Source organism: Salvelinus alpinus, chromosome 30 (genome assembly GCF_045679555.1).
Source record: "Salvelinus alpinus chromosome 30, SLU_Salpinus.1, whole genome shotgun sequence".
In the NCBI taxonomy this organism is placed as follows: Eukaryota; Metazoa; Chordata; class Actinopteri; order Salmoniformes; family Salmonidae; genus Salvelinus; species Salvelinus alpinus.
In genome coordinates, this window is record NC_092115.1 from 37,785,236 (window position 1) to 37,856,205 (window position 70,970).

At 44.4% G+C, this 70,970-nt stretch overlaps 1 protein-coding gene across 1 annotated transcript; it reads left to right on the top strand.

Annotated features, from left to right (window-relative positions):
• The first annotated feature begins 1,334 nt into the window (after positions 1 to 1,334).
• On the top strand, positions 1,335 to 49,655 carry LOC139559626 (protein-glutamine gamma-glutamyltransferase K-like). Its single transcript, XM_071375776.1, has 14 exons — positions 1,335 to 1,493; positions 14,916 to 15,196; positions 15,414 to 15,605; positions 34,126 to 34,377; positions 36,540 to 36,658; positions 36,855 to 36,962; positions 37,220 to 37,397; positions 45,251 to 45,389; positions 45,650 to 45,842; positions 46,020 to 46,173; positions 46,445 to 46,729; positions 46,990 to 47,150; positions 47,957 to 48,093; positions 49,196 to 49,655. The coding sequence occupies exons 2-14, from the start codon at positions 14,929 to 14,931 to the stop codon at positions 49,338 to 49,340; spliced, it is 2,331 nt and encodes a 776-aa protein (XP_071231877.1). The 5' UTR covers positions 1,335 to 1,493; positions 14,916 to 14,928; the 3' UTR covers positions 49,341 to 49,655.
• Positions 49,656 to 70,970: the final 21,315 nt, after the last annotated feature.

Consider the following 70,970-nt stretch of genomic DNA (forward strand, 5'->3'; position numbering starts at 1 on the left):
TTGAAAACGATCCTATAGAACAGTGACTGTGTATGTTTTCACAGAAATATATGGAGCCAGCGCATGGAGACTTGCAAGATGATGTGATGAAGTCCAGACGTACAGACAGGCTTGATACTGATGTCTCTAAATTGAGAGACCAGGCACTCGGCATCATTTCTTTTAATAGACACAAATTGTTCTTGTATTGTCTTTTTTTATTATTGATTGAATGGTGTCAGTCAATATGGGGAGGTAGAAACCTGGTTTATCAGGAAACTATACATCAGGCGGTGTCAGAGAATGACCCAATGAACACTCACTAGAATTGATATACACTGTCACTCTCACACAAATCTCTCACACATTCAAACAGTACATACGCACACACACGCATACCGACACAACACAAACAATCCTACATACATACACACGCGCACACTCACACACACACTTTTAATTTGCTGCTGCTTCTCTGTTCTTTATTTTACTCATATTATTATCTATTCGGATGCGAAGTCACTTTACTCTGCCTTTATGTACATATCTACCTCAAGTGCCTCGTACCTCTGCACATTGTACTGGTACTCCCTGTATATAGCTCCATTCTTGTGTATTTTATTCCTCGTGTTAGTTACTTTAACATTTGTATCATTCTTTTTTAAACTTTGCATCGTTGGGAAAGGTTCTTAGGCAAGCATTTCACTGTAAAGTCTAGACCAGTTGTACTCGTAGCATGTGATAAATGAAATTAGATTGATTTGATTTTGTATACGGGACAGCACACAGGAAGGTATGACCACTGAAATGTTTGCCAAGAAAAAAAACATGGATCCTACCATGTGATGTCACAGAGAAGCATTTTGTTAGGACCTTAATTGTTTAACCACAGACAGAGAAATGCACTGTTTTCACGTATGTAGACCTTGGTTTGGTGCTGAAGATGATGAATATAAAGCTGAAAAGTGGCGGAATTGCCCTTTAATTTCTCTCCACCCCATGGTAAAATTAGTAGAATTGCATGAAAATTGTTATAAAATTGCTACATTTTCTCTCTGCCGCATGGCAAAATTTCTAAAATTGCAAATTAACTTTAAAATGTACACTTCTCTCTGCCATCAAGAGGGTTGCCACCAAAAAATGTGCCTGCTTGGTTTCCACTGCCTTTCTGTATCAGAAACTAACGCGCCTGTTATTGCGTATGCTGTCTGCTGCAGTGCCTTGACGCTCCACACAGGATGTCCTCGATAGGGGGCTATGGTTTATTTAATACCATGATGGTGAGGGGGGCAGGGTGGAACTGTCTGAGGCAGAGGGTGTGTCAAGTCAAGTCCCGTTTGCGTTCCTCAAGAGGAGCATAGGCTAAACCTTATCCAAGAAGCGTCTGTTAGAGAGAAGAACTGGCATGAGCTGAAACTTTTAAAGCTGATAATACACGAACGGATATATATTAGAAACTTTAAAAAGTCACTCAAACTTTTTTGTTGAATAAAGAAGCCATCACTCAACACAAAGTAAGGAATTGTTCATTTCATTCTTACAACTCTTGACAATTAGTTACACTGTGGTAGGCTACTCAAGTAAAGAACTTTCGCAAATTTCACAAGTGGGTAGCCTATAGGATGAAAGCTTGCAACTAGAAGCCTGCATCCACCACATGTAGCTTATAAACTTGGCATGAGAGGCAGGCAGAGGAAAGTGCTTATGTAGCCAATGGACAAATCAAAATACCAGGCACTTTTAAATGGTAGATAGTTATTAGCTCAGCTGACTGAGCAATATAACGTTTCATTTGGCCATTGAATTACTGAACACTGAATTGCTCTCTCTCTCTCACACACACACACACACACACACACACACACGCACACACACACACACACACACACACACACACACACACACACACACACACACACACACACACACACACACACACACACACACACACACACACACACACACACACACACACACACACACACACACACACACACACACACACACACACACACACACACACACACACACACACACACACACACACACACACACACACACAGGGTGATGGGTGTTATTGGCTCCAGTGGTACCAGGCTCTGCTCATAAAGTGAGAGATTCTCAATTGCAAACACCTTTCCACATAAATATTTTAGACACCATGCTGATAAAAACATGGAGCACATTTTCTCTCCCTCCAGAAAGGTTTTCCTGTTCCCTCGCATAATGTTGTGCGACAACCAATGGAAATATGAGGCATTTTTTGCCTTTCTTACATATACACACATACAGTACCAGTCAAATGTTTGGAGACACCTACTCATTCAAGGGTTTCTCTTTATTCTTTAAACTATTTTCTACATTGTAGAATAATAGTGAAGACATCAAAACTATGAAATAACACATATGGAATCATGTAGTAACCAAAAAAGTGTTAAACAAATCCAAATATTTATTTTATATTTGAGATTCTTCAAAGTAGCCACCCTTTGCCTTGGTGACAGCTTTGCCCATTCTTGGCTTTCTCTCAACCAGCTTCATGAGGTAGTCACCTGGAATGCATTTCAATTAACAGGTGTGCCTTGTTAAAAGTTAATTTGTATAATTTCTTTCCTTCATAATGCGTTTGAGGCAATCAGCTGTGTTGTGACAAGGTAGGAGTGGTACACAGAAGATAGACCTATTTGGTAAGAGACGAAGTCCATATTCTGGCAAGAATAAGCAAAGAGAAACATGTCTCATTACCTTAAGACATGAAGGTCAGTCAATCAGGAAAATTTCAAGTACTTTAAAAGTTTTTCAAGTGCAGTTGCAAAAACCATCAATGAATCATGGCTCACATGAGGACCACCACAGGAAAGGAAGACCCAGAGTTACCTCTGCTGCAGAGGATTAGCTCATTACAGTTAACTACACCTCCGAAATTTCAGCCCAAATAAATGCTTCACAGAGTTCAAGTAACAGACAAATCTCAACATCAACTGTTCAGAGGAGACTGCGTGAGTCAGGCCTTCATGGTCAAATTGCTGCAAAGAAACCACTACTAAAGGACACCAATAAGAAGAAAATACTTGCTTGGGCCAAGAAACATGAGCAATGGACATTAGACCGGTGGAAATCTGTCCTTTGGTCTGATGAGTCCAAATTTGAAATTATTGGTTCCAACCGCGGTGTTTTTGTGAGATGCGAAGTAGGTGAACAGATGATCTCTGCATATGTGTTTCCCACCATGAAGCATGGAGGAGGAGGTGTGATGGCGCTTTACTGGTGAAACTGGAGGCCTGATTCAGTTTCAACTGTTCTGCCTGCGGCTATGGAACCCTGACCTGTTCACCGGACGTGCTACCTTGTCCCGGACCTGCTGTTTTCGACTCTCTCTCTCTACCGCACCTGCTGTCTCTAACTCTGAATGCTCAGCTATGAAAAGCCAACTGACATTTACTCCTGAGGTGCTGACCTGTTGCACCCTCTACAACCACTGTGATTATTATTATTTGATCCTGCTGGTCATCTATGAACGTTTGAACATCTTGCGCATATACTGTTATAATCTACACCCAGCACAGCTAGAAGAGGACTGGCCACCCCTCAGAGCCTGGTTCCTCTCTAGGTTTCTTCCCAGGTTCCTGCCTTTCTAGGGAGTTTTTCCTAGCCACCGTGCTTCGACATCTGCATTGCTTGCTGTTTGGGGTTTTAGGCTGGGTTTCTGTGTAGCACTTTGTGACATCGGCTGATGTAAAAAGGACTTTATAAATACATTTGATTGATTGATTTATGTAGAGTTCAAGACCACTTAACGATCATGGCTACCACAGCATTCTGCAGCAATACGCCATCCCATCTGGTTAGCGCTTAGTGGGACTATCATTTGTTTTTCAACAGGACAATGACCCAACACACCTCCAGGATGTGTAAGGGCTATTTGACCAAGAAGGAGAGTGATGGAGTGCTGCATCAGATGACCTGGCCATTTTTCAAGTTATTATTAGACATTTCATTATTTACAATTTCAGTGTACATTGTTCAAAGTCAGTGCTTCTCAATCCTGGTCCCGGAGACCCAAAGAGGCACACACCCCCACCCTCACTCCCACACACCTAACCCCATTCAGAGACTTGTAGGTGAGTTGAATAGTTGAATAAAGGGCAAGATCAAAATTAGCACCAAAAAATTAATTAATAGGCAAGTTATATATTTAATGTTGTACCCTTTCACCTATGACAAGCACATCCTATGACACACACATTTGTACCCCCAAAGCACACACATCCCTGGGTTGCTCCTCTTTTCAGTTCGCTGCAGCTAGCGACTGGAACAAGCTGCAACAAACACTCAAACTGGACAGTTTCATCTCAATCTCTTAATTCAAAGACTCAATCATGGACACTCTTACTGACAGTTGTCGCTGCTTTGTGTGATGTATTGTTGTCTCTACCTTCTTGACCTTTGTACTGTTGTCTGTGCCCAATAATGTCTGTACCATGTTTTGTGCTGCTACCATGTTGTGTTGCTACCATGTTGTTGTGATGTTGTGTTGCTACCATGCTGTGTTGTCATGTGTTGCTGCCTTGCTGTGTTGTTGTCTTAGGTCTCTCTTTATGTAGTGTTGTGTTGTCTCTCTTGTTGTGATGTGTGTTCTGTCCTATATTTATATTGTATTTCTTTTTTTCTTTTTAATCCCCGTCCCCGCAGGAGGCCTTTTGCCTGTTGGTAGGCCGTCATTGTCAATAAGAATTTGTTCTTAACTGACTTGCCTAGTTAAATAAAGGTCATGAGGTCTAAGGACCTTTTCTGTCAAATAAGAGGGCCTACTTTTTTAGGCCATATCACCCAGCCCTATCTCGATTTTTTTCAAACTTTTTTTGTGCAATAATCACTGACCTGGCTTTCAAGTCTGTCTATGAAAATTCCCTTTTTTTAAACAAATTTAACTAGAACTGTCACGTTCCTGACCTGTTTTCCCTTGTTTTTGTATTTATTTAGTATGGTCAGGGCGTGAATTGGGTGGGTTGTCGATGTGTGATTTTTATGTTGGGATTTTGTGTGTTCGGCCTGGTATGATTCTCAATCAGAGGCAGCTGTCAATCGTTGTCCCTGATTGAGAATCATACTTAGGCAGCCGGGGTTTCACGTGTGTTTTGTGGGTGTTTGTCTTCCGTGTCAGTGTTTGTACCACACGGGACTGTTTCGTTTGTTTAGTCTGTACCTGTTCGTGCGTTCTTCGTTATATGTAAGTTCACATGTTCAGGTCTGTTGACGTCGTTTGTTGTTTTGTATAGTTTGTCAGTGTTCTTCGTTTCGTCTTCTTTAAAATAAATCAAACATGTATTCTCCACAAGCTGCGTTTTGGTCCGATCCATGCTCCTCCTCAGACGAGGAGGAGAACAATCGTTACAGAAACACCCACCTACAAAGGACCAAGCAGAGTGGGAAAGGGCAGCAGCGGCAGAAGACACAGGACTCGTGGACTTGGGAAGAGATCCTGGACGACAAAGGACCCTGGGCTCAGCCAGGGGAATATCGCCGTCCCAAGGCAGAGTTGGAGGCAGCGAAGGCAGAGAGGCGCTGGCGACGCGGTTGGAAGCCCGAGATTCAGACCCAAAAATGTCTTGGGGCGGGGGGGGGGGGGGGGGCACACGCGGAGTGTGGCAAAGCCGGGTAGGAGACCTGAGCCAACTCCCCGTGCTTACCGTGGAGTGAGAGGGCGTCGTACTGGTCAGACACCGTTATGCGGTGGAGCGCACGGTGTCCCCAGTACGCGTGCTTAGTCCAGTGCGGGCTATTCCACCTCGCCGCACTGGTCGGGCTAGGTTGGGCATCGAGCCGGGTGCCATGAAGCCGGCCCAATGCATCTGGTCTCCAGTGCGTCTCCTCGGGCCGGCGTACATGGCACCAGCCTTACAAATGGTGTCCCCGGTTCGCCAGCATAGCCCAGTGCGGGCTATTCCACCTCGCCACACTGGCAGGGCTACGGGGACCATTCAACCAGGTAAGGTTGGGCAGGCTCGGTGCTCAAGAGCTCGTGTTCTCCTTCACGGTCCGGTATATCCGGTGCCACCTCCACGTACCAGTCCTCCGGTGGCAGCCCCCCGCACCAGGCTGTCTCTCCGTCTTCTCTCTCCAGTTGCTCCCACCTGTCCAGCGCTGTCAGAGCCTTCCTCCTCTCCAGCGCAGCCAGAGTCTGAGCTGCCTGCCTGCCCAGAGCCATCAGCCAGCCATGACCAGCCAGAGCCGTCAGCCAGCCATGACCAGCCAGAGCCGTCAGCCAGCCATGACCAGCCAGAGCCGTCAGCCAGCCATGACCAGCCAGAGCCGTCAGCCAGCCATGACCAGCCAGAGCCGTCAGTCAGCCATGACCAGCCAGAGCCATCAGCCAGCCAGGAGCTGCCAGAGCCGCCAGCCAGCCAGGATCTGCCAGAGCCGCCCGCCAGCCAGGATCTGCCAGAGCCGCCAGTCAGCCAGGATCTGCCAGAGCCGCCCGCCAGCCAGGATCTGCCCCTCAGTCCGGTGCTACCCCTTGGTTCAGTGGGGTTGATATGGAGGGTGGTTGTGGTTAGGAGGCCACGGGGGCGATTAAGGAGGCGGGAAAAAACATTGTTTACGTGTGGTCCACGTCCCGCGCCAGAGCCGCCACCGCGGACAGACGCCCACCCAGACCCTCCCCTAGAGTTTTAGGTGGTGCGCCCGGAGTTCGCACCTTAAGGGGGGGGTTCTGTCACGTTCCTGACCTGTTTTCCCTTGTTTTTGTATTTATTTAGTATGGTCAGGGCGTGAGTTGGGTGGGTTGTCGATGTGTGATTTTTATGTTGGGATTTTGTGTGTTCGGCCTGGTATGATTCTCAATCAGAGGCAGCTGTCAATCGTTGTCCCTGATTGAGAATCATACTTAGGCAGCCGGGGTTTCACGTGTGTTTTGTGGATGTTTGTCTTCCGTGTCAGTGTTTGTACCACACGGGACTGTTTTGTTTGTTTAGTCTGTACCTGTTTGTGCGTTCTTCGTTATATGTAAGTTCACATGTTCAGGTCTGTTGACGTCGTTTGTTGTTTTGTATAGTTTGTCAGTGTTCTTCGTTTCGTCTTCTTTAAAATAAATCAAACATGTATTCTCCACAAGCTGCGTTTTGGTCCGATCCATGCTCCTCCTCAGACGAGGAGGAGAACAATCGTTACAAGAACCTTGCATAATGCACATACACTAATAATGACAAACTTCTTGGAGCAGGCATTAGGCTATAGAAAATTAACACAGGTCTCAACAATCTCTCAAGCCCCCGTGCTAGTGATTAGCCAAGCTAATCTTTATATTTTAAGTTTAGCCAACTTGGATCTATGTGCTAGCTAACAAGGTTGAACAGTGGAATTGCAATGAACACACCCTTCAGTCTGCCGCCAACTGTTTGAAAGCATGTTAGCCTGTCCACTTCTTGAAATCAAGTGGCCTACCTTATTTCTCAGAATGAGAACGAGTTGCCAACTCCTTATATAATTGTGTTTTATGCTTACTGCACATTTATAAAACACAATTATAAAAAGACTAGACAGCTAGTATAACAGTCTTTATGCTGAAATACTGCTAGCGGAACGTGTTATTGTATCATTGACGTGTATCATTGATACTCTTGTTTTACTAGTGTCTGCACTGTGCTCAATTTGAGTAGTTGAGACATAACAATTACAGTAAAATAATGTCTCAATGTGTTTTGGTGTCCATATGGCCAATTCTGTTTGACGAGTTCAAACCGCTTGTCAGAGAGTAAGATGTGATCTCTCAACTTTGCTGACAGGAAAGGGCTTGGTTTGTGTGTAAACCACATAGAAAGAGGCATTGTGAGAGGTTTCACTCTTGCTCAAATCTGTCCAAAAAAAGGCCAATGCGTTTCAATGGGAATATTTTGGGCCTAAGCTTGTCGCCTGCCTTCCTGCCTTTGGGACAACGACTCCCATTATTAGGACGGAGACAGATCTCTGGTGTAAATGGAAAGGTGCACACAGCACAGAGGAGCGAAGGAGACGAGACCAAAAATCCAATGAGAACAAGCGGACATAAACGCTCATAAAAACGAAAAATAACAAAACGATTCTTGATTCTTGTGATACAGGCATTTGGAATATCGCGCAAAAACATGAATTCGAATGAATCAAATTTATTCGATATATTGCCCAGCCGTACTATAGGTTGCATGTTGTATGCCATTTAATTTGCAAACAAATGCTGATAGTGGGTGTTTTCTACATCTGGCATCAATTTGAGTGACTTTTTATATGTGTGTTGGTGAAGCAGCCTTCAACCCATTGCATTTAAAGTGTGGGTGTTGTTGTTGGGAAACTGCATTGAATTAAAGGCTCTTATCTCAGTGGCCCATGTGCATTCCAACGGTGCTTGCATGGTGCTACCTGCCAAAACAAACTGACTTGGCAGGAGAGAAACCAGGAGAGGCACACATGTTTATCATCATTGGACCAGCATATGGACTGACAAGTTTCTAAATCACACAAACACACACACACACACACACAGTGCTGTAGTTGCTAAACCCACCATGTACAAAACACCCCTCTTCTTCACCCAGCTGTTCTCTTTCCTCCCTCTGAGCTGTCACAGAACTATCTTACCAGTTGTTATTATCAAAAGGTTTGTGAAACCTTTCAACTAGCCTCTACCAGACTTGGGCTCAATTCGAATTGAAGTCAGTATATTCAGGAAGTGATTTGAACTTAACATTCAGAAATGGTAAAACTTTTGAAATAAATAGATTTTACTTTTCAGTTTATTGAGAAGTCATTGAAAATAAATGCCCTTTTTTAATTATTGAATTGTCATTTTTGTTTTATTCAAATTGAGCCCAACTCTTGCCTCTACATACATCTTCTCTTATAAGCATCCGGGTTAGAGTGATAGAGAATTGAGCCCAACCCTGGCCTCTACATACATCTTCTCTTATAAGCATCCGGGTTAGAGTGATAGAGAATTGAGCCCAACCCTGGCCTCTACATACATCTTCTCTTATAAGCATCCGGGGTTAGAGTGATAGAGAATTGAGCCCAACCCTGGCCTCTACATACATCTTCTCTTATAAGCATCCAGGTTAGAGTGATAGAGAATTGAGCCCAACCCTGGCCTCTACATACATCTTCTCTTATAAGCATCCGGGTTAGAGTGATAGAGAATTGAGCCCAACCCTGGCCTCTACATACATCTTCTCTTATAAGCATCCGGGTTAGAGTGATAGAGAATTGAGCCCAACCCTGGCCTCTACATACATCTTCTCTTATAAGCATCCGGGTTAGAGTGATAGAGAATTGAGCCCAACCCTGGCCTCTACATACATCTTCTCTTATAAGCATCCGGGTTAGATGATAGAGAATTGAGCCCAACCCTGGCCTCTACATACATCTTCTCTTATAAGCATCCGGGTTAGAGTGATAGAGAATTGAGCCCAACCCTGGCCTCTACATACATCTACTCTTATAAGCATCCGGGTTAGAGTGATAGAGATGATGCATCTCAATAGCCTCAGGTAGAATCCTCTTCTTTACCTATTTCTTTTTTGTTTCATTGTGTGAAAGACCTGGTCATATGGCTGCAATCCCGCTAACGGGATGATATGACAACAGCCAGTGAAAGTGCCGGGCGCCAAATTCAAACAACAGAAATCTCATAATTAAAATTCCTCAAACATACATGTATATTATACCATTTTAAAGGTAATCTTGTTGTTAATCCCACCAAAGTGTCCGATTTCAAATAGGCTTTTCAGCGAAAGCACCACAAACAAAAATTCTGCCATTTTTCCAGCCAAAGAGAGGAGTCACAAAAAGCACAAATAGAGATAAAATTAATCACTAACCTTTGATGATCTTCATCAGATCACACTCATAGGACTTCATGTTACACAATACATATATGTCTTGTTCGATTAAGTTCATATTTATATCCAAAAACCTCAGTTTACATTGGCGCCATGTTCAGAAATGCCTCCGAAATATCCAGAGAAATTGCAGAGAGCCACGTCAAATAACAGAAATACTCATCATAAACTTTGATGAAAGATACATGTTTTACATAGAATTAAAGATACACTTGTTCTTAATGCAACCGCTGTGTCAGATTTCAAAAAGCTTTACGGCAAAACACAATATTCAATCATCTGAAAACAGCGTTCAGCCACAAAAGCAAGCCATACAGTTACCCGTCAAATTGTGCAGTCAACAAAACTCATAAAAAGCATTATAAATCTTCACTTACCTTTGCTGATCTTAGTCGGAATGCACTCCCAGGACTCCCACTTCCACAAGAAATGTTTGTTTTGTTCGGTAATGTCCATCATTTATGTCCAAATAGCTATTTTTGTCGCGTGTTTGGTATACAAATCCAACGTCAGGAAGCGCGTTCACTAAAAGCTGACGAAATGTCCTAAAGTTCCGTAACAGTCCGTAGAAACATGTCAAACAATGTATTGAATCAATCTTTAGAATGTTTTTAACATAAATCTTGAATAACGTTCCAACCGGAGAATTACATTGACTTCAGATGAGCGATGGAACAGAGCTCCCTCTCATGTGAACGCGCATGGTGAAAGCATGGCCAGGTCATGGCAGACCTGACTAATTCCCCTCTCATTCGGCCCCCCTTCACAGTAGAGGCATCAGACAAGGTTCTACAGACTGTTGACATCTAGTGGAAGCCGTAGGAAGTGCAAACTCATCCATATCTTGCTGTGATTTCAATAGGATCTTGGTTGAAAATCGACCAGCTTTAGAATTTCCACTTCCTGTTTGGATTTTTTCTCAGGTTTTTGCCTGCCATATGAGTTCTGTTATACTCACAGACATAATGCAAACAGATTTAGAAACTTCAGAGTGTTTCCTATCCAATACTAATAATAATATGCATATATTAGCAACTATGACTGAGGAGCAGGCCGTTTACTCTGGGCACCTCTGTGCACCTTTCATCCAAGCTACTCAATACTGCCCCTGCAGCCATAAGAAGTTAATAGGAATTCATAGAAGGCATGACTTAGCTGAAATTAGATTGAACAGCTTGGTTGTAAATATGCCAATAAAATCGTCAAATCAAATGTTATTTGTTTCATGTGCCGAATACAACAGGAGTAGACCTTGCCGTGAAATGTTTACTTTCAAGCACTTAACCAACAATGCAGTTAAGAAAAATATTTACTAAATAAACTAAAGTAGAAAATAAAAGAGCAACAATATAATAACAATAACGAGACTATATACAGGGGGTACCAGTAACGAGTTGATGTGTGGGGGTACAGGTTAGTCGAGAGAATGCCAAGAGTGTGCAAAGCTGTCATCAAGTCAAAGGGTGACTACTTTGAAGAATCTCAAATGTAAAATATGTTGTTTAACACTTTTTTGGTTACTACATGATTCAATATGTGTTATTTCATAGTTGTCATGTCTTCACTATCATTCTACAATGTAGAAAATAGTAAAAATAAAGAAAAATTAGTAGGTGTGTTCAAACTTTTGACTGGTACTGTACATGTATGTAGGGGTAAAGTGACTATGCATAGATAAAAAACAGCGAGTAGCAGCCGTGTAAAAAAAGTGGGGGTCAATGCAAATAGTCCGGGTAGCCATTTGATTAGCTGTTCAGTAGTCTTATGGCTTGGGGGGAGATTAAGAAGCCTTCTGGACCTAGACTTGGCATTCTTGCCATGCGTTAGCAGAGAGAGTAGTCTGTGACTAGGGTGGCTGGAGTCTTCGTCTGACATCGCCTGGTATATAGGCCCTGAATGGCAGGAAGCTTGGCCCCAGTGATGTACTGGGCCGTACTCACTACCCTCTGTAGTGCCTTGTGGTCGGAGGCCGAGCTGTTGCTATACCAGGTGATGATGCAACCAATCAGGATGCTCTCGATGGTGCAGCTGTAGAACTTTTTGAGGATCTGAAGACACATGCCAAATCTTTTCAGTCTCCTGAGGGGGAATAGGCGTTGCCGTGCCATCTTCACAACTGTCTTGGTGTGTTTGGACCATGATAGTTTGTTGAGAAGCTCTCAACCTGCTCCACTACAGCCCCATCAATGATAATGGGGGCATGCTCGGTCCTCCTTTTTCCGTAGTCCACAATCATCTCCTTTGTCTTGATCATGTTGAGGGAGAGGTTGTTGTCCTGGCACCACACTGCAACGTCTCTGACCTCCTCCCTATAGGCGGTCTCATCGTCGTCGGTGATCAGGCCTACCACCGTTATGTCATCGGAAAACGTATTGATGGTGTTGGAGTCGTGCTTGGCAATGCAGTCATGGGTGAACAGGGATTACAGGAGGGGACTAAGCATGCACCCCTGAGGGGCCCCTGTGTTGAGGATCAGCGTGGCAGATGTGTTGTTGCCTACCCTTACCACCTGGGGGAGGCCCATCAGGCAGTCCAGGATCCAGGTGCAGGTGTTTAGTCCAATGGTCCTTAGCTTAGTGATGAGCTTTGTGGGCCCTATGGTGTTGAACGCTGAGCTGTAGTCAATGACCAGCATTCTCACGTAGGTTCCTTTTGTCCAAGTGGGAAAGGGCAGTGTTGAGTGTAATAGAGACTCCGTCATCTGTGGATCTGTTGGGGCGGTATGCAAATTGGAGTGGGTCTAGGGTTTCTGTGATGATGGTGTTCATGTGAGCACTTCATGGCTACAGATGTGAATTTAACCTTTATTTAACTTGGCAAGTCACTTAAGAACAAATTCTTATTTACAATGACAGTCTACACTGGCCAAACCCGGACGACGGTGGGCCAATTGTGCAACGCCCTATGGATCTCCCAATCATGGCCGGTTGTGATACAGCCTGGATTCAAACCAGTGTGTCTGTAGTGACGCCTCTAGCACTGAGATTCCCTACGAAAAGCCACTGGCACAGGAGAGAGCTGTCCATAACAACTTTCCAAACGTTACTCTTTTGGTGTGAAGTTCCCCTGTATTGCACATATAAAATATGAATAGCTCCAAAACACATATTCCTATACAAAAAGGTACAGAGAGATGCATTCTATAAGCTATATCTGTGATACGGTAAGAACTGTATGCCCTCTCCTCTCACCTGTGCTAACTCTTCCTGGTCACCTGTGCTACCTATATACACATGTGACCAGTGACCCATGACCCCAACATTTAATGCCCTCTAGTATACAATACAATTACAAAATAACCCTTGACAGACAACATATGCACATCACATAAACAGGCCAAAACGGCTCCTACACATGGCTTCTGGTTTGGGTATGTACGTACGGTCACTGTGGGGGACAACGTCATCGATGCACTTATTAATGAAGCCGGTGACTGATGTGGTGTACTCCTCAATGCCATCGAATGACTCCCAGAACATATTCCAGTCTGTGCTAGCCAAACAGTCCTGTAGCTTAGCATCTGCGTCATCTGACCACTTCCATATTGAGTGAGTCACTGGTACTTCCTGCTTTAGTTGTTGCTTGTAAGCAGGAATCAGGAGGATATAATTATGGTCAGATTTGCCAAATGGAGGGTGAGGGAGGGTTTTGTATGCATGTCTGTGTGTGGAGTAAAGGTGGTCTAGAGTTTTTTTCCCCCTCTGGTTGCACATGTGACATGATGGTGGAAATGAGGTAAAACGGATTTAAGTTTCCCTGCATTAAAGTCCCCAGCCACTAGGAGCACCGCCTCTGGATGAGCATTTTCTTGTTTGCTTATGGCTTTATACAGCTCGTTGAGTGCGGTCTTAGAATAAAACTCTCTTGGTAAATAGTGTGGTCTACAGGTTATCATGAGATACTCTACCTCAGGTGAGCAAAACCTCAAGAATAATATTTGATTTTGCGCACCAGCTGTTATTGACAAATAGACACAGACCGCCACCACTTGTCTTACCGGAGGCAGCTGTTCTGTCTTGCCAATGCAAATCATAAAAGTAAACATAATTGTTTACAACTCTGCTTTTATTTCTCCTAACTATGTGCAGGGCTTATGGCTCATTAGGGCAGTGAGTGTTTTACAAAAGGGATTCATCAGACCAAACTGGCTCCACAGGGACTTCATTGTTTGTGTCCTGGGAGATAACCCAGGCCTGAGCCAAAGTGGCTTTTTTGTTTAGACACAGCCGAAAGAAACAGATGGAGACCATGGTTGGAAACTTATCTTGGTCTTCTTGTAAACATGCCTCATGCTCTTGTTTTTACCTCTCCTGACCTTTGACATTTGACCTTTGAACCCCCATTATGTTTAGATTTGTAGCCTGGATCCAGAGTTTCATAGTCTCATGGTTCTTTTAACCTTGCAGTTCGATGAATGGTGGTATAAACAGATGAACTAGACTAACTGAATAACGAAGCATTTTGCATTGTCATGACAATATGGTAAATGGTCCCCATCATATCTAGAGATTACACACACATCTGTGGCTGGGTGGGGCTATAGGGTCGGGTATCAGTCAAGAGGAATGTTGGGGTGTTTGGGGAATTTGGGAACAGCAGGCTGTTGTAAAGAGTGTGAGTCAAGAATGGTGTAATTGTAGGAAAAGTTTAAGAAGAAAACAAGCTGGTTTCAGGAATGGAGGGAGGAAAAGAGGTGGAGAAGATATGTAAGCAGAGAGAACATGCAGAAGAGAGGTTTACATTGGGGAAACACAGGCTGAACTATAGGAGTAGTAATGTTAACAGTCTTTCTCAGTAGACAATTGTGCGCTGTGTTGTCCGGCTGATATGTGTGCACTTAACCTCTCTCACATTGAATTGTTGACATGCTTTTGCATCTTCATTTGATGTTATTTCATAGATTGTTCTCAGTCAATTTCTCTTTTCTCCTATATTTTACTTTTTTTTTTAACTGGGCACTCCTCATTATGCATCATTATTATTTATTTATGACTGTCTGCATGACCAATCTTACGGTTTCTTACAATCTCAATCTTACTATCTCATCTCTAACTTTATCTTTTGTAGCACCCCTTTCAGAATGCCAGGAGAACGATTGACGGCGAGCGGTTCTGATCGGGGCCGTTTCCATGGCAATGCCCTGACCATAGTAGAGGCAACCAACCAGGAGGAGGCGAAGTCTAAGGAGCAGGGGGGCTGTCTCCAGGGTTTTCAGAAGATATGCTGCTGCTGGCCACGCCAGAGCAGCTTGTACGACATCACAGATACAGTTGTCAAGGACGAAGTGGTGAAACCGGCCCCGCTTCCTGAGCCCCCTCAGCCCCACACTGGAGACAATGAGCTGGAAGGTATAGTCTCAGTCAAGTTAATTAGTTCATAATGCTAAGCCCATGTAGATGGGAAAAAATCCTGGCCCTACCTATAAGCAATGACCATTGCATATTCTCTCTCTCTCTCTCTCTCTCTCTCTCTCTCTCTCTCTCTCTCTCTCTCTCTCTCTCTCTCTCTCTCTCTCTCTCTCTCTCTCTCTCTCTCTCTCTCTCTCTCTCTCTCTCGCTCTCTCAGAGTTGATGTTGTCAGTGCACTCGGTGGATCTACTGAGCTCTAAAACGGGTCAGAACCGCATGGAGCATCACACCGACCGTTACCATGGCAACGCGCTCATCATCCGACGTGGCCAGACCTTCCAGATAGAACTGGACCTGTCGCGACCTTTCAACTCCAACACAGACAAACTCCACCTGGACCTCAAGACAGGTAAGTCTGACCTTGATGTCTGTCACAAAAAGGCTATTGTGTTATATTCCTTGGTACAGTATGTTTTTTGCATACAACATCATATCATACAGTGTGGAGTAGTAGGACATATGTGTCCAGCAGTTTCCCAGGCTCCCCGGAAACAGGGAGGGAACACAGGCTGAAGCAGCTGTGACACATGAGAATTGTTCACATTATTCACATTGCTTACACACAGACACACAAACACGCACGCACACACGGGCACGCACACATGCACATACACAAAAGCCCCCACCCAACATGCACAACCCCTCACCCAAGACACACAGTTGATGGAAATGTGTTCAGTGCTGTGTTTGATTAGTGAGAGGCTGTGACTGTGGTCTTCACACTCTAAACCTCCGTAGTAATGAGGTCCAGACAAGAGGACACTAACAGAGACACCAGTGAACATGGGCTCCTGAGTTCTTCTGCAAAAATATAGAATTAGAGTTGGATAAATGTAGATAAACGTGATTTTTTTTCACTAGGACTTTTGCAGGATACTAACCTCAACATCAAAACCTTCAATCCAAATCACAATTCCATACCTAAAACCTTGATTTTGGACAAAATTACCTGAATGGACTATTACTACCAAGGACTATCAAGACAAAACCTCTAACAAACCTAAACCTGCTGAAGAAACACAGCAGACTGTGGAAAAACCATCCAACGCAAAACTGAGTGAGTAATATTCAGTCTGAAGCTGCTTCTGAAGCCAAAAAGTAAAATACAATATTCTCTAGGTAATTTTGTTATATATAGCTTAATAAATAAGGCTACTATTTATTACTTCTGGCCCTTCTTTGGCCACTGTGTTAACTAACCTCCAGACGAGCTTCAATGCCATACAACTCTCCTTCCGTGGCCTCCAACTAAAAACGAAATGCATGCTCTTCAACCAATCGCTGTCCGCACCTGCCCACCCGTTCAGCATCACTACTCTGGACGATTCTGACTTAGAATATGTGGACTACTATAAATACCAAGGTGTCTGGTTAGACTGTAAACTCTCCTTCCAGACTCACATTAAACATCTCTAATCCAAAATGTAATCTAGAATCGGCTTCCTATTTCACAACAAAGCATCCTTCACTCATGCTGCCAAACATACCCGCGTAAAACTGACCATCCTACTGATCCTCGACTTCGGCGATGTCATTTACAAAATAACCTCCAAACACTCTACTCAACAAATTGGATGCAGTCTATCACAGTGCCATCCGTTTTGTCACCAAAGCCCCAGATACTACCCACCATTGCGACCTGTACGCTCTCGTTGGCTGGCCCTCGCTTCATACTCGTCGCCAAACCCACTGGCTCCAGGTCATCTACAAGTCTTTGCTAGGTAAAGCCCCGCCTTATCTCAGCTCACTGGTCACCATAGCAGCACCCACCCGTAGCACGCGCTCCAGCAGGTATATCTCACTGGTCACCCCCAAAGCCAATTTCCCCCCAAAGCAAATCACTGCACCTGTTCATAGCCCATCTGTAAAAAGGCCATCCAACTACCTCATCCCAATACTGTATTTATTTATTTATCTTGCTCCTTTGCACCCCAGTATCTCTACTTGCACATTCATCTTCTGTACATCTACCATTCCAGTGTTTAATTGCTTTATTGTAATTACTTCGCCACCATGGCCTATTTATTGCAGTACCTCCCTTGTCCCACCTCATTTGCACACAATGTATATAGACTTTTTTTCTACTGTATTATTGAATGTATGTTGTTTATTCCATGTGTAACTCTGTGTTGTTGTATGTGTCGAACTGCTTTGCTTTATCTTGGCCAGGTCGCAGTTGTAAATTAGATTTTGTTCTCAACTAGCCTACCTGGTTAAATAAAGGTGAAATTAAAAAAAATGTTAAAAAAAATAAAACAAAGCTACCAAGCTGCTATGAAAGAAACTGACCTGATCAATTAGCACTGAAGTGTGAAGTGAGAGGTGTGAAATCTATTGAACCTAACAATGGCAGGAGAGTTCCACAGCCCACTCCCCCAACCAAATGTAGAGGCCTTTGAAGCCCCCATGGCATATCCCTGTCCAGTAGTTATTACAATACAGTACCCCATGGATATTGAAAATAACAATACACGGACAGAATAAGTACAAAAAAAAAGCTCTTCAAAGACAATCCAGAGACACTAGTTACTGACTGCTACGAAGAGGGGAACCTTTAGCAACTTCATTTTCCACACAGACCATCCCCTGTCATGGCAAAGTGCTATAAGAGCACACTACACCTTTGTCAAGAGAGAGGGTATTGGCCCAGGGTGGAAACTTAGAATACTAGACTTTGAGGAAATTCAAACAACCTCTGTCAATGTCTGCAAGTCTGGGACAGTAATGGTGCAGGACATGGCTGCGCTAATTTAAAAAAAATATATATATAAATAGTCTATAGTCTATATACAGTGTGTGCAAATGGCGTGAGAAGGTAAGGCAATAAATAGGCCATAGTAGCGAAGTAATTACAATTTAGCAAGTTAACACTGGAGGGATAGATGTGCAGATGATGATGTGCAAGTAGAAATACTGGTGTGCAAAAGAGCAGAAAAGTAAATAAAAAAACAATATGGGGATGAGGAAGGTAGATTGGATGGGCTATTTACAGATGGGCTATGTACAGCTGCAGCGATTGGTTAGCTGCTCAAATAGGTGAGAGAGCTAGTCCACACAATACAGACAGAACAAACCCACAAAATAGACCAGCAAGACTTTGCCTCAAAACCTAATGTCTACCTGGCCCACCACTCCACCCTGGACTTGAACAGCCTTTACGACCAGGTTCGCCTTTACAAGGCAGCAATCCCAACTTTTGCCAGGACCCTGAAGGACGTCAACCTCAACCATAGCCCCAGCACCTCACAGGAACAACAGAGCAACGGACACCCCGCCCAGACCAGCCTCCCAGACTTGCAAGACCCCCTCCTAAAGGACCTGCACCGAGAGAACCCACGTCAAGAGGACCTACACCCAGACCACTGCATCACCAGCCATACCCCAACCAGCTAAGACCACCCCAAGCAAACCCTGGCCACACTCTATATAGCCCCCCCATATCAGACCTATGCTCCTGTAACGGATGTGAAATGGCTAGCTAGTTAGCGGTGGTGCGCGCTAATAGCCTTTCAATCGGTGACGTCACTTGCTCTGGGCCATGGCTTTTGTGGAGCGATGGGTAACAATGCTTTGTGGGTGACTGTTGTTGATGTGTGCAGAGGGTCCCTGGTTCGCGCCCGGGTCGGGGCGAGGGGACGGACTAAAGTTAAACTGTTATATTGGTGCTGTGACCCGGCTTCAAGGTCTCAAAGCGAGTGACGTTATTGACTGAAACGCTATTAGCGCGCACCACCGCTAACTAGCTAGCCATTTCACATCGGTTACACTCCTTCTGCCCAACCCATGCCCCCCACCACTGCAGCAAGGATCTCAACATGACAGCAGGACATATGTCCAGGCCGTGAGCAGAGCAACAGGCCCAACCCCCACTATTACACCTGCCCAAGCCCCATCCTGCGACCTAAGAAGTATGTATCACATGCTCAACATGCTCTGCTCACACCTACTGTAATGGTCTGGACCTAAACCTCACAAAATCAACACTGGACACTATGGAACACAAAGCTTTTACAATCTCATCCTGGAATATACAAGGTCTGAGGTCATCATTTGGCCTAAAGAGCAGGAACCCAGACTTCATCAAAGAAATTGAAAATACAGACATATACATATACATACATATACAAATTGGCAAGGGCAGTAGAACAGTCTGCAGCACCCGGCCTCACCCTACTAGAATCTGAAGTCAAATGTCTACTGTTTGCTGATGATCTGGTGCTTCAGTCCCCAACCAAGGAGGGTCTACAGCAGCACCTGGATCTTCTGCACAGATTCTGTCAGGCCTGGGCCCTGACAGGAAATCTCAGTAACACAAAAATAATGGTGTTCCAAAAAAGGTTCAGTTCCCAGGACCACAAATACAAATTCCATCTAGACACCGTTACCCTAAAGTATACAAAACCTATACATACCTGAGCCTAAACATCAGCGCCACAGGTAACTTCCACAATGCTGTGAACGATCTGAGAGACAAGGCAAGAAGGGCCTTCTATGCCATCAAAAGGAACATAAAATTTGACATACCAATTAGGATCTGGCAAAAAAGAAGAGACGTTAAATTCTACAACCACCTAAAAGGAAGCAATTTCCAAACCTTCCATAACAAAGCCATTACCTACAGAGAAATAAACCTGGAGAAGAGCACCATAAGCAAGCTGGTCCTGGGGCTCTGATCACAAACACAAACAGACCCCACAGAGCACCAGGAGAGCAACACAACTAGACCCAACCAAATCATGAGAAAACAAAAAACTGAGCAAAACTGAGCAAACTAGAATTCTATTTGGCCCTGAACAGAGAGTACACAGTGGCAGAATACCTGACCACTGTAACTGACCCAGAGTTAAGGAAATCTTTGACTTGTGTGTATATATATATATATATATATATATACAGTATAGGGAGAGAGAGAGAGAGAGAGAGAGAGAGAGAGAGAGAGAGAGAGAGAGAGAGAGACCCAACAGCGGGCACAGAGATTGACACCCAACATGGGGCACAGAGATTGAATAGGCACGAGAGGTATGTGGCAGGGTCTACAGTCAATCACGGACTACAAAAAGAAAACCCGTCGCGGACCTTGATGTCTTGCTCCCAGACAAACTAAACAACTTCTTTGCTCGCTTTGAGGACAATACAGTGCCACCGACATGGCCCGCTACCAAAACCTGCAGGCTCTCCTTCACCGCAGCCAACATGAGTAAAACATTTAAACGTGTTAACCCTCGCAAGGCTGCCGGCCCAGACGGCATCCCTAGCCGCGTCCTCAGAGCATGCACAGACCAGCTGGCTGGTGTGTTTACGGACATATTCAATCAATCCCTATCCCAGGCTGCTGTTCCCACATGCTTCAAGAGGGCCACCATTGTTCCTGTTCCCAAGAAAGCTAAGGTAACTGAGCTAAACTACTATTGCCCCGTAGCAATCACTTCTGTCATCATGAAGTGCTTTGAGAAACTAGTCAAGGATCTTATCACCTCCACCCTACCTGACACCCTAGACCCACTCCAATTTGCTTATCGCCCCAATAGGTCCACAGACGACATATTCGCAATCACACTGCACACTGCCCTAACCCATCTGGACAAGAGGAATACCAATGTAACAATGCTTTTCATCGATTACAGCTCAGCATTTAACACCATAGTACCCTCCAAACTCGTCATTAAGCTCGAGACCCTGGGTCTCAACCCCACCCTGTGCAACTGGGTCCTGGACTTTCTGACAGGACGCCCCCAGGTGGTGAGGGTAGGAAACAACATCTCCACCCCGCTGATCCTCAACACTGGGGCCCCACAAGGGTGCGTTCTCAGCCCTCTCCTGTACTCCCTGTTCACCCATGACTGTGTGGCCATGCACGCCTCTAACACAGTCATCAAGTTTGCAAATGACACTACAGTGGTAGGCTTGATTACCAACAATGACGAGACGGCCTACAGGGAGAAGGTGAGGGCCCTTGGAGTGTGGTGTCAGGAAAATAACCTCACACTCAACGTCAACAAAACAAAGGAGATGATCGTGGACTTCAGGAAACAGCACAGGGAGCGCACACCCCCCCCCCCCCCCCCCCCTCTCCACATCGACAGGACAGTAGTGGAGAAGGTGGAAAGTTTTAAGTTCCTCGGCGTACACATCACTGACAAACTGAAATGGTCCACCCATACAGACAGCGTGGTGAAGAAGGCGCAACAGCGCCTCTTCAAACTCAGGAGGCTGAATAAATTTGGCTTGTCACCAAAAACACTCACAAACTTTTACAGATGCACAATTGAGAGCATCCTGTCGGGCTGTATCACCGCCTGGTACGGCAACTGCTCCGCCCACAACCATAAGGCTCTCCAGAGGGTAGTGAGGTCTGCACAACGCATCACCGAGGGCAAGCTACCCGCCCTCCAGGACACCGACCCACCCGATGTCACAGGAAGGCCAAAAAGATCATCAAGGACAACTACCACCCGAGCCACTGCCTGTTCATCCCGTTATCATCCAGAAGGCGAGGTCAGTACAGGTGCATCAAAGCTGAGACTGAAAAACAGCTTCTATCGCAAGGCCATCAGACTGTTAAACAGCCATCACTAACATTGAGTGGCTGCTGCCAACATACTGACTCAAATCTCTAGCCCCTTTAATAATTAAAAATTAGATGCAATAAATGTATCACTAGCTACTTTAAACAATGCCACTTTATATGAGAAGACATTTATATAATGTTTACATACCTGACATTACTCATCTCATATGTATATACTGTACTCTATACCATCTACTGCATCTTGCCTATGCCGTTCGGCCATCGCTCATCCATATATTTATATGTACATATTCATATTCATTCCTTTAAACTTGTGTGTAAAAGGTAGTTGTTGGGAAAATGTTAGATTACTTGTTAAATATTACTGCACGGTCGGAACTAGAAGCACAAGCATTTCGCTACACTCGCGTTAACATCTGCTAACCATGTGTATGTGACCAATAAAATTGTATTTTATTTGGCCTATGCACAAAGACACAGACACTTTATGATGTACTATATACAGTGGGGTTAGAAATGATTGACAGCCTTGATAAAGAAGAGCAAAATATACTGTATAAAGTCAATTATTCAAACACTGAGCTATATTGTATGCTCCAAAAATTGGGGAAAGAATGAATCTAGTACTGAAAGCATAATCTACAGATATTTAGCACTGCGATGAATAAAATGTGGTGAGTCACTGACTCAAAGTGAGAGAAAGACAATAGTTGAACAGTTTTGAACAAATACATTTCTTTCAAAATTAAGGAGAAGCAAGAGAGAGAGAGAGATGCTTTTTTTGTACATACTTAGCTAGCATATGCAGCTAGCTAGTTTAGCCTACACCCGGCTCAAGCAGAGGGATGCTATGTTAGCTAGCTGGCTATGACTATCCAACACAACACTGGAACTCTTCTAAGTCAACGTAAGCGTTTGGTTTTATATATGTACTGCCACCAGTGCCTGCCGGTGTAACTGCTAAACTGCTTACTGACTGTATACTGTACTGCATGATTGTTATGATATGGTTTGGCTTGGGAAGTTTTTTTGCTTGGTTGGTCACACACAGCTTATGTGTTGTGCATTGAAGTACACAAGGGAAGGGAAAAGGTGAGAGGAGGAGCGCCTGTAGATGCGAGAAGGAATACAACGTGGCTGCTATGAAAGTGTACTGTGTTTATATGTGATTCTGTTGAAAAACGTTTATTAAATGGAAGCAAATGGAACGGTGATAAACATACTGGAATTTGTCCAATAGAAACTCTCGTTTGTAACTGTTGGACTAATAATTACACCCTAGATCAGCTAGATGCAGGCAAGAGTGTGCAAGGCGGTATTGAATGTGTCACACATTTTTCTCTCGACCTGTGTGCACCTACGTTGTAAACCGTCATTTATAGGTTAGGTTGTAGCAACCTCATTATGGGTATAGGGAAAATGAGTATCATGTAGTAGCCTAAACCTCTCAATGTACATTGAACTGGGTGAATATAATATGAATGACAGTCATAATAGAAGGCCATGCTCATGAAAAACAAAATCGTCCTCCCTCATTTTAAATGGCACCGACCACCACTGATATAGGCTTATTTGGCGATCTGGAGTGCAGGTAATTATTTTAAAAGCGTTATGAAATGTGATAGTGTGTTATCCACAGTGACGAGAACCATGTAGCTATGACGCATTCCTACACAATTTCCTGATTTCACAGACAGACCACTTAATTATGGGGGAAATTGTTCTTTTTTCTGGGGGTGGATTATCCCTTTTAAGGTTAAGGTTAGGCATTAAGGTTAGCAGTGTGGTTAAAGTTAGGGTTAAGGTCAGGGTTATGTTTAAAATCATATTTTATGACTTTGTGGCAGTGCCAGCTAGTGACCACTCTGCAGATCTGCCTCCAGATTCATGACGAAAAACGTTAACCTTAACTTTTTTGGTTACTACATGATTCCATATGTGTTATTTCATAGTTCTTCTACAAAGCAGAAAATAGTGAAAATAAAGAAAAACCCTTGAATGAGTAGGTGTGTCCAAACTTTTGACTGGTACAGTATTTGCATGTCACACCTTTGCTTCATTCCAGCTAGTTAGATGTGCAACCACTGACTAGTTAGATGTGACTAACCACTGACTAACTATAGCTAGGGCCATGGTTGGGGGATTACTAAAAAAACGGTAACTGTAATTCGTTAAATTACCAGCAAAAATATTTTTTATGAGATAACAGATACTTTTGAAAAACTAGATGATTACTTAGAAAATCACTTTTATATTCAGAAAAGATGATTGCGGATAAAAAATCTTTGACACTTCTCTGTTTTCTCAATAACATTACAAATCAGCATTGAAAAAAGGGAGTCTGACCACAAGTCAGAGACCGCTATGATGACACACCAAATGTGTTTGATGGATCGCGGGAACAGAGCAGGAATAGGCTTTTGTAGGATACAGTCCAAGCTATGTCTTCCAAAGGTGCGACTGCTGTCGACATCCAAAGATTATCCAACTTGAATAAACGCTTGGAGGTAAGGATGACGGCAGTGGTGTAGACTATGGCGATACGGATTTCACTTATTAATGATATTTACATAGTGCATTGATGTGAATCACACTGCTGCTCTCTCATTTAGCTTTTTGCGCCTTATGGATTGTGGGTTGTTGTGGATGGCTGTTCACAAATCTAAATGTGTATTTGAAGTCAATAATGGTTGAATTCAACAAGTTTATGCTGCCTATCAATCATTGTTTTTGAAACCAGTGGACAGCCAGTGAAAAATGCACTCTTGCAACAGCAGCATAGTGCGGATCCCAGCCTATAGAATAAAAGTGGGGATTTTATTGCTCAATCTAATTCATGCTGATAAAAAAAAAGAAATCCTTATGCCTAATGGACACACGCTCAAACTTGCACACTTTTGATAGACTTAAATGTAGTTGCTACATCCATTTTTGGACTTAGAATAATATATATCCTTTGATTCTTGAAGAATATAACTTATAAATGCCTCATGAGTTTAGTTCAACTATCACTATCAAATTCCCAATCTGGCCCTCAATCATCACGGTCACCTAATAATCCCCAGTTTACAATTGTCTCATTCATCCCCCTCCTCTCCCCTGTAACTATTCCCCAGGTCGTTGCTGCAAATGAGAACGTGTTCTCAGTCAACTTACCTGGTAAAATAACGGATAAATAAATAAAATCACTCCTTGAGAACCCAAAATATAAGCTTGTTTTTCTCCTATGTTTTTCGACTTTGTAAACGTAAACAACACTGCTTCATAGCATGGTTAAAACAATAATGTTGAAATCATGGATGGTCAGTCCTTGCTCTGTGTATTCATCTGAGAGTGGTTACATTTCTCTAGCCCCATCCCTCAGCTTTTACCAAAACAGGCACACCTGTTAATTGAAATATCTTCCAGGTGACTACCTCATGAAGCTGGTTGAGAGCATGCCAACAGTGTGCAAAGCTGTCATCAAGGCAAAGGGTGGCTACCTTGAAGAATCTCAAATATAAAGTATATTTGGATTTGTTTAACACTTTCTTGGTTACTACATGATTCCATATGTGTTATTTCATAGTTTTGATGTCTTCACTATTATTTTACAATGTAGAAAATAGTAAAAAATAAAGAAAAACCCTTGAATGAGTAGGTGTGTCCAAACGTTTGACTGGTACTGAATATCCGTTCACTGTTTACAGCAGGTCTCCAGCCACCCAGACCTGTCTGATCAGTCTGATAGGGTGCTGTGAGTGTGTCCAGCTTACACCTGTACAAATCTGTATGTCTAACAATGGAATTAAACAGCCAAGCAATTCCTCAAGTGTTGGGATGTAGGTCCACCACACACCCGAAGGGTTGTGCGATCCTGTCCAGAAACAACCCCTAGCCCCTACCCCTAGACACTTGTGGAGATCTGAGAGAATTGGACAGGTGTAAGCAATACCGCCAAAATTCCACCAAGCCTGTCAGAGGGTAAGGTGGTGCTCTCACCATGTCACCACCTATCAATCCCTCTCAGATCTCCACAAGTGTCTAGACTGGGCAGTAGGGGTTAGGGGTTGTTTCTGGACAGGCCATAGGTATTATGGTAGCTCAGTCAGTCAGTCAGTCTGACCCTGTCCAAAAATATGTAATAGCTGTCAAGTACTTGCTTCCTCTGTCCTCAATTGCATTTCCTTGATTCGTTGCATTCTCTCTCCTTGTCTCTTTCTCAAAACCCATTGGATGAAAAGGTCAGAGGTCCCGCCCCTCTCACCTTCTTATCCAATGGGTCTTGAGAAGGAGGCGAGGAGAGAGGACTTAAGGAATGAATGAAATGCAATTGAGATTCTACCCTTGTTTCCTCCATTGCTCACCTCCCTCTCAAACCACATTGGGCTCCAATGCACTTTCAAGGAAAGGCAAGGAGTGGAGGAAACAAGGACAGAGGAAGCAAGGACATGATGTCTAGTTTTCACACATAAACACTGCTTGAAGAGTTTACTGATTATAATGATTTCATTATTGGTTATTATTGTCAATGATTTTGTTGACAGAACCCATTGTATTATATTATTGTATTAAATTATTATATCAACTATTACAAATATAGAAATAATGTGGTTTTTATATATATATATATATATTAAAAAAAAAAAAAATAGGTTTAGCATGTCTATAATTGATAGAGAAGTTGACTAAAGCACAAACAGCCCTGGCTACGAGGCATGACAAAGAACATTTTGAATGACACGTAAATGATTTGTTGTTGCTAGGAGTCATGGTATCATTGTGCCTAAATCTAGACTCTTATTCCTGTAACTACACATGTGAAGCTACAAGAAAATCATATTTAAATGTATATCAAACCATTTTGAAATGTTGACCCTGATGTCACACATTGGTCCCTTTACTTATAGAAAGACTCTTATGCATTCTCATTTCAACACCAAACCCACCACTGGTGTGCGTGGCCAAAGAGCTCTATTTTCATGTCATCCAACAAATGTAAACACATGGAGTTTGCTATACGGCATTGGCACTTGGGTTGAAACGGGTGCTATTGTAACGGCCGTCGTATGAAGAAGGTGTGGAAGTGTTCATGATTACTTATAAAAAAAACTGAACACTGAGACAAAATAACAAAATGTAACAACACGAAACAGTTCTGTCTGGTGAAGACACAAAAACAGAAAACAACTACCCACAAAGCATTGGTGGGGAAAAGCTACCTAAGTATGGTTCTCAATCAGAGACAACGATAGACAGCTGCCTCTGATTGAGAACCACACCCGGCCAAAACCAAAGAAATACAAAACATAGAAAATGAACATAGAATGCCCACCCAAATCACACCCTGACCAAACATAGAGACAGAAAAAGATCTCTACGGTCAGGGCGTGACAGCTATGGTCAGATTACATGAAAATAGAGCTCTTTGGCCACACACACCAGTGGTGGGTTTAACGTCGAAATCAGGATGCATAAGAAGAAAATAACCCCATACCTACTGTAAAATATGGTGGTGGATCTTTGATGTTACCAGTAGCTGTGAGTGGGTAAAATCACTGAGGAAGCCAAGCCAGGAAAAAATACACTGCTCAAAAAAATAAAGGGAACACTAAAATAACACATCCTGAATGAATGAAATATTCTTATTAAATACTTTTTTCTTTACATAGTTGAATGTGCTGACAACAAAATCACACAAAATTTATCAATGGAAATCAAATTTATCAACCCATGGAGGTCTGGATTTGGAGTCACACTCAAAATTAAAGTGGAAAACCACACTACAGGCTGATCCAACTTTGATGTAATGTCCTTAAAACATATCAAAATGAGGCTCAGTAGTGTGTGTGGCCTCCACGTGCCTGTATGACCTCCCTACAACGCCTGGGCATGCTCCTGATGAGGTGGCGGATGGTCTCCTGAGGGATCTCCTCCCAGACCTGGACTAAAGCATCTGCCAACTCCTGGACATTCTGTGGTGCAACGTGGCGTTGGTGGATGGAGCGAGACATGATGTCCCAGATGTGCTCAATTGGATTCAGGTCTGGGGAACGGGCGAGCCAGTCCATAGCATCAATGCCTTCCTCTTGCAGGAACTGCTGACACACTCCAGCCACATGAGGTCTAGCATTGTCTTGCATTAGGAGGAACCCAGGGCCAACCGCACCAGCATATGGTCTCACAAGGGGTCTGAGGATCTCATCTCGGTACCTAATGGCAGTCAGGCTACCTCTGGCGAGCACATGGAGGGCTGTGCGGCCCCCCAAAGAAATGCCACCCCACACCATGACTGACCCACCGCCAAACCGGTCATGCTGGAGGATGTTGCAGGCAGCAGAACGTTCTCAAAGGCGTCTCCAGACTCTGTCACGTCTGTCACATGTGCTCAGTGTGAACCTGCTTTCATCTGTGAAGAGCACAGGGCGCCAGTGGCAAATTTGCCAATCTTGGTGTTCTCTGGCAAATGCCAAACGTCCTGCACGGTGTTGGGCTGTAAGCACAACCCCCACCTGTGGATGTCGGGCCCTCATACCACCCTCATGGAGTCTGTTTCTGACCGTTTGAGCAGACACATGCACATTTGTGGGCTGCTGGAGGTCATTTTGCAGGGCTCTGGCAGTGCTCCTCCTGCTCCTCCTTGCACAAAGGCGGAGGTAGCGGTCCTGCTGATGGGTTGTTGCCCTCCTACGGCCTCCTCCATGTCTCCTGATGTACTGGCCTGTCTCCTGGTAGCGCCTCCATGCTCTGGACACTACGCTGACAGACACAGCAAACCTTCTTGCCACAGCTCGCATTGATGTGCCATCCTGGATGAGCTGCACTACCTGAGCCACTTGTGTGGGTTGTAGACTCCGTCTCATGCTACCACTAGAGTGAAAGCACCGCCAGCATTCAAAAGTAACCAAAACATCAGCCAGGAAGCATAGGAACTGAGAAGTGGTCTGTGGTCACCACCTGCAGAACCACTCCTTTATTGGGGGTGTCTTGCTAATTGCCTATAATTTCCACCTGTTGTCTATTCCATTTGCACAACAGCATGTGAAATTTATTGTCAATCAGTGTTGCTTCCTAAGTGGACAGTTTGATTTCACAGAAGTGTGATTGACTTGGAGTTACATTGTGTTGTTTAAGTGTTCCCTTTATTTTTTTGAGCAGTGTATATACAGTGGGGAGAACAAGTATTTGATACACTGCCGATTTTGCAGGTTTTCCTACTTACAAAGCATGTAGAGGTCTGTAATTTTTATCATAGGTACACTTCAACTGTGAGAAAAATCCCGAAAATCACATTGTATGATTTTTAAGTAATTAATTAGCATTTTATTGCATGACATAAGTATTTGATACATCAGAAAAGCAGAACTTAATATTTGGTACTGAATCCTTTGTTTGCAATTACAGAGATCATACGTTTCCTGTAGTTCTTGACCAGGTTTGCACACACTGCAGCAGGGATTTTGGCCCACTCCTCCATACAGACCTTCTCCAGATCCTTCAGGTTTCGGGGCTGTCGCTGGGCAATACGGACTTTCAGCTCCCTCCAAAGATTTTCTATTGGGTTCAGGTCTGGAGACTGGCTAGGCCACTCCAGGACCTTGAGATACTTCTTACGGAGCCACTCCTTAGTTGCCCTGGCTGTGTGTTTCGGGTCGTTGTCATGCTGGAAGACCCAGCCACGACCCATCATCAATGCTCTTACTGAGGGAAGGAGGTTGTTGGCTAAGATCTCGCAATACATGGCCCCATCCATCCTCCCCTCAATACGGTGCAGTCGTCCTGTCCCCTTTGCAGAAAAGCATCCCCAAAGAATTATGTTTCCACCTCCATGCTTCACGGTTGGGATGGTGTTCTTGGGGTTGTACTCATCCTTCTTCTTCCTCCAAACACGGCGAGTGGAGTTTAGACCAAAAAGCTCTATTTTTGAATCATCAGACCACATGACCTTCTCCCATTCCTCCTCTGGATCATCCAGATGGTCATTGGCAAACTTCAGACGGGCCTGGTTTTCTTTGAGACTGTGGTCCCAGCTCTCTTCAGGTCATTGACCAGGTCCTGCCGTGTAGTTCTGGGCTGATCCCTCACCTTCCTCATGATCATTGATGCCCCACGAGGTGAGATCTTGCATGGAGCCCCAGACCGAGGGTGATTGACCATCATCTTGAACTTCTTCTATTTTCTTCTATTTTCTAATAATTGCGCCAACAGTTGTTGCCTTCTCACCAAGCTGCTTGCCTATTGTCCTGTAGCCCATCCCAGCCTTGTGCAGGTCTACAATTTTATCCTTGATGTCCTTACACAGCTCTCTGGTCTTGGCCATTGTGGAGAGGTTGGAGTCAGTTTGATTGAGTGTGTGGACAGGTGTCTTTTATACAGGTAACGAGTTCAAACAGGTGCAGTTAATACAGGTAATGAGTGGAGAACAGGAGGGCTTCTTAAAGAAAAACTAACAGGTCTGTGAGAGCCGGAATTCTTACTGGTTGGTAGGTGATCAAATACTTATGTCATGCAATAAAATGCAAATGAATTACTTAAAAATCATACAATGTGATTTTCTGGATTTTTGTTTTAGATTCCGTCTCTCACAGTTGAAGTGTACCTATGATAAAAATTACAGACCTCTACATGCTTTGTAAGTAGGAAAACCTGCAAAATCGGCAGTGTATCAAATACTTGTTCTCCCCACTGTATATTACAACCTATGTGTTGTGATAATTGCATAGTTTGCTGTTTTTTTTTAACCTATTCTTTATTTAACTAGGCAAGTCAGTAAAGAACACATTGTTATTTACAATAACTGCCAAACCCGGACTACACTCGGCCAATTGTGCACCGCCCTACGGGACTCCCAATCACAGCCAGATGTGATGCAGCCTGGATTCGTACCAGGTACTGCAGTGACACCTCTTGTCTTAGACCACTGCACCACTCTATAAACTGTTAGTTCATATGCCTTGCCACCGTGATATATAAGTCTAAGGCCGAGACAATAAGAAGACACAGCTGCAGAATAAATTCAACCACACCTTTTTCATCACAAAACCGGAGAGCAACATCTGTCCGGTGGAGTCTACAAAGCATATTGCATTTAACAAACAGTTACATGACCCAAAGCCTGGTCAATCAAGTTCATGTTTGCTCGCTAGCCTAACTTCCTTTCATTGGCAATGATGGGCCAGCTAGTTGATGGGCCAGCTAGTAACATTAGCCTACTATGGCCTCCCGAGTGGCGCAGCGGTCTAAGGCACAGCATCGCATTGCTAGCTGTGTCACTTCCGATCCTGGTTCGATCCCAGGCTGTGAGGCAGCACACTTTTGGCCAGCATCGTCCGGGTTAGAGGAGGGTTTGGCTGGCTGGCTGGGTTGTCCTTGTCTCATTGTGCTCTAGCCACTCCTGTGGTGGGCCGGGCGCAATGCACGCTGACACGGTCGCCAGGTGTATGGTGTTTTCTCCGACACATTGGTGTGGCTGGCTTCCTGGTTAAATGAGCATTGTGTCAAGAAGCAATGCAGCTTGGCTGGGTCGTGTTTCAGAGGACACACAGCTCTTGACCTTTGCCTCTCCCGAGTCCAACAAGACCAATTGAATATTGCAAAAATAAACATTTGTTATTTATTTATTTCACCTTTATTTAACCAGTTGAGAACAAGTTCTCATTTCCAACTGTGACCTGGCAAAGATAAAGTGCGACAAAAACAACAACACAGTTACACATAAACAAACGTAGTCAATAACACAATAGAAAAATCTATGTACAGTGTGTGCAAATGTATAAGAGTAGGGAGGTAAGGCAATAAATAGGCCATAGAGGCGAAATAATTACAGTTCAGCATTAACACTGGAGTGATAGATGTGCAGATGATGATGTGCAAGTAGAGATACTGGGGTGCAAAATAGCAAGAGGACAAGTAACAATATGGGGATGAGGTAGTTGGGTGAGCTATTTACAGATTGGCTGTGTACATGTACAGTGATCGGTTAGCTGCTCTGACAGATGATGCTTAAAGTTAGAGAAGGATTCAGTGATTTTTTAAATTCTTTCCAGTCATTGGCAGCAGAGAACTGGAAGGAAAGGCGGCCAAAGTAAGTGTTGGCTTTGGGGATGACCAGTGAAATATACCTGCTGGAGCACGTGCTATGGATGGGTGTTGCTATGGTGACCAGTGAGCTGAGATAAGTCGGGGCTTTACCTAGCAAGGACTTACGGATGACCTGGAGCCAGTGGGTTTGGTGATGAATATGTAGTGAGGGCCAGCCAACTAGAGCATACAGGTCACAGTGGTGGATAGTATATGGGGCGTTGGTGACAAAACGGATGGCACTGTGATAGACTACATCCAAATATAAACATTAGCCTACTACATATAGCTACATATTGAACTTCCATCCTCTCAGGCCAGAGTCACAATGTATGAATTTATGGTTGGATCAGAATCACCGTCATAATCATTGGCCTGAACAGAGAATTAAGTAAAACCACAAGTCCAAATCTCTATCTCCATCCATGGCTAATTTAGGAAAGGGCCAATTTTAGCTAGCTAGCCACAACAACACAGCGAGTTGCAATAATTTTTACAAATTTGGTCAATGACATATGGCTTTTGATGTGATTGGTAAGATATGGGCCATTGACCCTTTTTTTGGTGCGCCAGAACCATTCAGTTGAGCTCAGTTTAGCTCAACGCTAATTGGCTTTTATTTTATAAAGGGAGGCCAAATGCTCGCTGACTTTCCTTGCATTCAATGCTACAGGTAGCAACAATGCCATACTCTTTATGACCAGACAGCATCCGATAGATGGGATACACATACAGATACAGAGGGACGCTGTTTTGCTCACTCAGATGCTTTTTCTGGTGAGATACATTCAGCCTCTTGCGAATTGGAGAATTATGAAACACAGAGAGACGAAAGAATCTTTTAATTTCTTGGTACATTTTTTGGGGGAAGTCTGGCTTCCCTTGGCAACCATGAATACACACCACTGGATGTTATGGGTCTATTTTGCTTCCACTGGTCCTGGGGCCCTTGTTAAGGTCAACAGCATCGTGAACTTTGCCTCTGCCAGGAAACTTGGCCGCAAGTGGATCTTCCAGCAAGACCATAACACCAAGCACACATCGAAATCCACAAAGAAATGGTTGACCACAAAATCAACATTTTGCAATTGCCATATCTTGAATCCCATTGAAAACCTGTGGTTTGAATTGAAGAGGGCAGTCGGTGACCACAGGCGAAGAATATCAAAATGAGTACTTGATAAACAAAATCTCTCTCTGAGCAGTTGTATTAGTATAAAATGATATATTCTCCCATATGTTTTGAGCATACAACATAGCTCAGTATTTCAATTATTTATTTGATATGGTAAATTTTGGCTCATCTTTATCAAGGGTGTCAATAACTTCAGACCCTACTGTATGTGTGAAGGAGTTCTGTGTATTTGCTCTCAGTGGAGTTTTCACAGAACTAAACTCTGTTTACCTAAGCTGAACTGAACTGCATAACAGTGACACACTTGTGGTTTACATTTGGTTTTGGCACTGTCACTCTCTGGCACAACAGGCTCTGAATTACAGTGGTGTGGATACTGTGGTTTTCTCACGTACCTGCACAGCAGACTACACTTTACCTTTAAAGGCCGCTCGTTGTCATTCCACTATCTTAACTTTATTTCAACTCTTTTAAGGTCAATTCAATTCAAGACAGTGTTTAACTGGTATAGTTTGCAGAGCTTTCTCTTGCTGTTTCACACATGCAGTTACACACACATTCACTCTGTATAAATAGTCAGCATTGGCATTTGCCAAGTGGAGTGTGACGGTGTTGGAATTTCCATCCCTCTGGTTATGTGGTGAATGTGATTCCTGCCTCTGCAATAGGATGTGTGTGCCAGTCAAGTGCAGCTGTTAGCCATGTGTGTGCGTGTGTGCATACACTAGTGTGTGCGTATGGTGTATTTTACTGAAAGCAGGTTTCAATTATTGCGTGTGTATTGTGGACTTTTTCTGTGTGAAGAGTGAGGGCTTAAGTCCAAGAAAGGTGCAGTAGGAATTCGATGTGGGTTGGTACGGTTTCCATCAGAGATAAGAGAACAATCAATCTTTACGGCGATCTTTAGGAGTAACACAATGGTCCTGAACACTGCATAGTTTGTTGAGATGGGTTTCAGGCACCACTACACTGTTATTACAATGATTTTACACCAATATTACACTTCTTCAATCTCCCTGAAGCTTTACCTGAAATGGCCCCTCTATTCCCTATAGTGCACTACACTATATAAGGGCGCCATTTGGCACAAGCTTATGATGACCATAAATGATAACCTGACAAACCGTTTACTAATGTGTCTGACAGGACCCCTCCCCATGGTGTCAAAGAACACGCACGTCATCATTCAATTGGTGGAAGAGCTGGAGGACGACCGCTGGGAGGCCAAGATAGTGGAGCGGAACGGCAACAGGATCAAGCTGTCCGTCAACTCGCACGCCAAAGCTGTGATTGGCCAGTACAAGCTCACCGTGACGGTGGAGTCTCCAAAGGGCGAGTCTGCAACCACACACGACCCCAGGAAAGACATCGTCATGCTGTTCAACCCCTGGTGTGAAGGTAAAGACTGTTGGGAAATGAGGGAGGAAGGAATGAGAGAGAAGGGGGAGAAAAATAAATATTGGGCAAGGTCTGCACGTTAAGGACCATACCATTGCCACTGAAGTGCCAACCCCACCCCCCGTGCTCACCTAAAGTTGACACAGTGGGTCAAACAAAGGTATTCCATTGTATCACAGTTCAGCTTCAATGCTGTATATAAGTCTAATGTTTCAATGTTGTTATTCCATTGCTATAGGAACAGACCTATGGCCCAGTCTAAACACCAGGACCAAGTGACAGATCACAGAGTAGACGTAGAGTTCAAAAGAGCTAGGGTTTATACACTGAGTGTACAAAACATTAGGGACAGCTTCCAAATATTGACTTGCACCCCCTTTTGCCCTGAGAACAGCCTCAATAAGTCAGGGCATGGAGTACAAGGTGTCGAAAGAGTTCCATCGGGATGCTGGCCCATGTTAACTCTAATGCTTCCCACGGTTATGTCAAGTTGGCTGGATGTCCTTTGGGTGGTGGACCATTCTTGTTACTCACGGGAAACTGTTGAGTGTGAAAAACCCAGATGCGTTGGAGTTCTGGACACAAACCGGTGCGCCTGGCACCTACTGCCATACCAAAGGCACTTACATATTTTTTCTTGCCCATTCACCCTCTGAATGCCACACACACAATCCATGTCTCAATTGTTTCAAGGCTTAAAAATCCTTCTATAACCTGTCTCCTCCCCTTCATCTACACTGATTGAAGTGGATTAAACAGGTGACATCAATAAGGGATCATAGCTTTCACCTGGATTCACCTTCTATGTCATGGAAAGACCAGGTGTTCCTAATGTTTTGTACCCTCAGTGTCTAACAGAGGCTGGCTCTAGGACTGTGCTCTATTTAGCCTCTTGGTCTCTCAGAGAAGCGCTAATTTGCACATAGGCGGGAAACTCAGCTCACTGCCCAATAATGTGCTGCTATCCATCATAAAGTTACAGCTTGACCCAGTGTGACCCAGAAAGTTTGTTTCATTCTCTGGTTGCACGTCAAGACCACACGTAAATTTACTTGGGGCTCTGGTCTTTGCCAATTCACATGTCGGCCTGCTTGGCCTGTTTTCCCTTATGTTGCTATATTGTCTTTTCAATCAACCCTGTATTTTGAGGTTTCTGGAGTTAAAACAAGAGAATTTCTGCGCAATTCCTGTACAAACTGCCTTGCGCCGTAGGAGTATATGACAGTAATACAGCTGCTGGAGGCAATCTGCTCTCCCTCCCTTGCTCTCTCTCTCTCTCTACGTGCTGTAGATGTTTATTAAGGAGTAAAACCAGCCAAATCTCAGCTGCTAGATCCTGTCAACAGCTCAAATCTATACTGTACCTCCTCCCATAAAACCTCTACACAATCTCTGCCCTTCCTCCCTCCCTCCTTGCGATTCTACCACTCCCTCTTTATAGCGTCCTCTCCCGCCATTAGTTTGTGTAGCCTTTTTGTACCTCTTCCTTCCCACATCCCATCTTGACCACTGCTCCCAAACATTTCGTTTAACCACTCTGCCCCTTCTGCTAGTTCTCACTCCCTCCGCCCCCCCCCCCCCCCCTAGCTTTTTTCCTCTGCCTCCCTTTCTTCTTATCCCTCCTCCCAACAGCTTTCTCCTGTTTCACAGTGTCTCACACAGATAATCACGTCCATGTGGTCAGTAAAGACAACAAACGGATGGAAAAGAGAGAACCAGATATTCCCATAGGGCCCTTACTCCATCATGTATTATCCATTTAGGATGATTTCACACAATCCAGACCTTTTCCTCTAAATGAGCAAGGCCCCTCAGTGAGCAACATTTTAACCTATTCTGGCCTCTAGTACTAGTAAACCTTCTCCCTGCTTTGTGAAGTCCAGACATTTTGCTAGTAGTGATTAACCCTCTCCTGGCCACACTCACTCTCCCTGCTTTGTATGGTCCAGATATTCAGCAAATAACAGTGAACCCTATCCTTGCCTCTCTGTCTGATTCCCCCCGGTGTTTATCAAAAGAGTTATTTGTGGCAGATATGACTGTGTTGTGGACTTTACACCAGATTACATTTCAGAAATGTTAAGAAAAACAGAAATCATTTTTGCAATGCATAACTGATAAATGTATACCTAATCTTTGTCCCTCTTCCCACTCCACCTAAGATGACACAGTGTACATGGATGATGAGGAGGAGAAGAAGGAGTATGTGCTGAATGACACAGGAAGACTCTACTACGGCACAGAGAGACAGATTGGAGATCGCACATGGAACTACGGACAAGTACGAGACAGGGAGGGAATTCAAAGTCAAGTCTGGTCGCGATGAAGTCTTTCGGCGAATTCCAGTCATTCTGAAAACCACAGTCATTTAAGTCATTTATGAACCACAGAATACAAGTCATTTATTCATTTTTTTACCCCTATCATGTCTTCCATCTCTCCCTGTCTGTCTGTTTCCCACTCCCTGTGCTGTTCAGTTCCTTGAGGGGATGCTGGAGGCCTGTCTCTATGTGCTGGAGAAGAGTGAGATCCCTCCGCCTGGTAGAGGGGACCCTGTCAACGTGGTCAGAGTCATATCTGCCATGGTGAGTTACCTGTCAACTTATATGACCTCCAGTAGTGAACATACAACTTATTTCTCATACTCCACATACTTTCCCGTTTATTTATCTGAATTATGTTGAGGTATGTTGATGTTAATTTCATGACCATTACTATAACGTTATGGTAAAAAAAAAACGATGTGTTCTCAGTGACCTACCTGGTTAAATAAAAACAACCACATGCTGCTGTATTTTATCTTATTCAAAACAAAACTGTCTATCCCTTTGTTGCGATCCAGATCAACGCCCAAGATGACAATGGGGTCCTGGCAGGGAATTGGTCAGGGAACTATGTAGGAGGAGTTTCCCCTACAGCCTGGAATGGCAGTGTGGAGATCCTGAAGAAATACCAAAAGGATGGAGGCCTGCCTGTCAAATACGGACAGTGCTGGGTCTTCTCTGGGGTCACCACCACAGGTGTGTCAAATCAAATCAAATCACATTTTATTTGTCACATGCGCCAATAAGGTGTAGACCTTACCGTGAAAGGCTTACTTACAAGCCCTTAACCAACAATGCAGTTTTAAGAAAATAAGAGTTAAGAAAATATAATATTATTATTAGAATATAACCTGTCTAGGACCGGTGTTCTGCTAGCGGACAGTCAATGAAATTACAGAGCACCAAATTCAACCAACAGAAATCTCATCATTCAAATTTCTCAAACATACAAGTATTAGACACCATTTTAAAGATAAAATTCTCGTTATTCCAACCACAGTGTCCGATTTCAAAACGGCTTTTCGGCGAAAGCAGAACATATCATTATGTTAGGTCAGCAACTAGTCACAGAAAGCATACAGCGATTTTCCAACCGAAGAGAGGAGTCACAAAAAGCAGAAATAGAGATAAAATGAATCATTAACCTAACCTTTGATATTCTTCATCAGATGACACTCCCGGGACAACATGTTACACAATACATGTATGTTTTGTTCGATCAAGTTCATATTTATATCCAAAAACCTCAGTTTACATTTGGCTTTTCCACATCCCGTGAATTTGCACAGAGCCACATCAATTTACAGAAATACTCATAATAAACATTGATAAAAGATACAAGTGTTATTCACAGAATTAAAGATATACTTCTCCTTAAAACTTCTTATGGCTGCAATCCTGTTAACGGGATGATATGACAACACCCAGTGAAAGTGCAGGGCGCCAAATTCAAACAACAGAAATCTCAAAATTAAAATTCCTCAAACATACATGTATTTTATACCATTTTAAAGGTAATCTTGTTGTTAATCCCACCAAAGTGTCCGATTTCAAATAGGCTTTTCAGCAAAAGCACCACAAACGATTATGTTAGGTCACCGCAAAATCACAGACAAACACAGTCATTTTTCCAGCCAAAGACAGGAGTCACAAGAAATAGAGATAAATAGAGATATAGAGATAAAATTAATCACTAACCTTTGATGATCTTCATCAGATGACACTCATAGGACTTCATGTTACACAATACATATATGTTTTGTTCGATAAAGTTAATATTTATATCCAAAAACCTCAGTTTACATTGGCGCCATGTTCAGAAATGACTCCAAAATATCAGGAGAAATTGCAGAGCCACGTCAAATAACATAAATACTCATCATAAACTTTGATGAAAGATACATGTTTTACATAGAATTAAAGATACACTTGTTCTTAATGCAACCGCTGTGTCAGATTTCAAAAAGCTTTACGCCAAAAGCACAATATTCAATAATCTGAGAACAGCGTTCAGCCACAAAAGCAAGCCATACAGTTACCCGCCAAATTGTGCAGTCAACAAAACTCATAAAAAGCATTATAAATCTTCACTTACCTTTGCTGATCTTCATCGGAATGCACTTGGGAGTGCACTTCCACAAGAAATGCTTGTTTTGTTCGGTAATGTCCATCATTTATGTCCAAATAGCTATAATCCAACGTCAGGAAGCGCGTTCAATGTCCAAAGGTTCCGTAACAGTCAGTAGAAACATGTCAAACGATGTATTGAATCAATCTTTAGAATGTTTTTAACATAAATCTTGAATAACGTTCCAACCGGAGAATTACATTGACTTCAGATGAGCGATGGAACGGAGCTCCCTCTTATGTGAACGCGCATGGTCAGAGCATGGTCAGGTCATGGCAGACCTGGCAGACCTGACTAATTCCCCTCTCATTCGGCCCCCCTTCACAGTAGAGGCATCAGACAAGGTTCTACAGACTGTTGACATCTAGTGGAAGCCGTAGGAAGTGCAAACTCATCCATATCTCGCTTTGAATTCAATAGGATCTTGGTTGACAATTGACCAGCCTCAGAATTCCCACTTCCTGTTTGGATTTTTTCTCAGGTTTTTGCCTGCCATATGAGTTCTGTTATACTCACAGACATAATTCAAACAGTTTTAGAAACTTCAGAGTGTTTTCTATCCAATACGAATAATAATATGCATATATTAGCAACTGGGACTGAGGAGCAGGCAGTTTACTATGGGCACCTCTGTGCACCTTTCATCCAAGCTACTCAATACTTCCCCTGCAGCCATAAGAAGTTAATGCCACCGCTGTGTCAGTTTTCAAAAAAACTTTACGGAATAAGCACACCATGCAATAATCTGAGTACGGCGCTCAGAGACCAACACCACCCAAACAGATATCCGCCATGTTGGAGTCAACAGAAGTCAGAAATAGCATTATAAATATTCACTTACCTTTGATGATCTTCATCAGAATGCACTCCCAGGAATCACAGTTCCACAATAAATGTTTGATTTGTTCAATAAAGTTCATAATTTATGTCCAAATACCTCCTTTTTGTTAGCGTGTTTAGCCCAGTATTCCAAATTCATGACGCGCGATCACTAGGAGCAGACGAAAAGTCAAAAAGTTCCGTTACAGTCCGTAGAAACATGTCAAATGAAGTATAGAATCAATCTTAGGATGTTTTTAAAATAAATCTTCAATAATGTTCCAACCGGAGAATTCCTTTGTCTTCAGAAATACAATGGAACGCAAGCTAACTATCACGTGAACGCGCATGGTCAGCTCATGGCACTCTGGGAGGGACCTTACTCAATCCCCTCTCACTCACCCCCACTTCACAGTAGAAGCAGCAAACAAGGTTCTAAAGACTGTTGACATCTAGTGGAAGCCTTGGGAAGTGCAATATGACCCCATAGACACTGTGTATTTGATAGGCCAAGAGTTGAAAAACTACAAACCTCAGATTTCCCACTTCCTGGTTGGATTTTTCTCAGGTTTTCACGTGCCATATGAGTTCTGTTATACTCACAGACATCATTCAAACAGTTTTAGAAACTTCAGAGTGTTTTCTATCCAAATCTACTAATAATATGCATACATTAGCAACTGGGACTGAGTAGCAGGCAGTTTACTCTGGGCACGCTTTTCATCCAAACGTGAAAATCCTGGCCCCTAGCCCAAAATAAACTAAAGTAAAAAAGGTAACACAATAGAATAACAATAATGAGGCTATATACAGGGGGTACTGGTACCGAGTAAATGTGTGTTGGTATAGGTTAGTCAATGTAAATAAGGCAATATGAACATGTAGGTAGGGATAAAGTGAATATGCATAGATAATAAACAGCGAGTAGCAGCAGTGTAAAGAAATGCAAATAGTCCGGTTAGCCATTTTATTAATTGTTCAGATGTCTTATGGCTTGGGGGTAGAAGCTTTTAAGGAGCCTTTAGGACCTAGACTTGGGTCTCCTGGGCCGCTTGCCGTGCGGTAGCAGAGAACAGTCTATAACTTGGGTGGCTGGAGTCTTCTCCAGTGATGTACTAGGCCGTATGCACTACCCTATGTAGCGCCTTGCAGTCGGATGCAGAGCAGTTGCCATACCAGGCGGTGATGCAACCTGTCAGGATGCTCTCAATGATGCACCTATATAATTGTTTGAGGATCAGGGACCCATGCCAAATCTTTTCAGTCTCCTGAGGGGCAATAGGTGTTAACATGCCCTCTTCATGACTGTCTTGGTGTATTCGGACCATGATAGTTTGTTGGTGATGTGGACACCAAGGAACTTGAAGCTCTCGACCCACTCCACTACAGCCCCGTCGATGTGAATGGGGGCATTCTCGGCCCTACTTTTCCTGTGGGCCACGATCAGCTCCTTTGTCTTGCTCACGTTGAGGGAGAGGTTATTGTCCTGGCACCACACTGCCAGGTCTCTGACTTCCTCCCTATAGGCTGTCTCTTCGTTGTCGGTGATCAGGCCTACCACAATTGTGTTGTCAGCAAACTTAATGATGGTGTTGGAGTCACGCTTGGCCATGCAGTCTTGGGTGAACAGGGAGTACGGGAGAGGACTAAGCATGCACCCCTGAAGGACCCCTGTGTTGCGGATCAGCGTGGCAGACGTGTTGTTGCCTACCCTTACCACCTGGGGGCGGCCCGTCAGGAAGTCCAGGATTCAGTTGCAGATGTGTTTAGTCCCAGGGTCCTTAGCTTAGTGATGAGCTTTATGGGCACTATGGTGTTGAACACTAAGCTGTAGTAAATAAACAGCATTCTCACATGGTGTGTTCCTTTTGTCCAGATGGGAAAGGGTAGTGTGGAGTGCAATTGAGATTGCGTCATCTGTGGATCTGTTGGGGCGTTATGCGAATTGGAGTGAGTCTAGGGTTTGCGGGATGATGGTGTTGATGGGAGCCATGACCATCCTTTCAAAGCACTTCATTGCTACAGACGTGAGTGCTACGGGGAGGTAGTCATTTAAGCGGGTTACCTTGGAGTTATTGGGCACAGGGACTATGGTGGTCTGCTTGAAACATGTAGGTATTACAGACTCGGTCAGGGAAAGGTTGAAAATGTCAGTGAAGACACTCTCCATTTGGTCCGCACATGCTTTGAGTATACATAATGGTAACCCGTCTGGTCCCTACAGAGAGCGTGATCACACAGTCGTCCAGAACAGCTGGTGCTCTCATGCATGCTTTAGTGTTACTTGCCTCGAAACGAGCATAAAATGCATTTTGGTCATCTGGTAGGCTTGCTTCACTGGGCACCTTGTGGCTGGGTTTCCCTTTGTAATCTGTTATAGTTTGCAAGCCTTGCCACACCCGACGAGTGTCAGAGCTGGTCTAGTAAGATTCAATCTTTGTCCTGTACTGACGCTTTGCCTGTTTGATGGTTCGTCTGAGGGAATATCGGGATTTCTTATAAGCATCTGGATTAATCCAGTAGCTCTAGCCTTTAGCTCATTGATGATGTTGCCTGTTATCCATGGCTTCTGGTTGGGATATGTACGTACGGTCAATGTGTGAACAACGTCATCGATGCACTTATTGATGAAGCCGGTGACTGATGTGGTATACTCCTCAATGCCATCAGATGAATCCCGGAACATATTCCAGTCTGTGCTAGCAAAACAGTCCTGTAGCTTAGCATCTCTGTCATCTGACCACTTCTGTATTGAGCGAGTCACTGATACTTCCTGCTTTAGTTTTTGCTTGTAAGCAGAAATCAGGAGGCTATAATTATGGTCAGATTTGCCAAATGGAGGGCGAAGGAGAGCTTTGTACACATCTTTTTGTGTGGAGTAAAGGTGGTCTAGAACCTTTTTCCTCTGGTTGCACATGTGACATGCTGGTAGAAATGAGGTAGACGCAGTAACAATATCATTATCCATCACATCCTGTTATGTGTCTAGTTTGTCATGCTTTTCTAATTAGTTTCTCTTTGTAACAGAACACCCTTCATACTGAGTGCAGGCCAGGGTGGCCCTCACTCGGTAGCTGACCCCAGAGCAGCACATAGCAGTGCCTCTGATAGGGTCCCACAACTGATATCTACCCAAAATACCCCAACAGCATTCCTTTCATTCCTAACACTTTGTTAGGCACATTTGTTGCTGACTCTCTGGCAGTGGTGGAAAAAGTACCAAATTGTCATACTTGAGTAAAAGTAAAGATACCTTAATAGAAAATGACTCAAGTAAAAGTGAAAGTCACCCAGTAAAATAATATTAGTATTTGGTTTTAAATATACTTAAGTATCAAATGTAAATGTAATTGCAAATTTTTTATTAAGTATCAAAAGTAAAAGTATAAATAGTTTCAAATTCTTTATGTTAAGCAAACCAGACAGCACCATTTTCTTTTTTTAATTTATTTACGGAGAGCCAGGGGCACGCTCCAACACTCAGAGATATTTACAAATGAAGCATTTGTGTTTAGTATGTTCTCTTGATAAGTGCAGGAATTTGATAATTTTCCTGTCCTGCTAAGCATTCAAAATGTAACGAATACTTTTGGGTGTCAGGGAAAATGTGTAGAGTAAAAAGTACATTATTTTCTTTAGGAATGTAGTGAAATAAAAGTAAAAGTTGACAAAAAAAGTTAAGTAAAGTACAGATACCCAAAAATCTACTTAAGTAGTACTTTAAAGTATTTTACTTAACCCTTGTGTTGTCTTAAGGGTAAAAAATGTTTAACAGCAGAGAAAACCCCCTAAATGATGTTTTTTCAACAACATTAGAAAAAGTGAAACATCGCCTTTGTTCATATTTCCATGAAAGCTGTACACCACCAGGGTACAAAGATTGTCTTAGGGTCATTTTTGACCCGGCAGTTCTAAAATAATTTACACACCACAAAAACCACAAAGACACACACACACACACACACACACACACACACACACACACACACACACACACACACACACACACACACACACACACACACACACACACACACACACACACACACACACACACACACACACACACACACACACACACATAAACACACACACACACAATGAGAAATTGAGATTATCTGTGCTACTGATTGAACTCAGCTAGCAGCTCCTGAAGAGGAAGATCACCATGGTAGGCACAGTTAGAAAGAACAAGCCTGAGCTTCCCCCTGCACTCCTCGCAACAAGGGGGAGCGAGGCCTTTATCAAAGTTTGCCTTCACCCCAACCACCAATCTAGTTTCTTACCTCCCAAAGACGAACAAGAATGTGGTCCTCCTAAGCACACTGCACAAAACGGCTGAGATCAGTGATCGTGAGGACAGGAAGCCAGCCATCCTGGACTACAACCACAACAAAGGAGACGTGGACAACCTGGACAAGGTGATTGGAACTTACAGCTGCAGGAGGATGACTGCCCGCTGGCCCCTGGTCATCTTCCATAACATCATCTTGTCCAGGTTGTCCATAACATCACTGATGTGTCCTCATAAAATGTCTTCATGATATGGAACAAGATCAACCCTACCTGGATGCCTGATAAGCGGAACAAGAGGAGTGTGTTCCTGGAGCAGCTGGGAAAGGCACTTATAACCCCACACATTCAAAGCAGGGAGCGCCTCCCCCACACAGCAGCCTCTGCAGTGCTTGTGAAAGCTGTTCAGGGGGCTGATTCTTGTCCTGATCCACCTGAGGCTGCAGTTGGGGCAGGCAAGAGGAGGAGATGCCAATTCTGCTCCCCAAAGAAGGACTGTAAAAACAAATACTATGTGATGTACATGTGAGAAATACATCTGCAAAGTCCATGTACATACGCTTGCATACTATCCTACATGTGCTAATTAGAGTATCTTATTTTATTCTTATATATTGTTGTTGTTTATACACCTTGTGGGGGGGGGGGGGGCAATGGTTAAAAAAATGGGAGAAGACTAGTATTTTGTAGTTGAATTCCTCATTGTACAGTATATAAGAATATATCACTATGTTGCCAAAAACGTTCAAGACTGTTATTGTTTCCCTTCAATAAAATGCATTCAAAACTACTTTCTACACATTTCTGCAACTTTCTTAGGCTATACAAGTGCTAGCTCTAGCTAAAACATGTGTTTAAACCTATGCAGTACCTTTAGCAACAATAATAATAATAAACCTCTACTTTAGTAAAGAAAACAATTATGGCACGTGTTGTAATAAAAATGAGTGGTGTCCACTGATTAAATGCAGTCTTTCTGCATTGTGCAGAGGGAAAACCCAGATATTCACAAAGTTTGTGATGAATGACAGGTTGCTTCTTTATGCAAAATAGACTTGGGGTTTAAAATTCAATTAAGCTGCTTTTACTTGAGGGGTTTAGTGAAGGCGGGTCATTTTTGACCCGTAGGACAAGGGGAGTATACAGAATGTTAAGACTACACAAGGGTTAATATATATACTTTACATCCCTGCTCTCTGTACGATCTTTTGCTTGCTTTTCATATCTGTGTCAATGTTGTTCATGCCTTGCCTCATTTCTGCTCCTCGCTCTCCCTCCCCCTCCTTTTCATTTTCTCTCCATTTCTCAGTGCTCAGGTGCTTGGGTATACCGTGCCGTAGTGTAACAAACTTCCAGTCGGCCCACGACACAGACGTCTCACTCACCACAGACATGTATTTTGATGAGAATATGGAGCCGTTCAACGAACTCAACACTGACTCTGTTTGGTGAGTTATCATCCACTTTAAGTAGGGCCCAGTTTTCCTGGTCACATCAAATGCACCTAATCTGCCACAAGTTTAAAGTGTGCCACTTTAAATACCCATTGCCTTGCCACACAAATCATACTCTATAAAAAGGCCCAGGAGATTTTCCTGACCATGTGACTGGATCAAGAAAAACACCAGGCTCTATTTATATAAATAGATGTCTATGGTCAAACTCCTGGTCCTAACTATGTAATCTCAACCCCTCCTCCTCTCTGTAGGAATTTCCATGTATGGAACGACTGTTGGATGGCCAGGCCAGACCTTCCTCCTGGTAACGGCGGCTGGCAGGCATTAGACGCCACCCCGCAGGAGACCAGCCAGGGGACCTTCCGCTGTGGCCCTGCTTCTGTCACCGCCATCCGCACCGGCCAGGTCTACCTCAAATACGACACACCATTCATCTTTGCTGAGGTGAGCACTATGGGAAGGAGATGGTCGAAGATCTAGGATCAGTTTTTCAGCTTAACCATCCCAAATCTCAAAATAGAAAGGGAATGGCAAAACTGACCTTGGATAACTACCTAGGTTTGATCAAAGATTGCACACTTTCCCTACTTCTCCTGTCTGTCTCTGTGTGTGTCTGGTCAGGTGAACAGTGATAAGATCTACTGGCAGAGGAACCTGGATGGTATCTTCACTCAGATCCAATGTGAAAAGAAGGCCGTGGGCCACTGCATCAGCACCAAGGCTGTGGGCTCTGACAAACGCGATGACATCACACACCTGTACAAACACACCGAAGGTACAGTCATGTCATCATACACTTCAAAACACTGTCAGAGGGTAGCTTGGCAACCATACACACACATAAAAACACTAAGGTTCGGATGGTTACCTGTACAAAGACAGTAATATCAGAGTTCACATCTGAGGCTCTGAGGAAACATACTATTAAACATACTATTAATGTATTAATTGTGCAGACATCGGGGATAGATATTTACACACCAAAGTTTCCAGCAGAATACTCTCTCCTCACCCCCTTCCCTCTCTCACCACTCTCCCCCCACCAGGATCAGAAGAGGAACGTATCGCCGTGGAGACGGCCAGTCGTTATGGCACCAAGCCTGATGTGTACTCTACATCCATGGCGGAGGACGTGAGCTTGGAGGTGAAGATGGAGGGAGAGGGGCCTCGTATGGGGGCTGACGCCCAGCTGACCATCGTCATGACCAATTTGAGCTCCCAGACCCGCAAGACCACGCTACACATCCAGGTGGCAGTCATGTACTACACCGGGGTGCTGAAGGGCACCGTCAAGAAGGACAAGATTCCTGTGGTGCTCAAGCCCAATGAAGGTTAGTAAGCAAAGGGAGTGGCTGGAGGTGGAGGGTGTTCTTAACCCCTGCTACAGGGTCAGATATTTGTCATACTCCTAATGGTTAAGGTTAGGATTGGGGTAGGGTAATCTGATCCTAGATCTGGATCAGCAGCTAGCCCCACTGCCACCATTTCAGCTCAGTCGCCGTAATATAAAAAATAGTCTCCAACGTGCATCCTCCATCCTCTCAAATGGTCCCTGTAGAATGTGTAGTAATCTCTCTCTGTTCCTCCTCAGTGAAGACCATGGAGTGGGTCCTGCCCTACCATAGCTACCAGGACCAGCTGGTGGACCAGGCTGCTCTAATGCTGACTCTGTCTGGACGGGTCAGTGAGACCCAACAGGTGCTGGCCACTCAGACCAGCTTCAGGCTACGCACACCCGACCTCAACATCGAGGTAAGACACAGTTTAGCATTAACACAATCTGTTACTGGGATTCAGGATATACCTTTTTCATCTTTTGTAAATTCGATGGTCAATAAAGCTGTTTAAAATTGAATTTCAAACAGTGTAGAGACCTTTTTTTTTTTTAAATCAATGGTATACAATATGCTGGTTATGTTAAATTCTATCAGAATTTTTTTTTCCCTCAGTCTCTATTAACATATACTGTACAAAAATATAAAATGCAACATGCAACAATTTCAACGGTTTTACAGAGTTCAAGTTCATATAAGGAAATCAGTCAATTGAAATAAATTCATTAGACTGGGCAGGGGCGCTTGGTAAACTGGCCCACCCACTGGGGGGCAAGGCCAGCTAATCAGAATGAGAGTTTTTCCCCACAAAAGGTCTTTATTACAGACAGAAATACTCCTCAGTTTCATCAGCTGTCTGGATGGCTCGTCTCAGATGATCCCACAGGTGAAGAAGCCGGATGTGGAGGTCCTGGGCTGGCGTGGTTACGCGTGGCCTGCAGTCGAGGCCGGTTGGACGTACTGCCAAACACAACAATTGAGAGAAATAAGCTTTTTGTGCATATGGAACATTTCTGGGATCTATTATTTCAGCCCATGAAATTATGGAACCAACACTTTCCATTTCCATGTTGCTTTTATATTTTTGTTCAGTATAGTATCCCAAAACAAATGTAATGCCACAGAAATGAAGTACTGATGTCTTGACTCAGGACCATGGCACAGACTGCATACTGCACAGATAAACAGTAGAGCTGAAAATAATTATTGTGTTTGTTTCCTCAGGCTGTAGGGGAGGCGGTGGTAGGTAAGAAGATGACAGCCAAGATCACGTTCACCAACCCTCTGCCACGTACACTGAGGGGCGTGGTGCTCAGGGTGGAGGGACTGGGCCTGCAGGAGCTCAAAGAGGTGGTTGTGGGGTAAGACACTAACCACCTCTATTAGCGTGCTGTTACCCTGCTCTCTCCTCTCTCTTTCACTTTATAACTGTCAATTACAGTAATGATATTCCTTTCGATCTCTCTCCGTATGTATATCAACTCCTCTGTTTCTCTCCGTCCCTTTCCCAGTTACTCTTAGGGATGGGCAAAGGGCGGCACACGAGCCGCATGCACATAGATCAATTTCCCTCCCCCAATAATTAAAAATATATATATTTGGGAACTCAACTTACTGTTGAGAGTTAGAATCAATTTTGTGTTTGTCCATCAGCAGTTTGTTTCTTGTTATGTCAGTCACTGACAGTCACTCAATTAGCCCGTTTTTAGGTTTTTAATCACCAAGTCATTGTCAGCTCAAGCTATCTCTAGCAAAACCCATGTGCTTGACCATACGTCCAGACTAACTGCAGGAAGCTAGAGTGGAAACCATCTCTTTAACACAGCATTGGTAGGACAGAAATACCTGACCGTTTGTTAAGTAAATAATTGTTATATATCCAACAAATGAGGTAAATACCTATTTTCTGTCACGCCAGCTATCTAAACTTGTAGTAATCATGGTAACTATAAGGTTACTACAACTGGGGGGCCCCCCCATTGATTTTGTTAGTCACTCTCACTCAGATATATTAAAAACTGAAAACATTTCTCTCTATCCTATGGCAGAATGTGTAGAATTGCAGGAAAGTAGCTTTAAAACGGCACATTTTTCTCTCCGTCCCATGGAAAAATGACTAGAATTGCATAAAATTTGTTATAAAATTGCAAAATCTTATATCCGCCTCATGGCAAAATGTGTAGAATTGCAACAAACTTTAAAACTGCAACATTTTCTCTACGCTCCATGACAATGTGTAGAATTGCAGGAAAGGAACTCTAAATGTTTCTCTCTCCGCTGTCGAGAGGGCGAGCCACTAAAATGTTTCACTTAGAGCGCTGACTTCATGTGTGGGTATGGATGTTGTTACCCAGACCCTTGAGCCACTGCGGCCCCTCATGATGAGTTCAGATTTTTTGTGGGCCCCCATCAGTTGCTCATCCCTGCTTTAAGTAATAACTCTTGTCTCTCTCCTCTCTCAAGTGATGTTGGGAGCCACTCTACGGTGACTCGGACAGAACACTTCATACCCACCCAGGCTGGACACAGGAAGCTGGTAGCAGCTCTGGACTGTAAACAGCTGACACAGGTGCACGGGGTTGCTGACATTGTTGTCCAGGACCAATGAGAGGGAGCCTTCCACTGCTCTCTCCTGTCCACTTATCTGGTGTTTCATTCAAGTCTCCTAAAAGAAAATGGGAAGCCTTTTATTCAGTTTTACCATGATTTGAGTATAATATTATTTTTTCATGCTGTCATGTAATTATGGAAATACCCTGATCTTTGGATGAAGTTGTACACTACATTGTTTTACCAGAGTTAATGCTTTTAATACTCACGTCATATTTTTCAAATCAATCAAGTTTATTTGTCACATGCTTCGTAAACAACAGGTGTAGACTAACAGTGAAATGCTTTCTGACGGGCCCTTCCCAACAACGCAGAGAGAGAAAAAGGGATAAAAAGTAAAATAATAATTTGAGGAATAAATACACAAAGAGTAACGATAACCTGGCTATATACACGGGGTACCGAGTCAATGTGCTGGGGTACGAGGTAATTGAGGTAGATACAGTAGGTAGGGATAAAGTGACTAGGCAACATGATAGATAATAAACAGCAGTAGCGTAAGTGATGAATAAAAAGGGTCAATGCACATAGTTAAATAGTTAACCTTATGGCTTGGGGGTAGAAGTTGTTCAGAGTCCTGTTGGTCCCAGACTTGGTGCCACGGTACCACTTGCTGTGGTGTCAGAACAAACATTCAATTATTTGGGAGGCTGGCTGGCCTTTCTCTGACACCGCCTGGTAAGCTCGGCCCCAGTGGTGTACTGGGCCATAAGCACTAGCATCTGTAGGGCCTTGCGGTCAAATTCCAAACAGTTGGCAAACCAAGTGGTGATGCAGCCAATCAAGATGCTCTCAATGGTGCAGCTGTATAACCTTTTGAGGATCTGAGGGCCCATGCCAAATCTTTTTAGCCATTGAAGGGGAAGAAGCATTGTCGTGCTTTCTTCAGGACTGTGTTGGTGTGTGTGGACCATAATAATTCCTTAGTGATGTGGACACAGAAACTTGAAGCTCTAGGCTCCGTCCACTGCAGCCCTGTCGATGTGGATGGGGGCGTGCTCGGCCCTCCTTTTCCTGTAGTCCACGATCAGCTTCTTTGTCTTGCTGACATTGACGTCGAGGTTGTTGTCCTGGCACCACACTGCCAGGTCACTGACTTCCATATAGGCTGTCTCATCATGGTCGGTGATCAGGCCAACCACCGTCATGTCATCAGCAAACTTAATGATGGTGTTGGAGTCATGCACCGCCACGCAGTCGTGGGTGAACAGGGAGTACAAGAGGGGACTAAGCACGCACTCGAGGGGCCCGTGTTGATGGTCACCGTGTCGGATGTGTTGTTGCTTATCCTCACCACCTGCTAGCAGCCCATCAGGAAGTCCAAGATCCAGTTGCACAGGGAGGTGTTCAGTCCCAGGGTCCTGAGCTTAGTGACGAGCGTGGAGGGCACAATGGTGTTGTTCCTTACACAGCCTGGAGGTCTGTTTTGGGTCATTGTCCTGTTGAAAAACAAATGGTTTGCACTTAGTGGGACTGGCGTATCGCTGCAGAATGATGTGATCGTCATGCTGGTAAAGTGTGCGATTTATTTAGAATTCAAGGCAGACAGTGTCACCAGCAAAGCACCTCCACACATCACATCTCCTCCTCTGTGCTTCACGGTGGAAACCACATGCGAAGATAATCCAAGAAACGCAAGCAATGGACATTAGACTAGTGGAAATCTGTCCTTTGGTCTGATGAGTCCAAATTTTTGATTTTTGGTTCCAACCGCTGTGTCTTTGTGTGATGCAGAGTAGATGAATGGATGATCTCCACATGTGTGGTTCCCACCGTGAAGCATGGAGGAAGTGTGATGGTTTGCTGGTGACACCATCTATGATTTATTTAGAATTCAAGGTACACTTAACCAGCATAGCTACCACAGCATTCTGCAGTGATACACCATCCCATCTGGATTGCGCTAGTGGGACTATCATTTGTTTGTCAACAGGACAACGACCCAAAACACACCTCCAGGCTGTCTAAGGGCTATTTGACCAAGAAGGAGAGTGATGGAGTGCTGAATCAGATGACCTGGCCTCCACAATCCCCCAACGTCAACCCAATTGAGATGGTTTGGGATGAGTCGGACCGCAGAGTGAAGGAAAAACAGCAAACAAGTGCTCAGCATATGTGGGAACTCCTTCAAGTATTTCAGGTGACTACATCATGAAGCTGGTTGAGAGAATGCCAAGAGTGTGCAAAGGCAAAAGGTGTCTACTTTGAAGAATCTCAAATATAAAATATATTTGTTTAACACTTTTTTTGGTAACTATGTGTTATTTCATAGTTTTGATGTCTTCACTATTATTCCACAATGTAGAAAATAGTAAAAATGAAGAAAACCTTCTTTAAATTTATTTTTTATTTCACCTTTATTTAACCAGGTAAGCTAGTTGAGAACAAGTTCTCATTTACAACTGCGACCTGGCCAAGATAAAGCAAAGCAGTGCGACTCAAACAACAACACAGAGTTACACATGGAATAAACAAGCGTACAGTCAATAACACAATAGAAAAAAAAGAAAGTCTATATGCAGTGTGTGCAAATGGCGTGATGAGGTAAGGCAGTAAATAGGCCATAGTAGCAAAGTAATTACAATTTAGCAGATTAACACTGGAGTGATAGATGAGCAGATGATGATGATGAGCAGATGATGGTGTGTAAGTAGTGATACTGGTGTGCAAAAGAGCATAAAAGTAAATAAAAACAATATGGGGATGAGGTAGGTAGATTGGGTGGGCTATTTACAGATGGACTATGTGTAGCTGCAGCGATCGGTTAGCTGCTCAGATAGCTGATGTTTTAAGTTAGTGAGGGAAATGTAAGTCTCCAGCGATTTTTTTGCAATTCGTTCCAGTCACTGGCAGCATAGAATTGGAAGGAAAGAAAGAGGTGTTGTCAAAAGAGGTGTTGTCTTTGGGGATGACCAGAAGAGGTGTTGTCTTTGGGGATGACCAGAAGAGGTGTTGTCTTTGGGGATGACCAGAAGAGGTGTTGTCTTTGGGGATGACCAGAAGAGGTGTTGTCTTTGGGGATGACCAGAAGAGGTGTTGTCTTTGGGGATGACCAGAAGAGGTGTTGTCTTTGGGGATGACCAGAAGAGGTGTTGTCTTTGGGGATGACCAGAAGAGGTGTTGTCTTTGGGGATGACCAGAAGAGGTGTTGTCTTTGGGGATGACCAGAAGAGGTGTTGTCTTTGGGGATGACCAGAAGAGGTGTTGTCTTTGGGGATGACCAGTGAGATATACCTGCTGGAGCACGTGCTACGGGTGGGTGTTGTTATCGTGACCAGTGAGCTGAGGTAAGGTGGAGTTTTACCTAGCATAGACTTGACCTGGAGCCAGTGGGTCTGGCGACGAATATGTAGCGAGCGCCAGCCGACTAGAGCATACAGGTCGCAGTGGTGGGTGGTATAAGGGGCTTTGGTAACAAAACGGATGGCACTGTGATAGACTGCATCCAGTTTGCTGAGTAGAGTATTGGAAGCTATTTTGTAGATGACCGAAGTCGAGGATTGGTAGGACAGTCACTTTTACTAGGGTAAGTTTGGCGGCGTGAGTGAAGGAGGCTTTGTTGTGAAATAGAAAGCAGATTCTAGATTTGATTTTGGATTGGAGAAGTTTTATATGAGTCTGGAAGGAGAGTTTACAGTCTAGCCAGACACCTAGGTATTTGTAGTTTTCCACATATTCTAGGTCAGAACCGTCCAGAGTAGTGATGCTAGTCAGGCGGGCGGGTGCGGGCAGCGAAAGGTTGAAAAGCATGCATTTGGATTTGCTAGCGTTTAAGAGCAGTTGGAGGCCACGGAAGGAGTGTTGTATGGCATTGAAGCTCGTTTGGAGGTTAGTTAACACAGTGTCCAAAGAAGGGCCAGATGTATACAGAATGGTGTCGTCTGCGTAGAGGTGGATCAAGGAATCACCCGCAGCAAGAGCGACATCGTTGTATATACAGAGGAAAGAGTCGGCCCGAGAATTTAACCCTGTGGCACCCCTATAGAGACTGCCAGAGGTCTGGAAAACACGCCCTCCGATTTGACACACTGAACTCTGTCTGCGAAGTAGTTGGTGAACCAGGCGAGGCAGTCATTTGAGAAACCAAGGCTATTTAGTATGCCGATAACAATACGGTGATTGACAGAGTTGAAAGCCTTGGCCAGGTCGATGAAGACGGCTGCACAGTACTGTCTTTTATTGATGGTGGTTATGATATCATTTAGTATCTTGAGCGTGGCTGAGGTGCACCCATGACCAGCTCGGAAACCGGATTGCACAGCGGAAAAGGTACGGTGGGAATCGAAATGTGCAGTGATCTGTTCATTAACTTGGCTTTCAAAGACTTTAGAAAGGCAGGGCAGGATGGATATAGGTCTATAACAGTTTGAGTCTAGAGTGTCACCCCCTTTGACGAGGGGTATGACCACGGCAGCTTTCCAATCTTTAGGGATCTCGGACGATACGAAAGAGAGGTTGAACAGACTGGTAATAGGAGTTGCAAAAATGGCGGTGGATAATTTTAGAAAGAGAGGGTCCAGATTGTCTAGCCCAGCTGATTTGTACGGGTCCAGGTTTTGCAGATATTTCAGAACATCTGCGATCTGGATTTGGGTGAAGGAGAAGCTGGGGAGGCTCAGGCAAGCAGCTGCGGGGGGTGCGGAGCTGTTGACCGGGGTCGGGGTAGCCAGGCGGAAAGCATGGCCAGCCGTAGAGAAATGCTTATTGAAATGTTAGATTATCATGGATTTATCGGTGGTGACCGTGTTACCTAGCCTCAGTGCAGTTGGCAGCTGGGAGGAGGTGCTCTTGTTCTCCATGGACTTTAAAGTGTCCCAAAACGTTTTGGAGTTAGAGCTACAGGATGCAAATTTCTGTTTGAAAAAGCTAGCCTTTGCTTTCCTGACTGACTGCCTGTATTGGTTCCTGACTTCCCTGAACAGTTGCATATGGTGGGGACTATTCGATGCTATTGCAGTCCGCCACAGGATGTTTTTGTGCTGGTCAAGGGCAGTCAGGTCTGGAGTGAACCAAGGGCTATATCTGTTCTTAGTTCTACATTTTTTGAAAGGGGCATGCTTATTTAAGATGGTGAGGAAATTACTTTTAAAGAACGACCAGGCATCCTCAACTGACGGGATGAGGTCAATATCCTTCCAGGATACCCGGGCCAGGTCGATTAGAAAGGCCTGCTCGAAGAAGTGTTTTAGGGAGCGTTTGACAGTGATGAGGGCTGGTCGTTTGACCGCGGACCCATAGCGGATGCAGCCAATGAGGCAGTGATCGCAGAGATCCTGATTGAAAACAGCAGAGGTGTATTTGGAGGGCAAGTTGGTCAGGATAATATCTATGAGGGTGCCCATGTTTACGGATTTAGGGTTGTACCTGGTGGGTTCCTTGATAATTTGTGTGAGATTGAGGGTATCTAGCTTAGATTGTAGGACTGCTGGGATGTTAAGCATATCCCAGTTTAGGTCACCTAACAGAACGAACTCTGAAGATAGATGGGTGGCAATCAATTCCCATATGGTGTCCAGGGCACAGCTGGGTGCTGAGGGGCGTCTATAACAGGCGGCAACAGTGAGAGACTTATTTCTGGAGAGATTCATTTTTTAAATTAGAAGCTCAAACTGTTTGGGCATAGACCTGGAAAGTATGACAGAACTTGAATGAGTAGGTGTCCAAGCTTTTGACTGGTACTGTATATTATTCACATCCTTGTTCAACCACGACTCCGAGAAACATGGGGTATTACAGTTCTTCAGGTCCTGTTGATAGGATAGTCTCGAACGGAGCTCGTCTAGTTTGTTCTCTAGGGATTGTACGTTCACCAATAGAACGGAGGGTAGAGGCGGTTTAGTTACTCGGCGACGTCTTGTCAGGGAGCCCACTCGTTTGCCTCTCTTGAGGAGAGCAGTACATCCACAACTGCCGACTCGTTGAAGTAGAAATCTTCATCCGAATCGAGGTTAGTGATCGCTGTTCTGACATCCAGAAGCTGTTTTCGGTCATAGGAAATGATGGCGTGAATATTATGTACAACAAAAAAAGACAACACACATAGCAGAATTTGTCATGACGGCATCTATCCATCTCTGCAGCGCCATCACGATCAATATCCACTAGATTCACCAGCGTGCCTTGCTCTGAAATGGATTTTCCCTTACTGTTAGGGTCGTCCACACTTATGAAGAAGAAACAGAATTATTGTTAGGGCCATTGAAATCCTTTATGAAAAATCCTGTGGTATATTTTATTATCTAGATATACATGATCTAATGTTACTGTATTTTCAGTAGAATGTACTGAACAAACGATGTCAAGTTTCTGTCATCAAAATATTTGATTAATACACTGTATAAGCATACGAGTATCCAGTGATGTTATTATTCAAGATGTATGCATTGTACATTGTTGGATATACTGTATGTAGCGTAACATGGTTTATATGAAGGTGAAATCTTCAGTTTGATTTTGTGAGGCTTATGCCTAAAGAAGTCCTTCTCAATGTGTTTGCTTATTTTTATATGAAAGAATTGAAGACATTATTATCTTATTTTGCTAATAGTGCTTCCTTGCCATAAAGTGCTCTTATGAAATCACTGTTCCAAACAGCAGTCAGCTCCTGAGAGTTGACAGTTGTATCCATGGCTCTTGTTGACCTTGGTCTGCTCTCATAGTTTGTGAGTTTGGACTTTAAAATACAAGAAAGGAAACTGTTTTAACGCATTACATTTATATTGTATTAATTCATCTATATACGTGTATTTTTAAAATTGCCAATGTATTTGTTAATCAACAATGTTCCCTGTTAAATTGCCCGGTGAAAATCTTGCCCGGTGAAAAAAATTATAACTCTATACACCCTTGGCTTCCTCATTAACCTGTTATTATCTATTCAAATTGTGTAGCTTCAGGCAAAGATGTGTCTTGCACAATTTAACCTGAGGAAATGGGAAATCTCATGCATATAATTCAGTGGAGGCTGCTGAGGGGAGGACGGCTCATAATAATGGCTGTAACAGAGCGAATGGAATGGCATCAAAACACTTGGAAACCATGTGTTTGATGATGTTGATACCTTTCCACCTATTCCGCTCCAGCCGTTACCACATGCCCGACCTCCCCAATTAAGGTGCCACCAACCTCCTGTGATATAATTTGATCTCAACAGTACAGTTGGCATGAATGGGATCTGTGTGGCTCATCCACACGTCCCTTAAAGGTAGTACCCAGGCCTAAGTGGAAACACCCCAAACATACTGCATAGAACAGGAACTTAAATAGCAATTTGCTGATCTCTTATGGTCATGTTAAGTATATTGTGTTACTGTCCTGACCATAGAGAGCCCTCAGGGGGTTCTCTATGGTGTTTTAGGTCAGGGCGTGACTAGGGGGTTTTCTAGGTATTACATTTCTATGTTGGTGTGTGTGTATGGTTCCCAATTAGAGGCAGCTGAATATCGTTACCTCTAATTGGGGATCATACTTAGTGTGTCCTATTTCCCACCTGCTAGGTGGGATATTGTTTTGTATGAGTGCCTATGTGCGCTACGTATTTCACGATCGTTATATCGTTGTTGTTTTGGAAGTTTCACTATCATTAAAATGTGGAACTCTACTCACGCTGCGCCTTGGTCCAATTATTCGTACGACGGTCGTGACAGTTACTGTGCATTTCAACCAGACCATGTGAGCGGAGTTGAGAGGTTGGAAATCCCGCTCATCGCTCATGGAGTGTGCTTGCGCACCCCTCCCAGCTCCACTAAAAACCGCTCTGCAAACTGCAGCTCTAAATTCGGTCCATTCATTTAAATCACAATTTAACCAACATCCATCTACTTTTGTGACTACCTGGACCTACCATTTGCTTTTGAAGTATTGAAACCAAACCATATGGATTTGAATTGAAAGTATGTGAATAAACATGAAAAGGTGAGTGTAAGAAGTGCACATCGACTACATGTCATATTAAACAGCATATAAACACTCTAAATAGGTAAGGAGCCAGACAGGGAGCCTAAAGAAGGAACGAAAATTTATAATTTAAGTTATTTCAAGACTATAGCCATCAAAGAAATACATTGTGAACAGTGACGATATTAGCATGCAAATCTTGGTGGGGCAAACTCCCCCCAACATTTTTTTATGCCTGCCAGCAAAGCCACTACACAACACTAAACAATACATTAATTGCACTATAACGGTGACAAACGGTGCCCACAAACTGTTAGGGCCTACATATAGCTGTCCCAACAGCAGTTTTCTTTTCAGCACCATGGAATGAATCCTTACCACCTCTACACCTGGCTATCAGCGGATCGTTGTCTGGCAGCAAAACCGTTCATTCAGCATCATTTACTGCCTTTTAAAAAACATGGCTGACTTGCTTAAACAAATGTGGTTTCTACTGACAATTGAGTTGTACAAACTATAGCATAAGGGGACGACGAGTGGATAAGAGGCAATCCGTAATTTTGATTAAGACATTAATGGGCGAGCTAGGACGTACGTAGTCAACATAACTATTTGTTCAGCACTTTTGAAATGTACAGTGCCAGAATTCAGAACATGAGCCGTTCTTACAGTATTCTCCCTGTACACCAAGTCAGTGTCAGGGGCATATAAGCAGACAATGAAAGCTCTTCGAATATCTGATGATGACATTTCTCTAAAATAGGCTATAGGCTACATGTGCACCACCAAGTCAGAACAGTAGGCTAAATTATGAGGGGGAAAGTGACCAAATTATTAGGGTGAGGCACATGGGCTCCTAACAGCTTACTACACTACATACACTTAGTATTACTTTCTTAGCTGCAGTATACATATCTCCCTGGCATGTTACATAATTTATGCAGCAGCATACAATACATTTCTAGACTCTTTCTGTGCTTTGCTCACTTGAGCAGGAAGGTGGCGCGGCGGTCCTTCGTGGGCAAATGTTGTCATCAAACTTTGCCATTAAATTATGACATTCTCTGGATTTATGGGGCTTTCAAGACAACTGGGAACTTGAAAAAACAAAACTAAGGTTGAATCATGACGTCAGTGATATTCAGGTCGGAGCTCTAGAAAGAGGCCCTTGTTCCCGGCTTGGAATTCCGAGTTGGATGACGATTCATAACTTATTTTCCCAGTCGGAGCTAGTTTTTTTCTGAGTTCCCAGTTGTCTTGAACTCACTGAAGTCTGAGATTTCCCGATTCCAAGTTTCCAGTTGTTTATAAACGCGGCATAAGTCATGCTGGATTGACAGCAAATCTAATCAAATACATTTTTGTCACATGTGTTTAGCAGATGTTATTGCGGGTGTAGCGACATGCTTGTGTTTTTAGCTCTAACAGTGCAGTAATATCTAACAAGTAATATCTAACAATACACACAATCTAAAGAAAAGGAATGACATTAAGAATACATAAATATTTGGACGAGCAATGTCAGAGCGGCACAGACTAAGATAAAGTAGAATAGGACAGAATACAGTATATACACATATGAGATGAGTAATGCAAAATATGTAAACATTATTAAAGTAACTAGTGATCCAATTATTAAAGTGGCCAGTGATTTCAAGTCTATGTATAGGGCAGCAGCCTCTAATGTGCTAGTGATGGCTATTTTACAGTCTGATGGCCTTGAGATAGAAGCTGTTTTTCAGTCTCTCGGTCCCAGCTTTGATGAACCTGTACTGACCTCGCCTTCTGGATGAACAGGCAGTGGCTCGGTGGGTGGTTGTCATTGATTATCTTTTTGGCCTTCCTGTGACATAGGGTGCTGTAGGTGTCCTGGAGGGCAGGTAGTTTGCCCCCGGTGTTGTTGGGCAGACCGCACCACCCTCTGGAGAGCCCTGCGGTTGTGGCTGGTGCCGTTGCCGTACCAGGCAGTGATACAGCCCAACAGGATGCACTCAATTGTGCATCTGTAAAATGTTGAGAGTTTTAGGTGACAAGCCAAATTTCTTCAGCCTCCTGAGGTTGAAGTGGTGCTATTGCGCCGCCTTCACCACACTGTCTGTGTGTGTGGACCATTTCAGTTTGTCAGTGATGTGTACGCCGAGGAACTTAACATTCCACCTTCTCCACTGCTGTCCCGTCGATGTGGATAGGGGGTGCTCCCTCTGCTGTTTCCTGAAATCCACGATAATCTCCTTTGTTGACGTTGAGTGAGATGTTATTTTAGTAGGTTAGCTTACTACTGTTGTGTTGTCAGCAAACTTGATTATTGAGTTGGAGGCGTGCTTGGCCACGCAGTCATGGGTGAACAGGGAGTACACGATGGGGCTGAGCATTCGCGTTTGTGGGGCCCCAGTGTTGAGGATCAGCAAAGTGGAGGTGTTGTTTCCTCTCTTCACCACCTGTGGGTGGCCTGTCAGGAAGTCCAGGACCAAATTGCACAGGGCGGGGTTCAGACACATGGCCTCGAGCTTAATGATGCGCGTGGAGGGATACTATGGTGTTGAATGCTGAGCTATAGTCAATGAACAGCATTCTTACATAGGTATTCCTCTTGTCCAGATGGGATAGGGGAGTGCACAGTGTGATGGCGATTGCATCGTCTGATGGCCACTCCAATACCTTGACTTTGTTGTCCTTAAGCCATTTTGTCAGAACTTTGGAAGTATCCTTGTGGTCATTTTCCATTTGGAAGACCCATTTGCGACCAAGCTTTAACTTCCTAACTGATGTCTTGAGATGTTGCTTGAATATATCCACATAATTGTTCTTCCTCATGATGCCATCTATTTTGTGAAGTGCACCAGTCCCTCCTGCAGCAAAGCACCCCCACAACATGATGCTGCCACCCCCGTGCTTCACTGTTGGGATGGTGTTCTTCGGCTTGCAAGCCTCCCCCTTTTCCTCCAAACATAACGATGGTCATTATGGCCAAACAGTTATATTTTTGTTTCATCAGACCAGAGGACCTTTCTCCAAAAAGTATGATCTTTGTCCCCCTGTGCAGTTGCAAACCGTAGTCTGGCTTTTTTATGGCGGTTTTGGAGCAGTGGCGTCTTCCTTGCTAAGTGGCCTTTCAGGTTATGTCAATATAGGACTCATGTTACTGTGGATATAGACACTTTGTACCTGTTTCCTCCAGCATCTTCACAAGGTCCTTTGCTGTTGTTCTGGGATTGATTTCTACTTTTCGCACCAAAGTACGTTCGTCTCTAAGAGACAGAACGCGTCTCCTTCCTGAGCGGTATGACGGCTGCCTGGTCCCATGGTGTTTATACTTGCGTACTATTGTTTGTGCAGATGAACGTGGTACCTTCAGGCTTTTGAAAATTGCCTGCAAGGATGAACCAGACTTGTCGAGGTCTACAATTTTTTTTCTGAGGTCTTGGCTGATTTCTTTTGATTTTCCCATGATGTCAAGCAAAGAGGCACTGAGTTTGAAGGTAGGCCTTGAAATACATCCACAGGTACACCTCCAATTGACTCAAATTATGTCAATTAGCCTATCAGAAGCTTCTAAAGCCATGAAATCATTTTCTGGAATATTCCAAGCTGTTTAAAGGCACAGTCAACTTAGTGTATGAACTTCTGACCTACTGGAATTATGATACAGTGAATTATAAGTGAAATAATCCATCTGTAAACAATTGTTGGACACAATGACTTGTGTCATGCACAAAGTAGATGTCCTAACTGACTTGCCAAAATTATAGTTTGTTAACAAGAAATTTGTGGAGTGGTTGAAAAACTAGTTTTAATGACTCCAACCTAAGAGTATGTTAACTTCCGACTTCAACTGTATATACACAGACTTGAAATCATTGGCCACTTCAATAAATGGAACACTAGTCACTTTAATGTTTACATATCTTGCATTACTCATCTCATATATTCTGTATTCTATTCTTAGTCTATGCCGCTCTGACATTGCTCGTCCACATTCCTTTACTTAGATTTGTAAGTATTAAGTATATGTAGTGAAATTGTTAGATATTACTTGTTAGATAATGCTGCACTGTCGGAACGAGAAGCACAAGCATTTCGCTACACCCACAATAACATCTGCTAAACACGTGTATGTGACCAATAAAAAGTGATTTGATTTAGTTGTGTTAGGCTTTGAAATAACATCCACAACGACCATGTTCTGCACTCAGTTTCAACCTGTTGTTGACCTTCTTTCTTCAAACTGATCAATCACAGTGAGGTGAGTTTTAAAAGCACATACTGTTTTTGATGTGATTTTCAATTGCCTTTGCATTGATGTCAGAGTGGTTAGAGGGACAATAGAGCCCTGAGTACCAGGCCATTAGTGACCTGATGGTTGTTAGTGAGTTGGGTACTACTAACGCATGTCCAGAGTGCATAAGAAAATATTACCCTGACTCAACGGTCACGTAGAATTTTACTGCGGTCATGACTGCCAGTGTGGCAGTAATATGGTCAACACAACAGCCCTAGTGTACACATGTTTGCACTGTCAATGTACATCAAGCATTAGCTTTAAGGCAATACCATAATAAATACTGACATTACCATGAGTGAACAATAACATGGCCTCTCGCCTAGAAGGGTGCTGGATGATGTAAGGCGTTGCCAGATATCCACCCAGACTATGTCCCAGTAGGATCATGTTCAAGGCCTACTGATTGCCTCTACAGCTCCTCGGCCAGGGCAGCATCTGTTGGGAAGGGGGAGAGCTCCGGACAAACCCCAGGAGGTCAAACGCATAGACTTTCCGAGAGCGACTCAAAGCATCCAGGTTACAGATCCACAGACCTCCTCCTCCTCCTCCATCTACACACAATACCCCATAATGACAAAGCAAAAACAGTTTTTTAGAAATGTTTGCATATTAATAAAAAATGTAAAACGCATTCAGTATTCAGATCCTTTACTCAGTCATTTGTTTAAGAACCTTCGGCAGCGATTACAGCATTGAGTCTTCTTGGGTATGATGCTACAAGCTCGGCACACCTGTATTTGGGAAGTCTCTCCCATTATTCTCTGCAGATCCTCTTATGCTCTGTCAGGTTGGATGGGGAGTGTAGCAGCACAGCTATTTCCAGGTCTCTTCAGAGATGTTAGATCAAGTTCGGGCTCTGGGTGGGCCAATCAAGGACATTCAGAGACTTGTCCGGAAGCCACTCCTAAATTGTCTTGGCTGTGTGCTTAGGGTCGTTGTCCTGTTGGAAGGTGAACCTTCACCCTAGTCTGAGGTCCTGAGCGCTCTGTACTTTGCTCCGTTCATCTTTCCTTCGATCCTGACTAGTCTCCCAGTCCCTGCCGCTGAAAAACATCCCCACAGCATGCTGTCACCACCACCACGCTTCACCATAGGGATGGTGCCAGGTTTCCTCCAGACGTGACGCTTAGTTTCATCAGACCAGAGAATCTTGTTTCTCAAGGTCTGCAAGTCTTTTAGGTGCCTTTTGACAAACTCTAAGCGGGCTGTCATGTGCCTTTTACTGTGCAGTGGCTTCTGTCTGGCCACTCTACCATAAAGGCCTGAACGGTGGAGTGCTGCAGAGATGGTTGTCCTTCTGGAAGGTTCTCCCATCTCCACAGAGGAACTCTGGAGTTCTGTCAGTGTGACCATCGGGTTCTTGATCACCTCCCTGACCGGCCAGCTATAGGAAGAGTCTTGGAGGCCACTGTGTTCTTGGGGACCTTCAATGCTGCATACATTTTTTGGTACCCTTGCCCAGATCTGTACCTCAACACAATCCTGGTCCGGAGCTCTTCCTTCGACCTCATGGCTTGGTTTTTGCACCGACATGGACTGTCAACTGTGGGACCTTAAATTGATAGGTGTGTGCCTTTCCAAATCATGTCCAATCAATTGAATTTACCACAGGTGGACTCCAATCAAGTTGTAGAAACATCAAGGATGATCAATGGAAACAGGATGCACCTGAGCTCATTTTTGAGTGTCATAGCAAAGGGTCTGAATACTTATTTAATAAGGTATTTGTTTAAAAAATATATATACATTTTCAAAAATGTCTATAAACCTGAGTCCAGATCCTGTCCAGGTTGAGTGACGTGGCAAACCTGGACCACGGGTCATTCTGAATACCACGGGGGGGGGGACACACACGAGGAGAAACAATATTTACATTTACATTTAAGTCATTTAGCAGACGCTCTTATCCAGAGCGACTTACAAGTTGGTGCATTCACCTTATGATGTCCAGTGGAACAACCACTTTACAATAGTGCATCTAACTCTAAGGGGGGGGGGGGGTTAGAAGGATTACTTTATCCTATCCTAGGTATTCCTTAAAGAGGTGGGGTTTCAGGTGTCTCCGGAAGGTGGTGATTGATTCCGCTGACCTGGCGTCGTGGGGGAGTTTGTTCCACCATTGGGGTGCCAGAGCAGCGAACAGTTTTGACTGGGCTGAGCGGGAGCTGTACTTCCTCAGAGGTAGGGAGGCGAGCAGGCCAGAGGTGGATGAACGCAGTGCCCTTGTTTGGGTGTAGGGCCTGATCAGAGCCTGAAGGTACGGAGGTGCCGTTCCCCTCACAGCTCCGTAGGCAAGCACCATGGTCTTGTAGCGGATGCGAGCTTCAACTGGAAGCCAGTGGAGAGAGCGGAGGAGCGGGGTGACGTGAGAGAACTTGGGAAGGTTGAACACCAGACGGGCTGCGGCGTTCTGGATGAGTTGTAGGGGTTTAATCGCACAGGCAGGGAGCCCAGCCAACAGCGAGTTGCAGTAATCCAGACGGGAGATGACAAGTGCCTGGATTAGGACCTGCGCCGCTTCCTGTGTGAGGCAGGGTCGTACTCTGCGAATGTTGTAGAGCATGAACCTACAGGAACGGGTCACCGCCTTGATGTTGGTTGAGAACGACAGGGTGTTGTCCAGGATCACGCCAAGGTTCTTAGCGCTCTGGGAGGAGGACACAATGGAGTTGTCAACCGTGATGGCAAGATCATGGAACGGGCAGTCCTTCCCCGGGAGGAAGAGCAGCTCCGTCTTGCCGAGGTTCAGCTTGAGGTGGTGATCCGTCATCCACACTGATATGTCTGCCAGACATGCAGAGATGCGATTCGCCACCTGGTTATCAGAAGGGGGAAAGGAGAAGATTAATTGTGTGTCTTCTGCATAGCAATGATAGGAGAGACCATGTGAGGATATGACAGAGCCAAGTGACTTGGTGTATAGCGAGAATAGGAGAGGGCCTAGAACAGAGCCCTGGGGGACACCAGTGGTGAGAGCACGTGGTGCGGAGACAGATTCTCGCCACGCCACCTGGTAGGAGCGACCTGTCAGGTAGGACGCAATCCAAGCGTGGGCCGCGCCGGAGATGCCCAACTCGGAGAGGGTGGAGAGGAGGATCTGATGGTTCACAGTATCAAAGGCAGCCGATAGGTCTAGAAGGATGAGAGCAGAGGAGAGAGAGTTAGCTTTAGCAGTGCGGAGCGCCTCCGTGACACAGAGAAGAGCAGTCTCAGTTGAATGACTAGTCTTGAAACCTGACTGATTTGGATCAAGAAGGTCATTCTGAGAGAGATAGCAGGAGAGCTGGCCAAGGACGGCACGTTCAAGAGTTTTGGAGAGAAAAGAAAGAAGGGATACTGGTCTGTAGTTGTTGACATCAGAGGGATCGAGTGTAGGTTTTTTCAGAAGGGGTGCAACTCTCGCTCTCTTGAAGGCGGAAGGGACGTAGCCAGCGGTCAAGGATGAGTTGATGAGCGAGGTGAGGTAAGGGAGAAGGTCTCCGGAAATGGTCTGGAGAAGAGAGGAGGGGATAGGGTCAAGCGGGCAGGTTGTTGGGCGGCCGGCCGTCACAAGACGCGAGATTTCATCTGGAGAGAGAGGGGAGAAAGAGGTCAAAGCACAGGGTAGGACAGTGTGAGCAGAACCAGCGGTGTCGTTTGACTTAGCAAACGAGGATCGGATGTCGTCGACCTTCTTTTCAAAATGGTTGACGAAGTCATCCGCAGAGAGGGAGGAGGGGGGGGGGGAGGGGGAGGAGGATTCAGGAGGGAGGAGAAGGTGGCAAAGAGCTTCCTAGGGTTAGAGGCAGATGCTTGGAATTTAGAGTGGTAGAAAGTGGCTTTAGCAGCAGAGACAGAAGAGGAGAATGTAGAGAGGAGGGAGTGAAAGGATGCCAGGTCCGCAGGGAGGCGAGTTTTCCTCCATTTCCGCTCGGCTGCCCGGAGCCCTGTTCTGTCAGTGGAACTACTACCGTATACTGTACATAGGAGTCAATTGTACATAGGAGTCAATTATTTTGTTCCACTGAAAAGAGACAAATTTAAGATCTAAAGACATTAACATGGTCTTACAGGTGAGGATCTTGGCCTCTGTGCTCGTCAGGAGGGACATGGAGGTCCAGCAGCCCCACCCCAAATTTGGCCTGGGGGAGAGAGAGAAGATTATGTTCCTGACAGCCATATTAACACATTAACACTGTATTTTGACAAACACAATGATTACTACAAAGCAGAGACAGAGTAGGGTAAAGGTCTAAGCAGGTATTGTTACCAGCATACAACTGTTTGCATAAAATAAGGGCTGTGTTTCATGTAGGCTTACCCTGATGTGATGTTTTGGACAAGGTGACTTATCAATATATTTGCCTGTATTTACCCACTATAGGTCCGCTAATAATAAAGGCTCAGTGCACTACTTTTGTGAGAAAAAAAATTTGGGGCATTTTTTTTCTTTTTCAGGAGGTGCTGCAGCACCCTTGGTACCCCTATTTCCCACAGCTATGACTCCAAATGTCATGATGATCTGGACGAGACTGCCGAATCGAGGCAAAGGTAAGAATCTCTGGATTAACTATCTAATGTTAGCTAAATCTAGTTAGGAATAAATTGCCTAAATTTCTTTGAATGAACAATTCTGTTAACTGTCTTGTGCAAGCTTTAAATGTATGCAATACCTGTTAGCAAAGGCGCCAGCTAGAGATGACGTGCATGAGCTTGCAGGGATTTGTAGTTTTGCATGTTGTCAACTTTTATGCTAATTTCTATTTTCAAATAGAATACAGCCGAATATATTAATAAAAGCCACCTTGTCCGAGAGAGATTTACATGGTTATCAAAACATCACGCCAGATATGAAAGATAAGTAACTTATGTTTCGAGAACAGTATAGCAAGCAATGACTTGACGTTTGTAAACATCAGTGGTGATTTTAGCACGTAAATCTTGGTAAACTCAAAAAAAATAAAAAATAATTGTAGATGCCTGCCAGCAAAGGCACTACACAAACACTAAACATTAAATTAATTGCACTATAACAGTGACAAACAGTGACCACAAACTGTTAGGGCTTTCTTTTCAGCACCATGGATTGAATCGTTACCACTGCTACACCTGGCTAACAGCAGTTCATTCAGCCTCATTTACTGCCTTTTAAAAAACCATAGCTGATATGGCTGACTTGCTTAAACAAATGTGGTTTCTACTGACAATTGAGATATACAAACTATGGCATAAGGGGACGACGAGCAGATAAGAGGCAATCCGTAATTTTGATTAAGACATTAATTAGCGAGCTAGGACAGACGTAGTTAACATAACAATTTGTTCAGCACTTTTGAAATGTACAGCGACAGAATTCAGAACATGGGCTGTTCTTATAGTATTCTCCCTGTACACCAAGTCAGATGATTACATTTCTCTAAAACAGGCTATAGGCAACATGTGCACCACCAAGTCAGAACAGTAGGCTAAATCATGAGGGGGAAAGGGTCTAATAATTTGGGTGAGGCACATGTGCTACTAACAGCTTACTACAGAACATACACTTAGTATTACTTTCTTAGCTACAGTATACATATCTACCTGGCAGATTACGTCATTTATGTAGCAGCATACAAGACATTGTTAGACTCACCTTGTTGTGCTGTGCTCACTTGAACAGGAAGGTGACACGGCGGTCCATCTTGTGGGCAATTTTTGTCATCAAACTTTGTCATCAAAAGGAACCCGGAAAAAAATAAGGTTGAATCATGACGTCAGTGATCTTCAGTTCTGAGCTCTAGAAAGAGGCCCTAGAAAGAGGCTCCAACACTCCGACGTTATTTACAAAAGATGCATTTGTGTTCAGGGGTGACCACGTGTTCTCTTGATAAGTGTGTGAATTTCACAATTTTCCTGTTCTGCTAAGCATTCAAAATGTAAGGAGTACTTTGGGTTGTCATGGAAAATCTATGGAGTAAAAAGTAAAATATTATCTTTAGGAATGTAGTAAAAGTTGTCAAATATAAATAGTAAACACAGATACCCCAAAAAACTAATTTTTTAAAATTTAAATAAGGACTTTACACCACTGCCTAAATATTACCAAAATGTAAATTAAATGGATCCTTGTTTGAACTTTTAGGAAACGTTCTGTGAAAGTAATGAAATACCAAATTAATAACATTTTTTGTCAAGTTCCTTAAATGTGCAGGGAATGTTCCAAAGCAAAGCGGCTATCCTGCACCATTCACCGAAATTTGTGGGAAGGCTGTATGCAAAATAATCATAGGAAAACTGTCACACCCTGATCTGTTTCACCTGTCTTTGTGCTTGTCTCCACCCCCTTCCAGGTGTCACCCATCTTCCCCAGTGTATTTATACCTGTGTTCTCGGTTTGTCTGTTGTCAGTTCGTCTTGTCAGGTCTTACCAGCGTGCTTACTAGTTTCCCCGGTTCTGACCATTCTGCCTGCCCTGAATCCAATCCTGCCTGCCATTCTGTACCTGCCTGACTCTGACCCATTTACGAACCTCTGCCTGTCCTGACCCCTAGCCTGCCTGGTGTTCGGTACCTTACTGATTCTGCCCTGGATTACGGACATGTGTCTGCCTTTGACCTGTCTCTTGGCTGCCACCTGTTTGGGTCAATACACATCTGTGACTCTAGCTGTCTGCATCTGGGTCTTATCCTGAGTTCAGATAGTACGAACTGGCCCTGACTGACCCAGCAGACTCAGACCAGCGTCACAATGCTGTCTCCCTGCAAGGAGACACACCGCTGGAAGACACGAGGAGTTACTGCAATGTCTTATGGAGGGACTCTATACCCTGGCAGAATGCCATGACCAGGCGTTCAATACATTGCTGGATCAATTCCTTGGATTCCCCATGGGACAGCGGGTCACACCCGTAATTTCCCAGCCTACCCCAGTGTCCCGAGAACCCCACTTACCTCCTTCGAAGCGCTACGCTGGAGATTCTGGAACCTGCCGGGATTTTCTCTCCCAGTGCTCCCTCATTTGAGCTGCAGCCTTCTTCGTTCCCCTCAAACCACTTGAGGATAGCGTACATCATTATGTTGATATCCGGGAGCTCTCGATTGTGGAGGAAGTTCGGAAGGTGATTGATTCTCCATTGAGGGCTGCCTACTCACCTCCTTCAGAGTCTATGCACCTGGGCTAGATTGACTCCGGCTGAGCGCTTACGCCGACTCCACACCCAGAGCTGCCTATATTGTGGAGTTACGGGACATTTCATTGCTACCTGCTCATTAAAAACCCAGGCTTATCAAGAAGGGGTGAGTACTCTGGTGTGCCATACAGATAACTTTTCCTCTCCCCTTACCATGCCATCCTGCTGTGGGGGAACCAGTCAAAATCTCTCCAGGTACTCATCGACTCTGGGGCCGATGATAGTTTTTTGGACGCTATCCTGGCGTCCGAGCTGGGCATCCCCACTCAGCCCCTCTCCATTTCCATGGACGTTAGAGCGCTGGACGGGCACTCTATAGGCCGGGTCACCCACAATACCACCCCCATCCACCTACGTGTATCAGGGAACCACAGCGAGACGATCCAATTCCTGCTAATTAAGTCTCCTCAGGTTCCCATGGTATTGGAATTATCTTGGCTCCAGCAACATAATCCCCTTATTGACTGGTCTGCTGGTGTCATCATGGGCTGGAGCTCGTTCTGCCACGCTCATTGCCTGAAGTCAGTGCTGGGTGCTTGGAAGTTGCCCCGGCCCTCTCCGTCATTCCCGCGGAGTACCAGGACCTCCGGGAGGTGGCCCGGGCCACTTCGCTTCTGCCTCACTGACCCTAGGGAATGAGCGTGGCAGAACGAGCTCCAGCCCATGATGACACCAGCAGACCAGTCAGGATCGACCTTCTCCCAGGCACAACTCCGCCCCAGGGATGACTGTACTCTCTGTCGGGTCCGGAAACCAAGGCTATGGAGACCTACATTGAGGACTTCCTAGCTGCAGGGTTCAGCCGTCCTTCTGCCTTCCCGGTCGGTGGTGGGTTCTTCTTTGTGGAGAAGTACAAAACCCTGCCCCAGTGCATCGACTACCGGGGCCCCAACGACATCACGGTGAAAAACCGCTACCACTCATCTCCTCGGCCTTCGAGCCACTCCAGGGGGCCACTGTCTTCTCCAAGCTGGACCTACGGAATGCCTACCACCTGGTGCGGATAAGGGGACAAGTGGAAGACTGCCTTCAACACAGCCTGCGGTCACTATGAGTATCTGTTCATGCCATTTGGCCTTACCAACGCCCCTGCTGTGTTCCAGGCTCTGTGAATGATGTTCTCCGCAACATGTTGAACCAGTTTGTCTTAGTCTATCTCAATAACATCCTCATTTTCTCCCGCTCTGTCGAAAAAAACATGCTCCACATCCAACAGGTTCTCCAACGCCTCCTGGAGAACCGGCTTTTTGTGAAAGCAGAAGTGCGAATTCCATTGCTCCACCATCCCCTTCCTGGGTTACATCAGTGCTGCAGGGAGTGTACAGATGGATCCCGGGAAGGTGAGAGCGGTGGTGGATTGGCTCCAGCCTATGCCGAGAGTGCAACTGCAACATTTCTTGGGATTCGCCAACTTCTATCGCCGCTTTATCCAAGGTTACAGCACCCTGGCTTCCCACGTCTGCACTCACCTCTCCCAAGGTTCCGTTTACATGGTTCCCAGCTGCTGACCAGGCATTCCGGGATCTGAAACACTGTTTCACCACAGAGCCCATCTTGGTTCATCCTGACCCATCCCGCGGGTTCGTAGTGGAGGCCAATGCTTCAGATGTTGGAGTGGGGCCTGTCCTGTCCCAGCGTTCTGCCCTGGACCTTAAGTTAAGTCTGCGCCTTCTGCTACCGCCTCAACACCACGGAGAGGAACTACGATGTGGGGAATCGTGAGCTTCTCATGGTGAAGATGGCGTTAGAGGAGTGGATGCACTGGCTGGAGGGGGCGGAACATCCGTTCATTGTGTGGACAGACCACAAAAACCTGGAATATCTCCATACCGCCAAGCGTCTCAACTCCAGGCAAGCTAGGTGGGCCCTGCTTTTCACCCGGTTCAACTTCTCCCTCTCATACCGACCGGGATCCAAGAATGTCAAGCTGGATGTGCTGTCACGCCGCTATAGCCCCGCGGCTAGACCCCCAGAACCCAAGATCATCCTTCCCACCTCGTGCCTGGTAGAACAAGACTCCCCAGCAAGCTCCAGCTGGCCAACCTCTGCCTCCGACCGGGGTCCTCAGTTCTCGTCCCGGTTCTGGAAGGTGTTCTGCACACTCATTGGGTCGTCGGCCAGCCTGTCCTCCAGGTTCCACCCCCAGTCCAACGGCCAGTCGGAGCGAGCCAACCAAGACCTGGAGACGACTCTTCGCTGCCTGGTCTCTGCCAACCCCACCACCTGGACCCAGCAACTAGTGTGGGTCGAATATGCCCGCAACATCCTTCCTTGCTCTGCCATGGATCTCTCGCCCTTTGAGT

Coding starts and splice junctions, on each gene's coding strand:
- LOC139559626 (XM_071375776.1), top strand. CDS start 14,929: ATGCCAGGAGAACGATTGACGGCGAGCGGTTCTGATCGGGGCCGTTTC. Junction 34,378..36,539: donor GTTCAACCCCTGGTGTGAAG/GTAAAGACTGTT, acceptor ACTCCACCTAAG/ATGACACAGTGTACATGGAT. Junction 37,398..45,250: donor CTCTGGGGTCACCACCACAG/GTGTGTCAAATC, acceptor TCCATTTCTCAG/TGCTCAGGTGCTTGGGTATA.